Source organism: Saccoglossus kowalevskii, chromosome 1 (genome assembly GCF_978046115.1).
Source record: "Saccoglossus kowalevskii chromosome 1, keSacKowa6.1, whole genome shotgun sequence".
In the NCBI taxonomy this organism is placed as follows: Eukaryota; Metazoa; Hemichordata; class Enteropneusta; family Harrimaniidae; genus Saccoglossus; species Saccoglossus kowalevskii.
Window position 1 is genome coordinate 32113532 of NC_140641.1, and position 72089 is coordinate 32185620.

The following is a 72089-nucleotide window of genomic DNA, read 5'->3' on the forward strand; positions in this document are numbered from 1 at the left end:
GCAAACAAAAAAATGACAAACCTAGCCCATGTCAACAGTAGCGCCCCTTACCGAATTTCTGGATCCGTCAGTGTATGTACGTAAGTGATCTCAAATTGTAGTGCAGCTATATTCATAAAAAATATTTTTTTATTGATGGCATTTACTATTGGTAACTTTTGGGATATAGTAAATTATATTCTCTAACTCATTTGTGTGCTAAATTTCTGTTTTAATGCAGCTTGTTATATAGTTTAAAACTGTATTAGTGAACATCTCTATGTTATATAAAGTCTAACTAGTTATAGCGAAACCTTTAGGCAGTTTCAAGACATAACGTGTGATCATGGAGGTATGATCAACTTATAAAACACCTATCTTACGTGGTTACTCAGGAATATTTTTGCAGATTCTTATTTGCTCAGTGAGCTAAATAATAATTAACATGCCACTGATAAAACAACCTTTAAATTTCCTCAAGTCAAATTTCTTTGATTTATGACAAATATACGAGTTGGAGATCCATATACAAATATCAACCTCCAATAGTCCTCTATATCAAGATTGTTTCATTGGGACGGTTGCTACTATACATAGTTTTTATTTTATATAAAAATTATTTCTGACTTGGTTTTTCTTAAAATTTTCTCTGTGAAGATTATCATCCGCACCCTAAGTTTTTAACTTAAATGTTGCGTTGGTATCAATTTGAAAATATACTGTTTACCAGGAAAACGCGTCTGCGTCAACTTAAGAATACAATGTGTGTCGTCGTCTACTTGGAAATGCGTCTGCGTCAACTTGAGGATGCTATATGCGTCGTCGTATACTAGAAAAAGTGTGTCTGCGTCAACTTGGAATGAAAAATGCAAAGTCTACTAGGGGGACTCGTTTTGCGTCGACAACTTGAAAAGTGCAAGTTGCGTCGTCTACTAGGGGGACTTGTTCAAGTTTGCTTCGTCAACTTGGAAAATGAAATGTCGTCATCTAGAAATTAAGGAACCGCATCAACGACAAATACGCTGTAGTGGGTTAGTGACTTCTACAAATCATTACCCGTTAAATCGCGACTACTACAACTCGCTTTGCGACAACTACTAATTAATTAGCGACGACTGTGAATAAGTTTTGCGCTGATTGCTACTACTACAATTAGTAAACGTAGACATCGGAAATCGGACTTTTGTTGAAGAAGTAGCATAATTTTGAAGCTATATGTTTTACCATGTAATTTATATTGACGCAGCAGGGTCCCGTACGGCTTTCCATAATATTCAGTGTTTATGCGTAGATATATTTTACACGAATACTCATGACAACGTTTGCACATATGCCTGTGATAGGCGCCATACCTATTTCCATCAAGCGATCGCCTCAAAACAGACAGACTTGTGCAACTACGTGTTGACGTGAGTAGGTTACCATCTGCCACACCCATTAGTCAAAAGTAAGACTTGTTTGATTTGTGAAAAAATGTATTGATGGTGTCTTGTTTGCCTGTTATTCTGGCATATACACTGGGTTGTGTTGACATAAACACTTAATATTGTAGTTATCCTAAGTAAATATTAAAAATAGCTGGACGTTTCGAGCAATGGTTCTTTATCGATGGCATAGCAGTAAATGCCTAAACGTATAGGTAAAACATAAGAAGGTAATAATACGCACAAGAACTATTAAATAGAATCACTAAATAATTACACAATATAACCTGTTACGCGCATTAGTTAGTAAGCTCAAGGAATGAGTTAAACAGGTTTTTTTTTAGTTCCAAGGCGGAATATAGTTTTCTCCTCGACACGACTGAGCTGATTCTCGTTGCCATTGACAACACATACACCAGAAATAGAAATATCTGTAACGTTACATCAACTAGAATTAAAATGAAGTGAAACCGGATAAAAATGATTTCCTGTCTACTTTGTTGTAGATACTCAGCAAACCGATCACCCAATCGAAGAACTGTAGAACCAATATAGAGTTTCCGGCATTTATTACATGAAATGCAATATACAACATTCCTGGTAATATATTTAAATGCATTATTTACCACAACATCTCCCTTGAAACCAAATATACAATTAGAGTCAGTTATAAAAGGACAGGTATTACACCCGGTCGATTACACTGGACAGAACCATATTTCTCTGGGTTTCCCCTTTCCCCAGTATGTACCATTAATCTCATCAAATTAGTCTCACATCGCCAGGCAGTAGTTGACATGTGTAGAAATGTGGAACTAGTCTTTTCGCTGGTCTGTAAAATGTGAAAATGTTTGTACATTTTTTTTTATCTTGACCACATTTCATTTCATTTTGGATATGAATGATTTATATGCATAATAAATTGATAATAATATTTTAATTCTAAATAATAGCTGATTCGAAAAAATGCGCCTACAAGACCAGATGCCTGTTTTACATGAGAGATCTAACTAAGTGTTTGTACCTAGCAGCGATACCAGAGTAATGCTTATTACGAAAGCTGACAAGACAGATGGTTTAGTTAACATGTTTCAATGAACTATTACAGCATTACGGTCCTGCATTGGTAGCATTTTGAAACATTGCCGAGGATAGTGATAATATCAAACCACTGTGTTTGTCATCAGATTCTCATTTTGTAAAATCGTGTGGCAACAATCACAATTCTTGTCAGTTTATTAGAATCATATCACCCAAAAGCCCTTATCTTTGCCATCTCCACAGAATGTTGTCATAAAATAAATAAATAAATCATAATCTGAGACAATGATTGAGATGCCGCCGCCATAACTCAAATAAAATACTGAAACGAAATCAAAGACATATCACTCGTTTTGTAGTTATCTTGCATCTTGCATGATGTATTATGATTGAAATCTGACAACAGATTCGATAGAAAAGTAACTTGTTCAATTGTCCAGTAAGAACCTAATAAGGAGTTTGGAGCCTAAATGCTATGGGTTAATGCAATTATGATACTGAACATTTTTCAACGAACAAGAAATCTGAATGATCTAGATAATGGTTACAACATGCACTGATTTTCACACTGATTGCAATTGTGCAATTGAATCCTGAAATTTGCAAAGTAGGATGAACAAATTCATAATTGATATGAATTCTAGTATTGTTAAAACATCCAAACAAATATTAAATATATTTAATTTAGTGAATTTCAAGAGTGGCAATAGTTTTGAAAGGAAAGTACCCGTCCCCATAAACTTATACATTTGGCTTAATTTACCTTAATTACACGAACAAATGAAGACTTCAAATGAATATGTTCTATGTGTTTTACCCTCGTTTGGTGGTGATGTTATATTATATTATATTATATTATATTATGTTGTAAATTGTTGCAGAATTGTTGACAATATACATTAGAGAATACCATTGATTACATTTAGTATGCAACATATACGTCTTTATTATTGGTCACATACAATTCTTAGTGCTCCATGTTTTAGCTACAGTACAAAGTTTAAAATAACAGACACTATATATAGTGCTACCAAATACATTCATACATAGTAAAACATTGTGCTCATTGATATTCATTTCCAGAAACCGAGCTTTACCAAGAAGAAATTACTTGAGAAATTACAATTCAAAAGCAAACTATATATAATCAAAGTCATAAATGTACGCTATTTCTGACGATGAATTAGTTCTGTCAGAAGCAAATACACAAATATTCATCAATAATATTATTATACATCTGTCACCGTAAGGCCATAAGTTACAGCGTGCCGTAATTTTTTCGGTATTCTACGAGGTATTTTTCATCCTATCATATTGGAAAATGCAAATTCCAAATATGGAATGATTACGCGCGTAAGCCACCTCTATTAATGAAAACAAATATGACCGGATTCCACAGTTCGTTATTCTGATCTAAACATTTTAGATTTCGGCATTCCATTGGTGTATTCTTGGAAGGGAAAGATGTATAATAATAAAACAAATATTACGAGGATACCTCAAAGTATGCACTCACAAAAAAAAACGCCGATACTCCAGCTGTACTGTCTTTGTACATACTTTGACGTATCTACGTAATAACCTCATATAATTATTCATATTTCATTATTTTGATGACATACTGCATTGCGACTACCAATACGATGTATGTGCTGCTGACATTATGTACATACGCTGCATATGACATTACATCTGTTGAAAAAAAACAAAAAAAGAATTTTTGTTTAAATAATGTGTTAGTGCCAGGGGTCAGCGCTCGACATTGGATTTCACTGTTGTCTTTTGTTGACTTTTTTCTTGTATGTGAAAATTGCAAGTGCTAGTGCTGACTTACAAATTTGCCATACAAGACATATTCATTTTTGGAACGACAAGACATGGCTGTGTTTTCCAGCTCTCTGTAATTACTTTGTAGTTACTGTTATTATTTTATTTGAAAAATAAGATATGTATCAAATTACGATTTTCAATTATATTTTCATGTAAGCCTATGAAGACCCAATAGATAAATAAATAAATAAATAAATAAATAAATAAATAAATAAATAAATAAATAAATAAATAAAGTAACATTCTCAATTTTTATGACTATTTAATGGTAATATTATTTTTCCTATTAATAAGGTAATAATGCAGTGTATAGATTTTTTTGATTCTCAAACGGACTGCCATACAATTTCTTATAACACCGTACTTTAGTGTGTTTGTTAGTCGGTTACATTGTTATGTGAAATATTTCGTGTAACAATGCAATGTGATGTATCTGTTAATACTCGGAATCTTATATTACGAAACCAAATACCTGACCATGTATACCATGGGGTCCATATATCATTCTCTTACTAATCTGACTATGTAGTGTTGTTTACATGTTCATTAATGTGTCTTTTTTTTGTGTTCTTAGATTTAAAGATGATATTTCCACTTTTTCTAAAACAGACAAATAGAAATATATAGGTAATAATATAAGAATGTAATAATAAATTCAGACCATTGTTCATGTCAATAGAATCACAAGGTACATCGTTGGCGCTGTCGGCTTCGCTGTTATTATAACCTAAAAAAACAAAAATTATAATGTGTAACCTGTGTATGTAATCACAAATCATGAATCAAACACACACGTTTGCAATGTTCAGTGATGACAAAACAAATTGCAGCATATAGTTAAGTGTCTGGATTTTTGATAATACTATTTGCTAATGAAAACCCAATTCTGCCTTTCAGTTGTAGATCACGGTTGAGCATTTATATTTATCTACATTAGTTGTGTGTGGAGCGGGCAGGAACATTAGAACTTAAAAATGATTTATATGGAGTGATAGGTGAATGATGAAACAAAATTATAATGCTACTAGAAACGACATCAATATCAATGTCCTTTGTGGTGTAACCTAATTTTGCAATGTGTAACCTGTGTTAGTACTCCTGCAAATCGTAACCAGATTTTCCAGTATTAACTATGTATCACATCCAACTAACAACCGTTTACTGTCTCTTGGTAGGATACATTGTGTCAACACGACCCAACCTACCTGCTCTAATATGTATGCACATTTTCTTATACAAGTACAAACACACTAAATGGGAATTTCTGACATGGTTATGGTATATGTAACCTATTACAACAGAGTATCAAGTCAATTCAATCGTGTTCAATAAAAACAACTTTTTAATTCTCTCCTATGATTATTCGCTATTATATTACAAAATGTCCACCTTCAGTTCATCTACTTAATAAATAAGCACAAACCGAAGTGTTAATTTGTTTACCATATTAGGGTACAAAATATACATCTCAAGCTTGAGTTACTAGATCTTGAATTATTTTAACACTGAAAACTCTTATTTGGAATATTGTATTATTGCATATTTGTTTATTTACCAAGCGTGTTTAGGTTCATAGAATCTAATCTGTTAATACATAAATTGGCGAATGCGACGAATTATTCATTACAAGTGATTACACTATTGATTGTACAAGATTGTACAATGTATTATCATTCGCATGAAATAGCCATAGATATAGGAAATTATGATTTGAACAAGTGTTATCTGACTCTAGGTGTGAGTATTTTAGGATGTAAACAGAATTAAAGCCGCAAGCGGCGTCACCGGGGCCCAAGCTGATAAGATTCTGTTTCATAATTAATGAGATCACATGTTAGACAATCAACTGCAGGTAGCTTGTATTATCAGTAATATGAGGTCGAAATGAAGTTGGTACCATGTATTTACCTGGTTTGGTTATCGAAATATGGTTTTCAGGATATAAAATGAGCCATGTTCTTATGCACAATAATGAGATTACATAATCATATATAGCCATTTCTAATGTCAGTTACATCTTTCATTCATTATCTTCATAATGACACTAGTTACATGTCCTGCTCTGCGACAGTGTTTCAGATATGACTGCTATGCATATTAATGAGTTCACATGACCATATATGGTCATTTGTTATTTTAATCAAATCTCTTGTTCACTGTTGTCATAATAACACAGGATTCATCTTCCTAACTGCAACAGTGTTTAAGATATAATGGTTATGCATATTAATGAGTTCACATGACCATATATGGTCATCTGTTATTTTAATCAAATCTCTTATTCACTGTTGTCATAATAACACAGGATTCATCTTCCTAACTGCGACAGTGTTTTAGATATGACTGCTATGCATATTAATGAGTTCACATGACCATATATGGTTATCTGTTATTTTAATCAAATCTCTTGTTCACTGTTGTCATAATGACACAGGATTCAACTTCCTTACTGCAAAAGTGTTTAAGATATAATGGTTATGCATATTAATGAGTTCACATGACCATATATGATCATCTGTTATTTTAATCAAATCTCTTGTTCAACGTTGTCATAATAACACAGGATTCATCACCCTAACTGCAACAGTGCTTGAGATATATCAGTTATGCATATTAATGAGGTTAGAAGCCCCCACCCCTTAGGCGCCTAGCAACAAAACCCAGCCACGTGCCATTCGGTTGAAAGAATGCATCTCAAGAGTAGAATGCACATGTACAATTTTAGCCAAATCGGACCAATACAACACATGTAAATGCACAAGATTTGTTTTCATAAAATCCAAGATGGCGGTCAAACCATGTGACTGATCAAAATAATATTATTTTTCTCATATGGAGCTAAGGCTATGCATGGTAAATATAAAAACATCTAGTAGATTGGTTGAATCACCTCTGAGAAACAAATGCCCAAACTTTTGGTCAATTTTGCTTAAAATCCAAGATGGCGGCTAAACCATGTGACTGATCTGAAATCTTTTTCAGGTTTCTGAAAGAGATTGATATACAGATGCCATACAGCAATATTGAAAATAATCCCTCAAGTGTGGCATGAGTAAAAAAACTACTTCCTGTTTAGAAGAAATCCAAAATGGTGGCCAAACCATGTGACCAATCGTAACAATTTTTTCAAACATAAATAGGCTTCATATATAGAAGCCAAATACTATATATGAAAGCATTCTGCTTGGTGGTTCTGAAGAAGAAGTTTTTAAAGTGTTTTTTGCCGTTTTTTAGGAAAAACAAAATGGCGGGAAAAGTCACGTGACCGCTAAAGTTTTTATTCCTGATATCTATTACACATGAGTTGTACTATATACCATAAAAAATCTAGAGGCCTAGACCCTCAGAAAGTGGTCAAACAGCCACTTCCGGTTTTATTTCAATCCAATATGACTGCCAATCGAAATTCTGAAAGCATGTTGCACCAGTTCACATTAGGTACTATCAGTATAGAGCATTATCAGATCATTCTGTTCAGCGGTTTTCTCAAACGGCTTGCCAAAAAAAGTTACAGAAGAAAGAAAGAAAGAAAGTTCTACTAACTAAAACCCCTACTGAAGGTTAATATTCACACCCCTGTATACACATAACAATTTTAAATGCAAGTTTTCTTATTCAAGTACAAACACACTGAATGGGGATTTCTGACATAGTTATGATATCTGTAACCTATCAGAACAGAGTATCAAGCCAATCCAAAAGCATCTCCTATGATTATTTGTCTGTTAAATTGCGGAATTTGTACCTTCAATTTATCTACTTAATACATAAGCAAAAACCGGAGTGTTATTTTATTCACCATATCAGGGCACAAAATATACATCTGTAGATGGACTAATTAGATATTGAAATATTTAACAAATATAAAATCTAAATATTAAATTATTGTATGATTGCATTTTTGTATTTACCAAGCGTGTTATAGTTCATAGAAATATGTTCTTTTAATACATGAGGTGTATTATCAATCGCATGAAATAGCCATGTGATTTGTTCTCAAGTATGAGTTGGTTGACAGATAACATGCTGGTTCGTTGTGTAAGCTTGGAACAGTAGCAATGTCTGAAGTTGGGTTGCTTGTATCGCCCATATCAAAATTATCACGAGTTACACAGTTGTGTTGCTGTATGTTGTATTCTTTTTGCTCTGTAAAGAACTGTACAGAATATGTTTGGCTTGACATGGTCTTGGAGGTTCTTGACATACTGTGGTAAGTATGATTGAAGTGATGGATGGATTATTTATGCTGTTCAATCAGAGAGAGTTGATTTGTTACAGATATAGGGGATTATTATTTGAACAAGTATTACTTGACTGCAGGTGTCAATATTTTACAATGTAAACAGAATGACAAATTTTTCTACATAATCGGTCAAGTGTAGAACCTACCACCCCATACAGATCTGCTAATGACAATCCCAACGTATATGAACGAGCAACTAATTGACTACATCTACACATTTCAAAGTATTATTACCATTTGCTGGGTCAGTGACATGAGCTGAAACACTGTCGTCATCTGAAATAAAATAACAAGACATTGAGAACTGAAGCAAAACAGAAAACACGCAGATATAAATATTATGGAATGTAATTAAAATGAAAATGTATCAACATGGAACAAAAGACCAGCACTACCACAAATCAAATGGTCGCGCATTGGAAATCCCAATGTAGCCCGATGTCCAGCAAAAGTTACAACTGATAAATGGTAGATATAAGTTGTGTAACATGGGAAATTATGATTTGAACAAGTGTTACTTGACTGCAGGTCTGAGTATTTCAGGATGTAAACAGAATGTGAGACTTCAAGATAATCGGCCATGTGTAGAACCAACCCTGTTCATATATGTTAATGGAAATCGTGAGAAATATATGAACAGAACACTTTTCGGCTACTTAGACATATTTAAAATTATTATTACCATTTGGTGGGTTAGTGGCATGTGCTGAAACACTGTCATAATCTGAAGTGCTGATAAGAACTGAAATAAAACAAAGAACATGTTATATTTCTTAAAGCGCTTACTTAACATTCCAATATCGGGTGGAAACAAATAATAATAACAGGATATATTTCTTCAAACTAACCCCCCTCCCTGAAGGTTAACATTCACATCACCTTATACACATTGCGATTTCAAATGTATAATAAAACATAATTACAAATGCAATTCTTATGCAAGTACAAACACACTGAATGGGGGTTGTTGAAATGATTATGATATCAGTAACCTATTACAACGAGGTATCAAGCCCATCCAACCATTATCATTTGCATAAAATAGCCATGTGATGAACAAATCTTACTTAACTGCAGGTGTCAATATTTTACAATGTAAACAGAATAACAGATTTCTACATAACCCACCCCATACTGATCTGCTAATGACAATCCCATGTGATATATGAACGAGAAACTAATTGACTACATCTACACATTTCAAAATAGTAGTTTATAAATAAATAAACGCTGCTCGGACTGATAAATATGATATATAGAAGATAATAGTTGGTAATCGTAGTCCTAAATAATGTTTAATAGTTATTTAGGACTACGATTACCAAATATTATCTTCTATACACATTTCAAAGTATTATTACCATTTGGTGGGTCAGTGACATGAGCTGAAACACTGTCGTCATCTGAAATAAAAAAACAAGACATTGAGAACTGAAGCAAAACAGAAAACACGCAAATATAAATATTATGGAATGCAATTAGAATGAAAATGTATCAATATGGAACAAAAGACCAGCACTACCACAAATCAAATGGTCGCGCATTGGAAATCCCAATGTAGCCCGATGTCCAGCAAATGTTACAACTGATAAATGGTAGATATAAGTTGTGTAACAAGGGGAATTATGATTTGAACAAGTGTTACTTGACTGCAGGTCTCAGTATTTCAGGATGTAAACAGAATGTGAGACTTCAAGATAATCGGTCATGTATATAACCCACACTGGTCATATATGTTGATGGAAATCGTGAGAAATATATGAACGGGAAAGTTTTCGGCTACTTAGACATATTTAAAATTATTATTACCATTTGGTGGGTCAGTGGCACGTGCTGAAACACTGTCATAATCTGAAGTGCTGATAAGAACTGAAATAAAACAAAGAACATGTTATATTTCTTGGAGCGCTTACTTAACATTCCAATATCGGGTGGAAACAAATAAAAATAACAGGATATATTTCTTCAAACTAACCCCCCTCCCTGAAGGTTAACATTCACACCACTTTATACACATTGCGATTTCAAATGTATAATAAAACATAATTACAAATGCAATTCTTATGCAAGTACAAACACACTGAATGGGGATTGTTGAATTGGTTATGATATCTGTAACCTATTGCAACGAGATATGAAGCCCATCCAACCATTATCATTCGCATAAAATAGCCATGTGAATTATTCTCAAGTAAGGGTAGGTTTACCGATGCTAATGCTGTTCGCTGTGAAGGCTAGGGACAGTCAAGTTAAAGCTATGTCTGATGTTATGTTGCTTGTCTTGCTCATATTAAAATCATCATGAGTTATCACAGTTTTGTTGCTGTATGTTGTATTCGTTTTGCTTTTTAAAGAACTGTACAGGTTTGTGTTTGGCTTGACATGGACCCGAAAGTTCTTGCACTGACTGAGGTAAGTGAATGATGGATTATTTATGCTGTTCAATCAGAGAAAGTTGATTTGTTACAGATATAAGGGATTATGATTTGAACAAGTGTTACTTGACTGCAGGTGTCAATATTTTACAATGTAAACAGAATGACAGATTTCTACATAATCGATCAAGTGTAGAACCCATTCCAAACAGATCTGCTAATGATAACCCCGATAAATATATGAACGAGCAACTAATTGACTACCTCTACACATTTGAAAGTATTATTACCATTTGGTGGGTCAGTGATATGAGCAGAAACACTGTCATCATCTGAAATAAAATAAAAAGACATTGAGAACTGAAACTGAACAGAAAACATGCAGATAAAAGTAATTATGGGATGTAATTAGATAGCCGGATGTCAGCAAATGTTATAACTGAAAGGATATGAAAATGGTAGACATAAGTTGTGTAACATAGGAAATTATGATTTGAACAAGTGTTACTTGACTGCAGTATTTTAAGATGTAAACAGAATGACAGATATGTTAATGACAATCCCGAGAAGTGTAAGAACGAGCAACTTTTTGACTACATTGACACATTTAAAATTATTATTACCATTTAGTGAATCATTGATACGAGCTGAAAAACTGTCGTCATCTGAAATGAAATAAAAGAGACATTGAAAACAAAACAGAAAACAATTTTCGAAGCATTTACTTAACATCCCATTATTGGCGTGGAGCAATTACACTTTATGCATATTGTGCACGTATAACGGTATATAACCGAAGATTCTACTGAGAATTGACAATCATATAAGTATACATGTATACACATTGCTTTTTAACAGGTATATTGAAACATGTAGAGTCACTGTTATTCTAAGCAGTGGCGCACACATCTTTTACGCGAAATCGACAATACTCTAGACCGTTACTAGTAGAAAATGATCATTCAGATAGTGCACGACTAGACGAATGAATACCAATAAGGCCGTTGAGTGACAATCTTCGTTCTCTCGCTCTCAAGGATAGATATCTTGCCAAACTCAACGTCTACGTCTACGCCTCTGCCATCCAACGTTTCAATCAGTTTGTAACATTTGGCGGCAGTTCGGAGAAAGTGGCTTAGTGAATCCCTGAACACGAACAAGAAATGTTGCTAAGAAAATACTTGATGTAAAGGTTCCATATCTAGTCACAGGGAATTCATGAACTAAACTACACGTCTGGTCTGTATGGGAAAGTGGTGTCTCTCTTTGGTATTACAGCAAAAGAAATGCGTTAAATGTTGGCGTTGATTTCACCATGTCCAGTTAGCACAAGAACCATTCGACGTGAAAGTATACTTCACTGTATTTGGTCGAGACAGCGTTGTACCAGAATAGATTTACTTTGACAAACCTAATGTACACACAAACGTAGATTGGGGCATTCAACACTACATTTTCTCTATAAACAAACCCTCTCTCTTATATAAAACCTATTTGTCTCGATTTTGCAAGTGGCAAATGATGTATTAATGAAAATGAAGTGTATTCTTACCAGCAGAATCTATAGACCATGAAGAGTCACACAATGATCCACCTACAAAAAATGAATACAATTAGTTAAACGTAAAATAACTCAATTATGCAAGATCGGTAGATTTCTTTCTATATAGCTTGTCTGTGGCAATGCGCATATTGTATTAGTTTTCGGTTGACATCCATAGTTATATCTCAAGAAGCATTAAAACGATTTTGATGTAACTTGGTAAGAATGTTACTAATGATTGGCTGCTGCAATTCATTGTTTTATTTTACATTTTAAAAAAAATTTAGCATTTTTTATGTATTTTTTATTGTTTTTTTTTTAAATTTGTTTCTGCCCAATTGCATGAATACAACTAATATGAATCGGTGGGGGACTAATTTGCATAATGATGCGCATGCGTATTCTATTTTTTTATGACCAGCAATTTATGATGGTGTCAGTCATTTTGTTATTTCCAGTGTGTTGTACAAAAACGATTGAACAAATGCATAACCTCAATGACTGTGAAACGAATTACTGTGCAAAGCTAGTTTACATTAACGTGTGGTGTACAATTACATTCAAGCCACGGAACATTGAACCCTGTGTGAGCCCAGTCAAGAAAAAAATTCGTTGTACTTGTGAATCCTGATTTATCACCGTATTATTGAACGCGAGAACAAATATGGTGACCTCCAGCATCAATGTAGTTGTATCAAGTCGCTGCCGCAAGGAGATATTTCCTTTGTATCGCTTACCAACATTGTATTGTACTTCTTTCCTTTATTTTCCTTTAAACATTTGGAAACTTTCATGGTGCACTTTCACCCCACCCTCGCCAAACTACGAAGCTATCAAGTCGATTAGTAGGTGTAGGATGTCTATGTGTGTTGATGACTACTGCGTTGTATAAAGGCTTCTCGTACTAGAGGGTGTACATTCCCAGTAAAAATATCTATATACACAGAGCTGACAAAATTCGCCTACATGTGTGAATATATGTTGGGATTTGGAGAAAAAAACTCGTAAAACATACCGAATTTACCGTGACAGCTGTGATCAATTTTGGTGCCGATTGTTGGTGGGCTGATCAACATGTCGGATTATTTCTGAGAACGTTCTTCGTGTGGAAAATCACAAAATCATTAGCACTAAGTAGGCTGGTTTACCTTTTTTGTGTCAGAGTACCCTGTACAAATGAAATGAACCGACATGCGATGATTACCAAAACAATTTGACAATCGGTGTCTCATTTGTTCACCGCCCCCTCAACACGGTGATTTGTTATGACGGTGATTTGTTATGAGGGGTATTTTTTCCCGGCCCTTTTCGTCGGAAATTACGAATTCATTGGCTCTAATATATCCTAGTTTACGTTAGTTGTTTCATCCGAGAATTCTGTACAATGATTTTACCAAAGGAAACAATTGGTGTCTGGCTTTGTTATATTTACACTATTGCAACACCTTATGTGGGCACACAGCGTGGGCCTAGTGTTTCACAATTTGTTTCATTGAATATTACACGGAACGATATCCCTCAAATCTTCAGGCACATTTATTGTTCGAGTTACTGTTCCTATTAAGTTAAGCCATGGAGCAAAAAAGAAAATATGGTTAAGCTGAATACCATGCTTCATGTGGAATGTATAGACCGTGATGTCGGCATTAACTACTGCTGGATGCACAGTGGAAACCACTTGGGCAACGCCACGCTGACCGGCGTCTCCTGCCTGGTAAAAAAACATGCAAGACGGGGTGCAGGGTTTTAAGCCGTCGTAGATGTTTTCAAAAAGAAAATTAGCGAATAGGTTTTGTTTCGAGCCACTTAAAATGTCCTGTGTGTATTTTTGGTTGGTACTCATCGCGTGCGACGTGCCCCAGATAGTGTCAATTTATACGCAGTAACAAATGAGACGCGTTAGGGATTACTTTGAATTTTATGTACCGAGAAGTCTGCCGTAAATTATTAATATTTGTTATGGTACTGAGCTGTACGATGGTTGTAATTTTATCATGTCGATTTTCGGGATATACGAACCAATCGAAGGGACTCTAGAGATTGTGATGCCTTCCTTATTAATATACGTAATAAAATAAATAAATATAATAGTTATTGACACACAAATTGATATTAAGATAGTGGTTTGAATTTTAGGTTTTTAGATTGTGATTTTTTGTCAGAAATTTGCATAGTTGTTCTTGCTACTTTAAATTTTCCTTGTTAACTAAATTTCTAAAATATATTTAAATTCCCTATAAGTTTATTTTGGGCATCTATTTGTTTACTATTTTCGTTGCATTTCATTTTCTCCAATGTTTTATGAATTATTTCAGTTTTCTTTTTAATGTTTCAATTTTGTGTAGACTTTTTATGCATATTTTGAAGTAGGCCTATTGTAGGTATATGATGTATATGTGTGTAGATGACTACTGGTGGATTCTTATTTAATAGATTATTCTTAATTTGTTTATCATTTTTAAATATTCCCGAATTATGATCCCTATTCCCTCAGTACAAGGGAGTTCTTTCTAAGCTTCATTTGATTTTATATGTGGTAATTTAATTGTTTACTATACATCAGTTATTTCAACTTATACAATATTTTTATTGGAGATTATGTATCAATTTGGACACATAGTTGTGGTAAATCTGCCCCAGCTAATGGTACGCAATGTCTAAGATGGTTGTTTTCAGACATGATTGAGTATTTTGAAATACGCTTGTCAATTTCAAGGACGTGAACAGACTGTTCAGATGTGTGTGGATATTGTTGTAAATATGTTCATAAACTAGAGAAGGTGAACGTAGAAATAAATTGCAACAAATACTGTACCTGAACTGCTAATAAAAAACATTCCGTATTTGGTCGAGACAGCGTTGTACCAGAATAGATTTACTTTGACAAACCTAATGTACACACAAACGTAGATTGGGGCATTCAACTCTGAATTTTCTCTATAAACAAACCCTCTCTCTTATATAAAACCTATTTGTCTCGATTTTGCAAGTGGCAAATGATGTACACATATCGTCATTTAGTCATTCATTCATTTTTCTTAATGAAAATGAAGTGTATTCTTACCAGTAGCATTTATGAACCATGAAGATGATGATGGATAAGAAGAGTCACACAATGATGCACCTACAAAAAATGAATACAATGAGTTAAACGTAAAATAACATAATCATGCAAGATTATTGACCACACTCACTAAATGCCTTCAAGAGAATGGACTGTCCCACAAAATATTTAGATTTTGAGTCAGTTTCGACATTTTTTTGGGTTATTCTTTCTTCTTCTTCTTCTGTCTTTTTTCGTCAAGCCGTCTTGAGAATGAATACTGTAACTTAGCTTACAAGACTTTCAAATTTTTTATTGACCAATTGGGTCGGTAGATTTCTTGGATTGAAGTTAAAAAGGGAGTTGCCATTTTGAACCATTTCTGAGATTTAGGCATCCTGATGTGTTTGTTGCAGCTTTATTGAATATTAGATACCTATTTCAGGAATAAAAACTGAAAAACCACTGAACATATTGAAGTTGGTTCAGCATTTATATGTAAAGAACATTGAAGTTTGTGCATTTTCTTTGATGCCCCAATTACCATGCATATAGCTCTCAACTGAACTCCTCCAGAAAGTAACACAAATTAAGTTAGTCGCGTGATTTTCCCGTCATCTTTGATTTTCGACAAAAATTACTAAAATTTAGAACATTCTTTAACTGATCAATTTGCTATTTTGCGTGTAAAGTATTTTCTCAGAAAATAACATATACCATTGAGTACATATTGTGGCATATTCAGCCTTCAAACCTCAGAGAACTTTTTTTTATCTTATATGTTGTAATTTAATTGTTTACTATACATCAGTTATTTCAACTTATACAATATTTTTATTGGAGATTATGTATCAATTTCGACACATAGTTGTGGTAAATCTGCCCCAGCTAATGGTACGCAATGTCTAAGATGGTTGTTTTCAGACATGATTGAGTATTTTGAAATACGCTTGTCAATTTCAAGGACGTTAACAGACTGTTTAGATGTGTATGGACATTGTTGTAAATATGATCATAAACTAGAGAAGGTAACGTAGAAATAAATTGCAACAAATACTGTACCTGAACTGCTAATAAACAAGCATTCCGTGTCTCTCACAGACGCGCCTTGTAACGTCAGAATCACCATAACGCTTCTCTGTAAGACGGTCAAAACCATTTGAGCAAATCAAGTTAGTTACTGTGTAGAAATAAATATGACATTTGGAAATTTATTAAAACAAGAACAAACAAATGTATATTGCAGCTATCGATGCGTCATTGTACATCGACTGGTTTTACCTACCTTTACAAACAAATCAGTGCAGTTGCCGGCAATAATATGTCAAGCCTTGGACTAATACTCGTTGTGAGATCGCTAGCCGTCACACACCCCCATTTAACACCATATGTTTGTTATACAGACGCCACTTTTTAAAGAAATCGACATCCCCATTAGGTAGCTAATAATGAATGGTCAAAAACCATATGTACCATTTTTATTCGTCACGAGATCAGAATAACTACATATGTGGATGTGTGTATCATAATAAACATGTATGCATTTTCATTTGATCTGTATTTACAAGTTCCATTTATTCCGCGGTAACTCGCCTCTCATTGTTTAAAGAGGAAGGGAGTAACGCTGGAGAATAAAGATTAGTAGAAGTGAAGGCCTTAAAGAACTATGTTATCCATTACATTATTCATAGTCATATACTATGTTTATCCATTTAATTGAATTAGTTAGTGAAAAAATATTAAAATAAATAAATAAATAAATAAATAAATAAATAAATAAATAAATAAATAAATAAATAAATAAATAAATAAATAAATAAATAAATAAATAAAATTAGGTACTAGGATAACCAAACTAGTGTAGCCTTGTCTGGTTGAATAATGTTTAAAACGACATGTCATGGTGTAGTACTGCTACGAATAATTCTGTACAAATGAACAAACTGCAATTGTGAACGGTAACAACAACGTTATTGCACAGGCCGCTGTTGAAATGGTTTTTAAATGAGATAAAATGTATTTTCTTTTTACCTGCTATGGGCAGAACATGGCAAAATTTGCAATGTGACTTTTTCTGTAAGGATGTTTGTCAAGAATGTTTATCACGAATGGCTCCAACCAATGAAGATTCACCTACTTTGTCAACTTTATCTTTGTGAATTGTTATACAGCCCACCAAATTCAATTTGTCTTTTTCTGTCTGTCTCTGAAAAATACATTATTTGTTTTGTACTTATTAATAGTGAGATTGTATATCATCATTATATAAGTGAATACTTCATGAAAAATAATGTTTTTGTTATTTGAATACGGAAATGGTTAAAGGGCGGCAGTCGTCGCGCCGCGTCCTGTTCGATATGGGACTCATAGCGCCGTATACAACGCGTGTAGAATACATTGTTTATTTACATTAATTTCGAACACGCGCTGCGCGACGACCACCGCGCTTTAATATGTATGTGATAAATAACCAATAGTGTCAATAGTTTTCACACCTGTTGAATCAAATTCAACCATAGCGAGAGTTATTTACATAAGTTTAAGTGCATATTTTTCATTTCATGCTTTAAGTCATAGAAGCATTCACTCATAACAATAGTGTAAATCTTGTTAAGCAGTTTTTCTTACATTTACATCAGTGATTTGCCTAAGAGTGAAGATAACTGATGAAGTGCCCTCATGTTTTGCTATTTAATTGATGAGAGTAAAGACATCGAATGCAATGTTTAACACCATGCAATGTAATGTACTCGCTTTATACAAGTCGCATGGGCTTATATGGCAATATTTACTACCGCCGCATATGAACATTACATAATTAATATTCCAGTACGGATATTTATTATTTAACTACAAGTCGATAATATATTATGCATGTATTTTTTTGTCTTCTTGTCCTCAATGTTGATGTAACATACTGTAAAACTTTTTTTTAGCTAGTATGTTACTTAAGCTAATTAAACTATTAATCAATGAGACGGTCTATGAGAACGCATTATTTAAGATTTTATAGATTTAACAGTTTTTCTGTTATTGTATTATATTGTATTATATAACATGGCTGATAGGTTAGTTGTTGGTCTTGTTGGTTTGCTCCCCAGTTTGTACATAATGTATTGCGTACACTAGTAATCATACATTTTCCTAACGCGGTATATGAACCAGTGTCGCCCGCGAATGCCATATTTATTACTCCCCGTTCAGACGCCGTCCGAAAACGGGAAATTATGTATTGACCTCTTTGTGTGAGTGCGTGTGTGCGTGCATGCGGATTTGAAATGACTGACTGGTGGCCATTGTTGTTTTAGTGAATTGCACTTCTAAAACCATATCTCATGTCATGCATGGCTTGTTTCAATATATTTTTAGGACAAGCTGTATGGAATGCAACATCACTGCACTGTAGACTGGATATAATCAATTATTATATAAATGATAATGAATATATTTATTTGATAATCGTATTATAAGTTGTTTTATTTGTTAGCTTTTGATTTGTTTTTGTTTTTATCATACAATTAATTAACTTCAATATCCAGGAAATAATTTGATTCCCCTTAGTGGGTTAAAATGAAGTGCGAACACTGAAACATTATGCCACATGAACAATTTGACACCATATAGGTATACTTAGTGCCAGGTCAGAATAGCCCCAACGCACAACTGTTCAAATTGAATCCAGACTTTGCTGCACAAGTTCTTCAGCCACTACTTACAGCCAGATGGAACGAGAAACAGCTACCAGAAAGCTGGACAGTAGGAGTTACACTAAACAATTGTAACCACTGGAGAAGAGTCGATCTACCGTTAATTCCAAGTAAGATCCTAGCTATTGTTAGTGTGATCGGAGAGTCGTCAAATGGACTGCAGAAAAAATTTTCAGTCGTCAAATAGGCTGCAGAAACATTTGTGGGAGAATAGCGAGAACTGGTTTTGTCAAGTTTATGAAGCAGGCGTGTGAGCGGGAGATAAGTTCGCAACGATCTACTCTTCATCGCCACCGTTGTGAGGGATCGCATCTGTGAGGACATTCTCAATGCCACAAGATTACTGCGAGGGAGCTTGAAACCAGATTTAATCGTGTTATTCGCGCAAACTACGGTGTAGACAATCATGTTATTCACATGTACACGCATGACTGTGATTTTTTGTATATTTGAATCTTTGCACTTGGAAGGGCGTTTCTTGTTTGGCTTATTGTAAAATCAATAATTTTGTGTATTTTCACATTAAGTGTCGTGTGTCTGCGCGATGTTCGTGTAATAAGTAGTAGTCTCTATTAGGGTTAGGGCTTTTAATGTTAATATATTCATGTGTAGTTTAATCGAGTTGGGCGTTGTACTAAAATGCATGTAGAATTTTATCGATTTGTTGTACTTTAACATGTTAACATGTTGATTTGTTTATCGAGCAAAATTTTCTCATTCCATATAATTATTGTTGTGTTTACGCTGCTGTATGCAAGTTATTTGCTTTATAGCGTTCATAATAGAGAAAATAACAACATTATGGGTATTCTCTAGTTAACTATGACAAACTCCATAATCCATTCAACATAAAACTCTACAATTTATAACACACATAATGCAAAGTACATACCTTCACTTATAATTCTGTGTTCTGTATATTACAATGCAATGCAAAATGTTACAGTTTTAGACTGTATTTTATTTCTGTCACAAGTTGCATTTGCACGTATCTCCTTAGTACGAGCTGAGAGGTCAAAAACGTTGACTACAGGTGAAATCTGATCTGATTTTAAGACCTAGTCTAGATACTTAGCACGGGCTAAGTTTGCACAAATTTCCAAAACTCTATTATATTGAATGTCCATTTAGAAGATTTACAATTAATCATCGAACCATTTTCGACGTGACAATGAACGCAAGAACACTAATTTAGTGGCATTGCTCTCATGGTATTTCAGCAAGTGCTACTAATGCCACAAATTGTTGTAAGCAATTTCAGTCCGAGTTACTTTCCAGATTCCATCGGTTAGATTCATTGATTTTTAGATTGTTCTATATCTCGTCATTTATATTGTCATAATAGAGTTTTGTATGATTGGGAGATGAACAATAAGAACACGTATGAGTATAAATACTTGTTTCTCGCCGTTTTTGACTAAATATGGCAAAATATTCCCCAAAATGATCACCGTAAAATATTCAAATTATAAATATATATACATTTACATAGAAATGCATTATTTATTTTATATATATGAATAAAACTTGGTAAAAGGGGGACTCTGAGAGTAAAGCAAAATCCTTTTTTGTGAAGTGTTAACATAGCGACATCACATTCGCACATTCGATTCACACGCCGTTGCACTTTTGTTTAGAATCAATGACTTGCAAGTTTAGGGTGGAGATTATAGACATATATTACATTTGATAAATAGATTGTTCGCTTTAATTAGTAGTGGAAACTTTGCAAGGCTTTAACCCTGAGACACATCCCTGGTAATCATGTGATCAGCGGTTGGCTGATCGCATGCTTACTCCACCACACTATATAGACTTGACTTAAGTTTGTAACCTTTTGTAAGAGAGAGGGAGAGAAGGAGGGAAATGGGTGATCCCATTTACATAATAATTAGCCACTTGTCAGCTATTTCAGTGATATTTCAGGAACCATGCAATAGATTTCATACTTGTAACATAGATACGCTAGAATAATTTGCAGACCTGGATAACTGCTGAGTTGACAGCCAGTGTAGATTATGTTATTCCTGCATTAAAAATGTATACATTTACTTCATGCCCTTCTCCTTTCGCAAAATTTGTTTACTTCATGCCTCCTTCCTCAGCATATGGGAGTTTTAAACTTTTTAATTGCTATTTTTGACCAAAAATACATGACAAACGATTTTTCAATTTACAGATAAATATCGTGACATTGCCTGTGTTCGAATGACTATCAGTGGATAATAATTTCACCAAGTTTGTAAATAAAAATAAAATTGCTAAAACTGGGGGGGGGGGGTATTGTGAACGTTGCATTCCGACGTTTATTGATCTGTATAGAAACCCTCTCACTGTAATCGAAACATATCAATCAGTTGTAATTTGGAAGATCCAGCACCCAACATAACACTCCCACAGTCCTTTGCACATAACCCCGGAGTAAAATTCATGCCCATAAAATCAAATTAGCAGGTAATATATAACAATATTGGAAGAGGTGCTCTTGCATTGACCAATCACATGAAAGCTCATGAAAACCAACGAAATATTTGCTGTTGTACTTAACAAAAGAGCTTCGCATTAAACACAAAGGAACGTTTGTAGGTTTAATTTATTATTATTTATAGGATTATGATTCATCATAAACTAAAACAAATCTACTAAAACACTTTATTTCATGATTTACTCATCCATGATAAATCATAGACCAATGTATTCATCAATTTATATTATCAAACAACAATACAAGATGTTCACGTCAATATAGTATCTTTATCTTCAGGTGTGTCACCTGCATAATGCAGGTGAATACATCGAGAAGTCAACCTAACTTTAAAGCATGTGCTCTAAGTGGATTATAGGCACATGTACATTAAAAACAAACTGGTAGGCATTTACGGTGAATTGAGTTTAGTCAAAACACGGTCATATTCAGTGTTAATGCGTTGATATGTTTTACAAGAATACTCAATGTTTGCGCACATATGCATGTCATATGCGCCATACCTATTTCCATCAAGCTATCATCTCAAAAGCGACTTATGCAACTACGTGTGAGTAGGTTACCATCTGTCGCACCCATTAGTTCAATAGGATCACATTGCATATCTGTCAAGCTTACCTCAAGTCAAAAATAAGACTTGTTTGATTTGTAAAACATGTATTGATGGTTTCTTGTTTCCTTGTTATTGTGGAATTGGGTTTCTTTAACATAAACATTTAATAATGCAGTTGATATGGCTTAATACCAAGCCACTCGATTATCAATACTGATGCACCATTTCTTTGTGTCCTGAGTTTTCAGCGTATAGCAATTGAAATTAATTATGATAAGTTTCATATAGTATGACTCATAACAAATAACGGCTAATAAAGATAAATATGACTAACTATACATAGCTATTATTAATTTGAATGAGTGACAGTAATTAACATGCATAATAATAATTTACACTTCTAACTGTGATTGAAACTTCTAATCTAACATTTTGTAAAGAATGAAATTTGACAAAATCAAAATGCACTGCGTGTTAGTTCCGTAATTGCATGTATGTTGTATCTGTTTCATCTACTTTTGTCATTGGTGCTGTCCATTGGACAATGCTTTTCAAAAATATTCAATTTCATATTTAGAGCATATTTCGAAAGGTACGAATGTTTGTTTATGTGTGTCCTTACATTCCTATTACTGCATGTCTCTCCTCCAACCCCAGCCCATTTATGCGACTCAAACGACATTCATGCACCAGAAGGGTTCCTTCAATGTCAATATAAAAAGCTTCATATTCATAGCTTATCATGTCCTCGCAAATCATGAGTTGGTGAAATACAAAGTTTGACAACCTCTGACAAAGTTTTCCACAGTACTTTCACAAATACAGATTTCAGCACGCTTCTGTAATTACGTAAATATGATAACCAATTTGTTGTAGATGTAATATTAGTCAAATTCTGTCCTTGCTCCTTGCCATCTCCACAGAAATATTTCATCAAATAAATAACGATTAGCCATAAATCATAATCGGAGACAATTATTGAGATGCTGTCTCCATAATTCAAATAAACTACTGACAAGTATATCAAAGACATATTGTTCGTTGTGTAGTTCATTATCTTGCAAAACCAATGTATTATGATTGGAATCTGGTAACAGTTCCGATAGCAAAGTAACATGTTCAAATGTATAGTAACAACCTAATGAGAAATTTCGGGCCAAATTTAAGATTATATGTCATGCTTTAATGTTATGCGTTAATGCCATTATGTTACCGAATAATTTTCTTAAATGTTCCAGATAATGGTTAAAAAATATATTTTCACACTTATTGCAATTGTGCAATTAAATCCTGAATTTTGGCTAAAGTAGCATGAACAAATTCATAAATGATTATTAGGTTATGAATCCTAATATTGTTAAAACATTCAAAAGAATGACATATCATTGTGTGAGTTCCCAGAGCGACAATAGTTTTTAAATAATGATACATATACATTTAAATTTGGCTCAAACTACCTTAATTACCCTAACAATTACCCTATCTTTGCCAGAAATAGACAATAGAATCTGGTCAAGTAGAGATTTCTCGTCTACCCCATTGCAGTGAGTATAATTACATGCACAATTATTCAAGACAACGGATGATGTCATAGACTTGAAAGGTCTATTGTTTAGTCTAATTGAGAGTGTATTGTTATGTTAAGTAGTTCACAGCTTGGGGTTGAAAACAATAGTAAGTGAGGTAATCTTTTGTTTCAATTGTTCTGTGCCCACTTGTATTTGTCAGCTGATCATACGAAGCCATGTAATAAATGGTTGTGGTTACCAGAGAACAATATACCCTTAGGTACACTCTTAAGATGGCATTGAAGACAGTCACATGTTATATACTTAATACAAAAATATGTGGACAGACTAAATATCATTGTAATCGTCAACGGCGATTGGTATGCAAATTTGTCTGACGCATTACAAAACAAAAGTCTAGACTGTCGTGGAATAATACACAACTCACGGACAGACAGTGTGATGAAACCTTTTTTATAAATATTTTGATCTTGTGGTCTGACCTTCAGCATCAAAAGCAGTATGGCGATAGTGGTTCACGTTCGAAAAGTGGGATAATTTTTAACATGAAGTAACGGACATAAAATAAATCTTGATTCAGGTTACTTCCTGTTGTTAATTGGAATAAAACAGTTATATTTGCTAACAGCATCTGTGTACATCTGTGTAAAAAATGTATGAATTTTAACTCTAATTTGGGCAGCGAATACTGCGTCTACAACTGCGTCAGCTGCGTCGCCGTGTTCATTGAACCAGAGAGTATCCAGAACGAAGCAAACAAACTTGAACAGTTAACTGTGTTACTGCATTTTCCTATTTTTAAAAAATAGAGTCTGGCACACAATTACATCCATTGGTAATACACTGGGCCAGTGTAAGATTTATCATCAGGTTTTACGGCAAGTTGGGCATTTATTGATGGAGTTTTAATGGAAACATCTATAACATATCGAAAGCTTGGAACGTCACCTGTCTATTACGAAGCACACAAAAGTGGAAAAATGAATATATAATAATATAATATAAACTCAAAATTAAATTTTGATTTAATGTATGTTTATGCAATGCAATCTCTATGGCACATCCTGTGATGTTTATTCGACTGGGGAACACTGGCCAGGGCGGAAGTCGGCCATCTTGTCCACTCATTTCTGGCGATGGGTGGTGATGTTATATTATATTATGTTGTAAATTGTGGCCGAATTGTTGACGACAATAGTCATAAGAGAATACCATTGATTACATTTAGTATGCAACATATACTACTTTATTATTGGTCACACAATTCGATGTGTTCCATGTTTTACCTACAGTACAAAGTTCAAAACGACAGACACTATAGTGCTATCAAATACATTCATACACAGTAAATAAATGTGTTCAATGATATTCATTTCCTTAGAAAGGTACACAACCATTTATGAGGATCAATTAGTTCGGTCAGAAGCAAATATTCATAAATAGTATAATTAGTATAGTATTATAGTATTATTCATATTTCATTATTTGGATGACATACTGCATTACGACTACCAATATGACGTATGTGACGTTGACATTATGTATATAGACTGCATATGACATTACATCTGTTGAAAAAAACGAGAATTATGTTGTAGTTACTGTAATTAAATTGTTAGAAAAATAAGATATGTAACACATTACGACAATTTCGTAAAGGAATATCTACAAAATACAATGGACATATATTTAACAATATACTAGTACATGGAAACGAATGCATTTACGCACATACATAGGTAGTACAATATATAATAGTAGTACATTTTGATTATTTCAGGTAACTCAAGAATGACATAATCATCTGACAATGAACTTGATAGTTCAGTATTGCATATAACCTGTGACAAAATACACTAAGAATAATATGCAAATGTAAATGAAAAGTGGAGAATGACAGATAATAAAACAAAGTAAATGTTTTCTGAACACAATTTAAATCAATGCAACAACAGGAAACAGAATCACTTCGTGATAATTTGTTAAATAAAAACGTGGCCGGGAAAATTTGACATACCAGTATCACTATCTATATTTCATGCGAGCAAGAACCTATCAAATCGACCACCTTTACCACCAATCATTTGATATAAGAATGGGATATATGAATTTAATTTAAATTAAATGTACTTGGTTTTACGTTTTTAGTTATATCTCTCTATGAAGACCCAATAGATTAATAATTGAATACAGTGACAATCACAATTTTCATGGCAATTTAATGATAATGTTTTCTACTTACATATGTTTACATATGTATTAATAGCAAACACGATATATGGTAATTATCATGGCCATCAATGAAATAACATTTGAATTTTGCAGTGTATAGTTATTTTATAATTCTCAAACGGACTGACATAAAAAGTAACAACTGTTGTGTTTTTTGAAAATTTCTTGTTTAACTATGCACAGCGATGCAGCTGTTAAGATTAAGCTATAGAATAATGGCGGGACAAGATACCTGACTATACTTTATGTATACCATGTGGTCCATATCTTTCTCTTAGTGATTTGACTATTTAGTGTTGTATATGCTATTTTTGTGAATTGTTTTTGCTTCCATGATATATTAATATGTTTTGATGTGGCACTGATAATGTAAAAGACAAATAGCGATATATAGGTAATGATGGAATTCATTTATACCAGTGTCAGTAGAATCACGAAGAACATCGTTTGCACTGTCGGCTTCGCTGTTATTATAACCTGAAAATAAAAACTTTATAATGTCTAACCTGTGTAAGTAATCACAAGTCATGCATCAAACAAAAAAAGTGTTTACAATGTTCTTTGATGGCATTACAAATTGCAACGTACGATTGAGTGTTTGTGGATTTCTATTAATACATTTGCTAATGAAAACCCAACTCTGCCTTCAAGTAGTAGGCCAAGGTTGAGCATTTATAGTAGTCTACACTAGTTGTGTGTGTCGGCGGGGTATTAGCACTGTGATTCTGATAAACTTTAAAATTATGACAGTGATGGATAAGTGACAAAAAGAACATTCGTACCACTGTTCTTGACAATGCTACTAGAAGCGATATCAATACCAGTATCCTTTGATAATTGTAACTTAATACAAATCTTGCAATGTGTAATCTGTGTTAGTACTCCTACAAATCGTAACCAGTGGTACCAATATCAACTATCAACGGATTTTTTAACTGTATCACATCCCACTAACAACCGGTAGTTTATGGGGGGAACATAGTATTGTTATCAATGACATCATGTACGTTTCACTTACCAACATTATAAACATATATTACATGATACTAAGAATATTAATATATTGTGTACTAATTGTATTCACTAGTTGCAACTTTGCAAGCCTTTAACCGTGAGACACGTCCCTGGTAATAACATGATCGTGCGAACGACTGCAGCGATAATGATCGGCTGGTCGCATGTTTTCGCATGTTTACTCTTCGAGTTTGTGATAGGTTATGGAATATTTGTAAGCAGACGGTTTGGTTGTATTCCCTTGGGTCGAAGTGTTATCAGCCAAGCAATAAAAACACAAATAAAGCGATCACAAGAGTATCCACACGATCCAACCTAACTGCTCTTATATATGTAGAGGATTGTCAATGACTACATTACAAAATACGAGCACATGGAGAAAGATTTTAAATATATATTTACCTGTATATATGTCACTGCTATCAGAAACCACCTCATCTACATTGATATATGTATTATTGTCACCTAAACACAAGTATAGTACAGTAAATAAATACATTGACATGGCGGTGCAACCATCCACATTACATGACAGTACAACACAATACAGTACAGTAATAGTACATAAATCACCAGATGATGTAGTGAAGTATTTCTAGTTATAGTTGTGCAGGAGAGATATTTTCATGTGACAGTGTTAATACGAAGTTTAAGAACTTTTACATTTGACGCCGTCGTTTATTGCGCTGTTGTTGTAAATCACCAGGTTCCCAACAGTTCTATGTAAAACTGCGGAAGATGATGTAGTGAAGTATTTATATGTATAGTTGTGCAGGAGAGATATTTTCATGTGAGAATTCATTAGCTGTGAAATAATGCGTGTTGGCAACCATCAGATGGTAATATGTTTTCATTTGCCCATGGTCAAGTATACAACTCCAGCTAATACCCAATACATTGCCATAAACAAATCAACCGAAAAAACTGAAATGTTCATACTGTACTCTTGGGTGGATAATATAGATAAACCTGTTAATAAGTTGGGCTTACAACAAGGTGCCATGAGTGACGATGGCAAGTGTGCACCCACGATGGGATATGCTGGAACCAAATTGAGACCACTATCGATCCAACCTGTGACGTGTTGGACAAGTTTTGAATATATGAACCAGTCAGAAAGTTTAGTAACGTCTTGGTTAGGAGATAATAAATATTTCGTAAAAAGTGCTTCATCATGTCTGCATCAAAACAGAATGTCCTATTCAGTATTGGATCATAGACATTGCAAAGGTGGACTGGATTATCATTTATTTTGACATGTGTGTACAGTGGGTAATGTATCATAATGAGACATAACATCTACGTTTGAGTTTGGACGGAAAGGAATTGAAACACTAGCATGATTTGTGCTGTTACGTGTAAAAATGCTTTGCCATACATGCTGACACATGTTTTCATCGGAACACAGTAAGTGGGTTTCTTACGTATAGAGATCACAGGAATAGTTACACATCATATTAAAAAAAATACCAAAAGCACCTTCACACCTATATACAATTAGATTAATGCAGTGAAACAGACAAATTTAAAATATTACTGTTCATCAGATGTATCTCACTCTCTAGAAATATAAGGAAACACGTGATTATCCATACTAGACCAATATAGTCAGCCCTAGACCTGTACAATTTATCTACAATGTCTACATAATACATATTATTATCTGTCACCGTAACGCCATAAGTTGCAGCGTGCCGTAATGTTGCGGTATTTTACAGGGTATTTTCATCCTACCATATTAGGAAATGCGAATTTCAAATATGAAACGATTACGCCCGTAAGCGGCCTCTAATAGTAAAAACAAACATGGCTGCCACCAGGTTTTGACCGGACTCACACAAAGAAGTTTGATTCTGTTCTAAACTTTTTAGATTTCGGCATTCCCCTGATGTATAGTAATAAGGTTATTACGAGGATATCTCAAAGTATGCACGAAGGCAGTACGCTGTTGCATCGACCTCCGCCTTGCGTCGATCGATATTTTCGCTGTACTGTCTTCGTGTGGTTTTTTAGATATCATCGTAATAACCTCTTAATCTTACTATAATAATAGGACAAAAATATATATCCCTAATATGCATATATTAGGTATCAGATCATTTTAACACGAAACTACCTCTTGCTTGAAATATTAAAGTATAGTTTGTGCTGTATGAAAATAGATGAGTATAAACAATGTAAAAGCAAATGAAAATTTGTATAATTAATACATCAGTGTGTATTATCATAAAATGATGACTTAATTGCAGAATTGAATTATACATTGAAATACCTTCCGTGTATATCACATTATTATTTTTTTTAGAAAATGAAAATATTGCAGATCAGGTCCAGGTGAAAAAACTGTGGCACTGTGACAATTGTATTTGTAGATGAAGTGCATGTCATGAATGACTAAGTATTAGTGCAAAGTGTGAATGAGGGTTATTTTTACTTGACTACAGGTATTATGGGGTTTAATAAGAATGACAATGCATCAACATTTAACAAAAGACCGGCAATACAAGAAATCAAATAGTCGAGCATTGGAGCATCACTACATAGTTGGAGAAAAGTAGAACCCACCCCATACATCACTGATCACCTTTTTGACTACATCGACACGTATTTAAAATTATTATTACCATTTGGTGGGTCAGTGGTATAAGTTGAAACACTGTCGTAATCTGAAATAAAAAAGACATTGAGAACTGAATAATGTTTATATATTAACGAGTAACGTTTTGACTACATCGACACATATTAAAAATTATTATCACCATTTGGTGGGTCAGTGGCATTAGTTGAAACACTGTCGGAATCTGAAATAAAATAAAAAGACATTGAGAACTGAATAATGTGTATATATTATGGGTCTCATATAAACAAAGATGGCGAATTTGGCTGTTGCGCAGATCAACGAGTACAAACTGAGACGTTACCAAGCTTCAATTAGGTATTTTGTAGGTGATTGGAATGTATGGAAGGAGTCGTCGGCGGTAATTAGTTCAAGTCGCGTCCAGGTCAAACCTCATACTTGTGATTTCCATTAGAAGAGCACATTGGATTGTGGGAAAATCAATCTTTATTAACACAAATGTCGCGCATGCGCGGCGCGACGACTACCGCCCTTTAACGAGTAACGTTTTGACTACATCGACACGTATTTAAAATTAGTATTACCATTTTGTGGGTTAGTGATATTAGCTGAAACACTGTCGTAACCTGAAATAAAAAAAAAAGATTTGAGAACAGAAAACATTTTTCAATTTTCGAAGCGTATAGTGAACATTCCAGTAGCTGGTAAGAGCAATTACAATGTTAGCATATTGTGCACCAATAACGGTATATAACTGAAGACCCTACGGAGGATTGACACTCACATAATTATAAACATAGTGCTGTTTGAAAAGTATAAACAATTAGGGTCAATGATATTCCAAGCAACAGTGATATATTGTCATAGAATTACAACCCTTGTTATGGCTTTAGATCATAGCTAATATTACCAGCAAGGTATGTTGACACACAACTTTACAAGAGACGGGGCGTTGATCCAAGCGAATGTCTTGTCAATTCTAGAGTTCTCTGTGTCATGGAATGTTGGTACTTTGAATTAGCACATAGAGACCACTTCGTTGAATTATTTCGACTCCATACTAAAGTTCCACCATGGTGCACGTTTGTTCACCAAATACAACGTTTTCTAATCCGTTCTACTGTGTTTCAAACATTCAAAGTCAGCGTGAACTACACTTATCACATGGTATAAAGTGTGGTATACAGTTGGTTTAAACAGTGAACAAAGAACAGTCTGAATTTGTGCGAGTTCAGATATACTAATCACAAACTGGTGATGAACATTTGAATCTCTTCCAAACCTGATGTAGTCAGTTTTCAAATACCATGAATTCCACAAATATAATCTCTCGGTCAGTATAACGACTTCACCATTTCCGACCTATATTCGATTTTGCTGAATTATTCAAGCATGTTGTCACTTCGTTAATGTATGTTACTGACTAAAAGTTTTTTAAAGTAACCCATCGAACGAAAGTGAAATTTATCAGTGCACTCGAACAGGAACATATTCCACGATGCAAAAACATATCGGTCGATTCAATTAATAAATAAATAGTAGTTCTGACGCATTTTACTATGACTGGTATGTGTTTATAATATATACAAATATTTATATATGACGTTATGTAATAGTTTAATGCATAATACCAACTTAAAGATTAGGTACATTGTAACTTTAAATTGCGAATCATTGCTAGCACAGTGGCAGGTCTCGAGTTCAAATCCTAATTGGGCTTCATCCAAAATGGGGTCGGACCCTTTTCTGGGTGAGTATTTTTGATACTCAGTGGGGAGTTCAAAACCACTGACCGATATTCCGATTGAAAACTTGACATACAACCGGCGCCACTCAGGTATTGAATTTCGAAACCAGCTACATGCAAGAAAGTTGCGCCAAGCAAAGAAACAATCAATCAGTGGCGTACACAATATTTACGCGACATCGACAATACTCTAGACCGTTACTAGTAGAAAGTGTATTGACACTCTACATTCAGTGAGTGTACGACTAGAAGAATGTACTAGTATATCAATATCTAATAAGGTCATCCAAAGTTTTGAACCGCGTTTAATCAGTTTGTAACATTTGGTGGCAGTTGGTGCTAATAAATTACTTGATGTAAAGATTCCATATCTAGACACAGGGAGTTCATGAACTAAACTGCACGCCTGGTCCGTATGGGAAAGTGGGGTCTCTCTATGGTATTCCAGCAAGAGAAATGCGTTCAATATTGACGTTGATTTCACCAGGTCCATTTAGCACAAGAACCATTCGACGTGAAATTAAAATTTTGATGTATACTGCCAATCGAACATTCGCAGGCAGGACGTGAGGCATTCGGCTCAGAATTTCCTCCATAAACGAACCTTCTCTCTTGTATAAAACGTTTAGTCCGCCTGTCCAGGTTTGATTTTTGAGGGACGCATACTGTACTCTTGTACTGCACTGAACTTGAGGCGTGGCGTCTTTATTTGTTATCAGTTACGGCGTTCCATTTGACAATACGCTGCCTGGGAAATCAATGCGTGTGTAACAGTTCCCGTTATTTAGTGAATGGACTGGCAGGTGTTTCTCTCGATTTTGCAAATGGCAAACGATGTAAACATATCGTCATTTAATCATTCATTAATTTTTCGTCATGAAAATGAAGTGTATTCTTACCAGAACAATCTAAGGGCAAAGAAGACGAAATTGACGATGACGAGGATGAAATAGAAGAAAGGTCACACAGTGATACCTCTGCAAAAAATGAATAAAATGTCACGTTCAAATTAAATAGCCTAATCTTGCAAGATTGACTGGACTCATTGAATACTTTCAAGAGAATGGCACAGATATATCTGACGGTCGAGGCATTCTGATGTTTTTGTTGTAGCTTTATTGAGATATTAGCTACATATTTCACGAATCAAAACTTAGCTTATGTTTCCGACATGTTTTTCCATGCTTAAAAATGTGTCGGGAATAGACAGACACAATGTCTGTTACCACGTTACGTAACATGCAAGGTTATTTACATTGCTTGATTGCCTCCCGGACCAACTACGGGTTGGACCAACTACTGTTTTAGTGTCCATTAGCGGCACCATTTCACGTTTACAGTAATGACTTTGACATCTGTTTTTATTGTATTTAAGTGTGTAGTATCTGAAATAAAGTTAGTTGTTCACTAGCCTCAGAAACGTAAATATCGTCTTGACTGACTTCTCTACTATCACCCACAAAATGTTCTCCTTTAGAACTTACGGAACATATTGAAGTTGTTTGTAATATCTATATGTAAAGCACATTAAAGTTTGTGAATTTCGCCGCCTTTTCGACAAAAATGACAAAAATATAGAACAATTGTTCAGCCTTCAAATATAGACCCTTAAAAGCTGCTCAATTATAGATAGTTTAGAATTTGTGTGATAACAGTATTAGCTTTGTGGAATAAACAGTTCTCTCCACGGCCCGTGGTCTCGGACTGGCCTTCCCATTCAGAGAAGTCCTCGTACCGGGTCTTATCTTATACGTACCAATATCATTGTTAACTGTACATGTAATTGCAATTAATGCAATTGAAAATTATGCATTGTTTTGACACATGGTTGGGGTAAATCTGTCCCTGCTAATGATACGCCATGTCTGACATGTTTTTTTAAATAGATGATTGAGTATTTTGAAATACGCTTGTCAATTTCAAGGACGTTAACAGACAGTTCAGATGTGTATGGACATTGCTGTAAATACGATCGTAAACTAGAGAAGGTAAACATGGAAATAAAAAATGCAACGAGTACTGTACCTGAACTGCTCATAAAAAAGCAATCCGCGTCTCTCACAAACACGCTCTGAAACGTCAGAATCAACATAACGCTTCTATGTAATACGGTAAAAGCCATTCAAGCAAATCCAGTTAGTTACTGTATAGAAATAAATATGGAATTTTGTAAAGTGGAATTATTTTTTTTAAATGTATATTGGAACTATTAATTTCCTCATTGTACATCACATCAACCATACATGGCATCTGGTAATTTGCAATAAACATTTGTTTATTGAATGACTGGTTTTACCTACTACCTTTAGAAACAAATCAGTGCTGTTGCCGGCAATAATATGTTAAGTCTGAGACTAATACTCGTTGTGAGATCGCAAGCCGACACTAACTCTTATTTATTATACAGGCGCCACTTTTCGAAGACAGGTGACACCCTCAAGCGTAATTGCACTTTACGTTAGGTAACAAATAATGAATGCTCAAAAACCATATGTGCCATTTTATTTAGAACTAACGTCACGAGATCAGAATAACTACATATAAACATGCTTATTTCATAATAACCATTGTCTTTCAATCGTGCATTACTTATGATATGTGCGTATATTTTCATTTGATCTTTGTTTACAAGTTCCAGTTATTCCGTGGTAAATCGCCTGTCGTTTACAAGGGGGAGGGAGTAACGCTGGCGAGTTAGGATTAGTGAGAGTAAAGAACTATTTTCACCATTATATAGTCAGTGTTGTCAAATGTTGTGTTTTTATGAATAATACAATGTAGAATAATACTTTTGTTCATTTACATACTTGACTGTGTGAACTAATATAACGATTTCTACTCACATATGGCTTATTGTTTATTTTCATAGTCATACACGTTGTATATCTAAATTGGATTAATTAGTAAATAAATAAAAAATAGAACAAAATATTCAAATGAATAATTAATTTAAATTATGTACTAGGATAAACCGAACTAGAAAATTGTTTTCTAGCTAGTCTAGCCTAGTCTGGTCCAGGGAATATTGGTTGAATGATGTTTAGAAACACATAGGGTAGTACTATGTTGATGAACAATTCCTTATAAATGACCGAACTGCAAATTACAAATAAGAAAATACGTGAACGGTAACAACAACGTTATTGCGCAGGCGCAATTGTATTTTAAATGTATTTTAAATTGTAAAAAAATGTATTTTCTCTTTACCTCAATACTATAGGTAATATGAAATTGAATGGACGAATTGTGAAGGGAGATTAATGTGCTATGAGCAGAACATGGCGACAACAAATGAAGCTTCTTTATTCGCCTCGACAATTTTATCTTCGTGAATTGTTATACAACCCACCATACTCAACCTTTTCTGTCTGTCTCTAAAATAATAACGTAATTTGTTTTGTACTTATCAATAATAAGATTGTTCATTATCCTCTTACAAGTGGATACTTCATTAAGATTAACAATGGTTTTCGTTATTTGAATACGGACATTGATAATAATGTGTGTGTTAAAAAACCGTTGGAGTAAACAAATTCGGTCCTGTTGTGTAAATACTTTTTATTCAGTTTAATGGAGAACCCCTAACCCATAATGTGCAAGTTGAGCCAGCAAAATATTGTAATCAATAGTGAATAGTGGTCCAATATTTCCTACCGCCTTGTATGTAAATGACATAATTAATATTCACGTATGAATATTTTATTATTTAATTACAAGTCAAGAATATATTATACATTTCAATTTTTCGAAGGTGCACATCTCACAGTCACTAATTTAAAATAAGGTATATTCTCAAAATGATTCTGTTTGCACTTGAAGTTCGATGATAAAGATCTATTAATTCCTGCATTGAGACAGATTCGCAAAAATGGCAAGTAGCTATTTCAAAAATGTTTAAAGTATGTATTTCATTTTCACTCATTAATTACATATTATATATATATTGTTTGCTTCAATAGTACAGTTGAATTTTTACCAACCGTGAAAATAACTATACTCTGATTCGAATATAGTATAAAATGTTCCAGGGACTCAACCATAATCCCAAAGGGTAGACGGTTAAATATATACAGGCTTGTTGGCACTCAGACCCCTAAATTTTCAGTTTGGTTTGTATTTCAACTGTGCTGCCTACATTTTGTTAAACATTCGGAGCTATGCCACAAGTGAATTAATAGAAAGAGTAAAACACATGAGTTTTTTTGTTTTAAAATGGGTAATTATCTGTATTTCGGTGTTTTTTGTAACCTCCTAATAATGATGCAAACAGTGTTAATAACAGACGTGAGTAGGGTTACATTTGCAGACGCTAGACACCAGCATAGTACAAAGAGATGGGTTTGGCTTGCCTTGGAGTTTTGTAAATGAGGGTGATTGGGCTACTCGGCATTGCTGAAATCGACTCAGGTTTTGTCAAGGGTCACGAAGAATTGTACTGTCTCAGAGAAGACCCGGACAGCACCACTGTGAAATCATTTATTTTATTAATATTTTGTGACTTTGTTTATTTTTGGCTAAACCAATTGGTTGTTGTTCATTTGTGTTATGGCACACTCAAATTGAACTGCGCAAGAATGAATTAAAAAAATAATGTCACGGACAGATTTACTAACTAATGTCTATCACCCCAACTTTATGTCTGCATCGATAAATTATTAACGTAGGCATTGCATCTCACAATTGTTACGCCTAATATTGCGTCTGGAATATTACAAAGTTAGTGTTCAGGACAGTCTTCGAGCTCAGCTCCTGTTCAACAATTCCAACAATATATCGGTTTCCAGATTTGCGCGGTTACGTTCACTAAACTAATAAACTATAATATGATTACGTAAATAATATACCGAAATGAATGTTTATAAATATAATAGTAAATCTATCAAAAATAACAAATGCATTGTTAATTCATTGCCATGTTCCATCGTAGCGGGCCTTAGCTCGAACTAACCGTTAGATCAGTCGTAGTGGGCCTTAGCTCGAACTAACCGTTAGATCAGTCGTAGTGAGGCTTAGCTCGAACTAACCGTTATATCAGTCGTAGTGGGCCTTAGCTCGAACTAACAGTTACATCAGTCGCAGTGGGCCTTAGCTCGAACTAACCGTTAGATCAGTCGTAGCGGGCCTTAGCTCGAACTAACAGTTAGATCAGTCAAAGTGGGCCTTAGCTCGAACTAACTGTTAGATCAGTCGTAGTGGGCCTTAGCTCGAACTAACCGTTAGATCAGTCGTAGTGAGGCTTAGCTCGAACTAACCGTTAAATCAGTCGTAGTGGGCCTTAGCTCGAACTAACCGTTAGATCAGTCGCAGTGGGGCTTAGCTCGAACTAACCGTTAGATCAGTCGTAGTGGGCCTTAGCTCGAACTAACCGTTAGATCAGTCGTAGCAGGCCTTAGCTCGAACTAACCGTTAGATCAGTCATAGTGGGCCTTAGCTCGAACTAACCGTTAGATCAGTTGTAGCGGGCCTTAGCTCGAACTAACCGTTAGATCAGTCGTAGTGAGGCTTAGCTCGAACTAACCGTTAAATCAGTCGTAGTGGGCCTTAGCACGAACTAACCGTTAGATCAGTTGCAGTGGGGCTTAGCTCGAACTAACCGTTAGATCAGTCGTAGTGGGCCTTAGCTCGAACTAACCGTTAGATCAGTCGTAGTGAGGCTTAGCTCGAACTAACCGTTAAATCAGTCGTAGTGGGCCTTAGCTCGAACTAACAGTTAGATCAGTCGCAGTGGGCCTTACCTCGAACTAACTGTTAGATCAGTCGTAGCGGGCCTTAGCTCGAACTAACAGTTAGATCAGTCGCAGTGGGCCTTAGCTCGAACTAACCGTTAAATCAGTCGTAGCGGGCCTTAGCTCGAACTAACAGTTAGATCATTCGCAGTGGGCCTTAGCTCGAACTAACCGTTAAATCAGTCGTAGTGGGCCTTAGCTCGAACTAACCGTTAGATCAGTCGTAGCGGGCCTTAGCTCGAACTAACCGTTAGATCAGTCGCAGTGGGGCTTAGCTCGAACTAACCGTTAGATCAGTCGTAGTGGGCCTTAGCTCGAACTAACCGTTAGATCAGTCGTAGTGAGGCTTAGCTCGAACTAACCGTTAAATCAGTCGTAGTGGGCCTTAGCTCGAACTAACCGTTAGATCAGTCACAGTGGGGCTTAGCTCGAACTAACCGTTAGATCAGTCGTAGTGGGCCTTAGCTCGAACTAACCGTTAGATCAGTCGTAGCAGACCTTAGCTCGAACTAACCGTTAGATCAGTCGTAGTGGGCCTTAGCTCGAACTAACCGTTAGATCAGTCGTAGCGGGCCTTAGCTCGAACTAACCGTTAGATCAGTCGTAGTGAGGCTTAGCTCGAACTAACCGTTAAATCAGTCGTAGTGGGCCTTAGCTCGAACTAACCATTGGATCAGTTGCAGTGGGGCTTAGCTCGAACTAACCGTTAGATCAGTCGTAGTGGGCCTTAGCTCGAACTAACCGTTAGATCAGTCGTAGTGGGCATTAGCTCGATTTAACAGTTAAATCAGTCGTAGTGGGCCTTAGCTCGAACTAACCGCTAAATCAGTCGTAGTGGGCCTTAGCTCGAACTAACCGTTAGATCAGTCGTAGCGGGCCTTAGCTCGAACTAACTGTTAGATCAGTCGTAGTGGGCCTTAGCTCGAACTAACCGTTAGATCAGTCGCAGTGGGGCTTAGCTCGAACTAACCGTTAGATCAGTCGTAGTGGGCCTTAGCTCGAACTAACCGTTAGATCAGTCGTAGTGAGGCTTAGCTCGAACTAACCGTTAAATCAGTCGTAGTGGGCCTTAGCTCGAACTAACAGTTAGATCAGTCGTAGCAGACCTTAGCTCGAACTAACCGTTAGATCAGTCGTAGTGGGCCTTAGCTCGAACTAACCGTTAGATCAGTCGTAGCGGGCCTTAGCTCGAACTAACCGTTAGATCAGTCGTAGTGAGGCTTAGCTCGAACTAACCGTTAAATCAGTCATAGTGGGCCTTAGCTCGAACTAACCGTTGGATCAGTTGCAGTGGGGCTTAGCTCGAACTAACCGTTAGATCAGTCGTAGTGGGCCTTAGCTCGAACTAACCGTTAGATCAGTCGTAGTGGGCATTAGCTCGATTTAACAGTTAAATCAGTCGTAGTGGGCCTTAGCTCGAACTAACCGTTAAATCAGTCGTAGTGGGCCTTAGCTCGAACTAACCGTTAGATCAGTCGTAGCGGGCCTTAGCTCGAACTAACTGTTAGATCAGTCGTAGTGGGCCTTAGCTCGAACTAACCGTTAGATCAGTCGCAGTGGGGCTTAGCTCGAACTAACCGTTAGATCAGTTGTAGTGGGCCTTAGCTCGAACTAACCGTTAGATCAGTCGTAGTGAGGCTTAGCTCGAACTAACCGTTAAATCAGTCGTAGTGGGCCTTAGCACGAACTAACTGTTAGATCAGTCGCAGTGGGGCTTAGCTCGAACTAACCGTTAGATCAGTCATAGTGGGCCTTAGCTCGAACTAACCGTTAGATCAGTCGTAGCGGGCCTTAGTTCGAACTAACCGTTAGATCAGTCGTAGTGAGGCTTAGCTCGAACTAACCGTTAAATCAGTCGTAGTGGGCCTTAGCTTGAACTAACCGTTAGATCAGTTGCAGTGGGGCTTAGCTCGAACTAACGGTTAGATCAGTCGTAGTGGGCCTTAGCTCGAATTAACCGTTAGATCAGTCGTAGTGAGGCTTAGCTCGAACTAACCGTTAAATCAGTCGTAGTGGGCCTTAGCCCGAACTAACAGTTAGATCAGTCGCAGTGGGCCTTAGCTCGAACTAACCGTTAGATCAGTCGTAGCGGGCCTTAGCTCGAACTAAAAGTTAGATCAGTCGCAGTGGGCCTTAGCTCGAACTAACTGTTAAATCAGTCGTAGCGGGCCTTAGCTCGAACTAACAGTTAGATCAGTCGCAGTGGGCCTTAGCTTGAACTAACCGTTAGATCAGTCATAGTGAGCCTTAGCTCGAACTAACCGTTAGATCAGTCGTAGTGAGGCTTAGCTCGAACTAACCGTTAAATCAGTCGTAGCGGGCCTTAGCTCGAACTAACCGTTATATCAGTCGTAGTGGGCCTTAGCTCGAACTAACCGTTAAATCAGTCGTAGTGGGCCTTAGCTCGAACTAACCGTTAAATCAGTCGTAGTGGGCCTTAGCTCGAACTAACCGTTAGATCAGTCGTAGCGGGCCTTAGCTCAAACTAACCGTTAGATCAGTCGTAGTGGGACTTAGCTCGAACTAACCGTAAGATCAGTCGCAGTGGGGCTTAGCTCGAACTAACCGTTAGATCAGTCGTAGTGGGCCTTACCTCGAACTAACCGTTAGATCGGTCGTAGTGAGGCTTAGCTCGAACTAACCGTTAAATCAGTCGTAGTGGGCCTTAGCTCGAACTAACCGTTAGATCAGTCGCAGTGGGGCTTAGCTCGAACTAACCGTTAGATCAGTCATAGCAGACCTTAGTTCGAACTAACCGTTAGATCAGTCGTAGTGGGCCTTAGCTCGAACTAACCGTTAGATCAGTCGTAGCGGGCCTTAGCTCGAACTAACCGTTAGATCAGTCGTAGTGAGGCTTAGCTCGAACTAACCGTTAAATCAGTCGTAGTGGGCCTTAGCTCGAACTAACCGTTAGATCAGTTGCAGTGGGGCTTAGCTCGAACTAACCGTTAGATCAGTCGTAGTGGGCCTTAGCTCGAACTAACCGTTAGATCAGTCGTAGTGGGCATTAGCTCGAACTAACCGTTAAATCACTCGTAGTGGGCCTTAGCTCGAACTAACCGTTAAATCAGTCGTAGTGGGCCTTAGCTCGAACTAACCGTTAGATCAGTCGTAGCGGGCCTTAGCTCGAACTAACCGTTAGATCAATCGTATTGGGCCTTAGCTCGAACTAACCGTTAGATCAGTCGTAGTGAGGCTTAGCTCGAACTAACCTTTAAATCAGTCGTAGTGGGCCTTAGCTCGAACTAACCGTTAGATCAGTCGCAGTGGGGCTTAGCTCGAACTAACCGTTAGATCAGTCATAGTGGGCCTTAGCTCGAACTAACCGTTAGATCAGTCGTAGTGGGCCTTAGCTCGAACTAACCGTTAGATCAGTCGTAGCGGGCTTTAGCTCGAACTAACCGTTAGATCAGTCGTAGTGAGGCTTAGCTCGAACTAACCGTTAAATCAGTCATAGTGGGCCTTAGCTTGAACTAACCGTTAGATCAGTTGCAGTGGGGCTTAGCTCGAACTAACAGTTAGATCAGTCGCAGTGGGCCTTAGCTCGAACTAACCGTTAAATCAGTCGTAGCGGGCCTTAGCTCGAACTAACAGTTAGATCATTCGCAGTGGGCCTTAGCTCGAACTAACCGTTAGATCAGTCGTAGTGAGGCTTAGCTCGAACTAACCGTTAGATCAGTCGTAGTGAGGCTTAGCTCGAACTAACCGTTAAATCAGTCGTAGCGGGCCTTAGCTCGAACTAACCGTTAGATCAGTCGTAGTGGGCCTTAGTTCGAACTAACCGTTAAATCAGTCGTAGTGGGCCTTAGCTCGAACTAACCGTTAAATCAGTCGTAGTGGGCCTTAGCTCGAACTAACCGTTAGATCAGTCGTAGCGGGCCTTAGCTCGAACTAACCATTAGATCAGTCGTAGTGGGCCTTAGCTCGAACTAACCGTTAGATCAGTCGCAGTGGGGCTTAGCTCGAACTAACCGTTAGATCAGTCGTAGTGGGCCTTAGCTCGAACTAACCGTTAGATCAGTCGTAGTGAGGCTTAGCTCGAACTAACCGTTAAATCAGTCGTAGTGGGCCTTAGCTCGAACTAACCGTTAGATCAGTCACAGTGGGGCTTAGCTCGAACTAACCGTTAGATCAGTCGTAGTGGGCCTTAGGTCGAACTAACCGTTAGATCAGTCGTAGCAGACCTTAGCTCGAACTAACCGTTAGATCAGTCGTAGTGGGCCTTAGCTCGAACTAACCGTTAGATCAGTCGTAGCGGGCCTTAGCTCGAACTAACCGTTAGATCAGTCGTAGTGAGGCTTAGCTCGAACTAACCGTTAAATCAGTCGTAGTGGGCCTTAGCTCGAACTAACCATTGGATCAGTTGCAGTGGGGCTTAGCTCGAACTAACCGTTAGATCAGTCGTAGTGGGCCTTAGCTCGAACTAACCGTTAGATCAGTCGTAGTGGGCATTAGCTCGATTTAACAGTTAAATCAGTCGTAGTGGGCCTTAGCTCGAACTAACTGCTAAATCAGTCGTAGTGGGCCTTAGCTCGAACTAACCGTTAGATCAGTCGTAGCGGGCCTTAGCTCGAACTAACTGTTAGATCAGTCGTAGTGGGCCTTAGCTCGAACTAACCGTTAGATCAGTCGCAGTGGGGCTTAGCTCGAACTAACCGTTAGATCAGTCGTAGTGGGCCTTAGCTCGAACTAACCGTTAGATCAGTCGTAGTGAGGCTTAGCTCGAACTAACCGTTAAATCAGTCGTAGTGGGCCTTAGCTCGAACTAACCGTTAGATCAGTCGTAGCAGACCTTAGCTCGAACTAACCATTAGATCAGTCGTAGTGGGCCTTAGCTCGAACTAACCGATAGATCAGTCGTAGCGGGCCTTAGCTCGAACTAACCGTTAGATCAGTCGTAGTGAGGCTTAGCTCGAACTAACCGTTAAATCAGTCATAGTGGGCCTTAGCTCGAACTAACCGTTGGATCAGTTGCAGTGGGGCTTAGCTCGAACTAACCGTTAGATCAGTCGTAGTGGGCCTTAGCTCGAACTAACCGTTAGATCAGTCGTAGTGGGCATTAGCTCGATTTAACAGTTAAATCAGTCGTAGTGGGCCTTAGCTCGAACTAACCGCTAAATCAGTCGTAGTGGGCCTTAGCTCGAACTAACCGTTAGATCAGTCGTAGCGGGCCTTAGCTCGAACTAACTGTTAGATCAGTCGTAGTGCGCCTTAGCTCGAACTAACCGTTAGATCAGTCGCAGTGGGGCTTAGCTCGAACTAACCGTTAGATCAGTCGTAGTGGGCCTTAGCTCGAACTAACCGTTAGATCAGTCGTAGTGAGGCTTAGCTCGAACTAACCGTTAAATCAGTCGTAGTGGGCCTTAGCTCGAACTAACCGTTAGATCAGTCGTAGCAGACCTTAGCTCGAACTAACCGTTAGATCAGTCGTAGTGGGCCTTAGCTCGAACTAACCGTTAGATCAGTTGTAGCAGGCCTTAGCTCGAACTAACCGTTAGATCAGTCGCAGTGGGGCTTAGCTCGAACTAACCGTTAGATCAGTTGTAGTGAGCCTTAGCTCGAACTAACCGTTAGATCAGTCGTAGTGAGGCTTAGCTCGAACTAACCGTTAAATCAGTCGTAGTGGGCCTTAGCACGAACTAACTGTTAGATCAGTCGCAGTGGGGCTTAGCTCGAACTAACCGTTAGATCAGTCATAGTGGGCCTTAGCTCGAACTAACCGTTAGATCAGTCGTAGCGGGCCTTAGCTCGAACTAACCGTTAGATCAATCGTAGTGAGGCTTAGCTCGAACTAACCGTTAAATCAGTCGTAGTGGGCCTTAGCTTGAACTAACCGTTAGATCAGTTGCAGTGGGGCTTAGCTCGAACTAACGGTTAGATCAGTCGTAGTGGGCCTTAGCTCGAATTAACCGTTAGATCAGTCGTAGTGAGGCTTAGCTCGAACTAACCGTTAAATCAGTCGTAGTGGGCCTTAGCCCGAACTAACAGTTAGATCAGTCGCAGTGGGCCTTAGCTCGAACTAACCGTTAGATCAGTCGTAGCGGGCCTTAGCTCGAACTAAAAGTTAGATCAGTCGCAGTGGGCCTTAGCTCGAACTAACTGTTAAATCAGTCGTAGCGGGCCTTAGCTCGAACTAACAGTTAGATCAGTCGCAGTGGGCCTTAGCTCGAACTAACCGTTAGATCAGTCATAGTGAGCCTTAGCTCGAACTAACCGTTAGATCAGTCGTAGTGAGGCTTAGCTCGAACTAACCGTTAAATCAGTCGTAGCGGGCCTTAGCTCGAACTAACCGTTATATCAGTCGTAGTGGGCCTTAGCTCGAACTAACCGTTAAATCAGTCGTAGTGGGCCTTAGCTCGAACTAACCGTTAAATCAGTCGTAGTGGGCCTTAGCTCGAACTAACCGTTAGATCAGTCGTAGCGGGCCTTAGCTCAAACTAACCGTTAGATCAGTCGTAGTGGGACTTAGCTCGAACTAACCGTAAGATCAGTCGCAGTGGGGCTTAGCTCGAACTAACCATTAGATCAGTCGTAGTGGGCCTTACCTCGAACTAACCGTTAGATCGGTCGTAGTGAGGCTTAGCTCGAACTAACCATTAAATCAGTCGTAGTGGGCCTTAGCTCGAACTAACCGTTAGATCAGTCGCAGTGGGGCTTAACTCGAACTAACCGTTAGATCAGTCGTAGCAGACCTTAGCTCGAACTAACCGTTAGATCAGTCGTAGTGGGCCTTAGCTCGAACTAACCGTTAGATCAGTCGTAGCGGGCCTTAGCTCGAACTAACCGTTAGATCAGTCGTAGTGAGGCTTAGCTCGAACTAACCGTTAAATCAGTCGTAGTGGGCCTTAGCTCGAACTAACCGTTAGATCAGTTGCAGTGGGGCTTAGCTCGAACTAACCGTTAGATCAGTCGTAGTGGGCCTTAGCTCGAACTAACCGTTAGATCAGTCGTAGTGGGCATTAGCTCGAACTAACCGTTAAATCACTCGTAGTGGGCCTTAGCTCGAACTAACCGTTAAATCAGTCGTAGTGGGCCTTAGCTCGAACTAACCGTTAGATCAGTCGTAGCGGGCCTTAGCTCGAACTAACCGTTAGATCAATCGTATTGGGCCTTAGCTCGAACTAACCGTTAGATCAGTCGTAGTGAGGCTTAGCTCGAACTAACCTTTAAATCAGTCGTAGTGGGCCTTAGCTCGAACTAACCGTTAGATCAGTCGCAGTGGGGCTTAGCTCGAACTAACCGTTAGATCAGTCATAGTGGGCCTTAGCTCGAACTAACCGTTAGATCAGTCGTAGTGGGCCTTAGCTCGAACTAACCGTTAGATCAGTCGTAGCGGGCTTTAGCTCGAACTAACCGTTAGATCAGTCGTAGTGAGGCTTAGCTCGAACTAACCGTTAAATCAGTCATAGTGGGCCTTAGCTTGAACTAACCGTTAGATCAGTTGCAGTGGGGCTTAGCTCGAACTAACAGTTAGATCAGTCGTAGTGAGGCTTAGCTCGAACTAACCGTTAAATCAGTCGTAGCGGGCCTTAGCTCGAACTAACCGTTAGATCAGTCGTAGTGGGCCTTAGTTCGAACTAACCGTTAAATCAGTCGTAGTGGGCCTTAGCTCGAACTAACCGTTAAATCAGTCGTAGTGGGCCTTAGCTCGAACTAACCGTTAGATCAGTCGTAGCGGGCCTTAGCTCGAACTAACCATTAGATCAGTCGTAGTGGGCCTTAGCTCGAACTAACCGTTAGATCAGTCGCAGTGGGGCTTAGCTCGAACTAACCGTTAGATCAGTCGTAGTGGGCCTTAGCTCGAACTAACCGTTAGATCAGTCGTAGTGAGGCTTAGCTCGAACTAACCGTTAAATCAGTCGTAGTGGGCCTTAGCTCGAACTAACCGTTAGATCAGTCACAGTGGGGCTTAGCTCGAACTAACCGTTAGATCAGTCGTAGTGGGCCTTAGCTCGAACTAACCGTTAGATCAGTCGTAGCAGACCTTAGCTCGAACTAACCGTTAGATCAGTCGTAGTGGGCCTTAGCTCGAACTAACCGTTAGATCAGTCGTAGCGGGCCTTAGCTCGAACTAACCGTTAGATCAGTCGTAGTGAGGCTTAGCTCGAACTAACCGTTAAATCAGTCGTAGTGGGCCTTAGCTCGAACTAACCATTGGATCAGTTGCAGTGGGGCTTAGCTCGAACTAACCGTTAGATCAGTCGTAGTGGGCCTTAGCTCGAACTAACCGTTAGATCAGTCGTAGTGGGCATTAGCTCGATTTAACAGTTAAATCAGTCGTAGTGGGCCTTAGCTCAAACTAACCGCTAAATCAGTCGTAGTGGGCCTTAGCTCGAACTAACCGTTAGATCAGTCGTAGCGGGCCTTAGCTCGAACTAACTGTTAGATCAGTCGTAGTGGGCCTTAGCTCGAACTAACCGTTAGATCAGTCGCAGTGGGGCTTAGCTCGAACTAACCGTTAGATCAGTCGTAGTGGGCCTTAGCTCGAACTAACCGTTAGATCAGTCGTAGTGAGGCTTAGCTCGAACTAACCGTTAGATCAGTCGTAGTGGGCCTTAGCTCGAACTAACCGTTAGATCAGTCGTAGCAGACCTTAGCTCGAACTAACCGTTAGATCAGTCGTAGTGGGCCTTAGCTCGAACTAACCGTTAGATCAGTCGTAGCGGGCCTTAGCTCGAACTAACCGTTAGATCAGTCGTAGTGAGGCTTAGCTCGAACTAACCGTTAAATCAGTCATAGTGGGCCTTAGCTCGAACTAACCGTTGGATCAGTTGCAGTGGGGCTTAGCTCGAACTAACCGTTAGATCAGTCGTAGTGGGCCTTAGCTCGAACTAACCGTTAGATCAGTCGTAGTGGGCATTAGCTCGATTTAACAGTTAAATCAGTCGTAGTGGGCCTTAGCTCGAACTAACCGTTAAATCAGTCGTAGTGGGCCTTAGCTCGAACTAACCGTTAGATCAGTCATAGCGGGCCTTAGCTCGAACTAACTGTTAGATCAGTCGTAGTGGGCCTTAGCTCGAACTAACCGTTAGATCAGTCGCAGTGGGGCTTAGCTCGAACTAACCGTTAGATCAGTTGTAGTGGGCCTTAGCTCGAACTAACCGTTAGATCAGTCGTAGTGAGGCTTAGCTCGAACTAACCGTTAAATCAGTCGTAGTGGGCCTTAGCACGAACTAACTGTTAGATCAGTCGCAGTGGGGCTTAGCTCGAACTAACCGTTAGATCAGTCATAGTGGGCCTTAGCTCGAACTAACCGTTAGATCAGTCGTAGCGGGCCTTAGCTCGAACTAACCGTTAGATCAGTCGTAGTGAGGCTTAGCTCGAACTAACCGTTAAATCAGTCGTAGTGGGCCTTAGCTTGAACTAACCATTAGATCAGTTGCAGTGGGGCTTAGCTCGAACTAACGGTTAGATCAGTTGTAGTGGGCCTTAGCTCGAACTAACCGTTAGATCAGTCGTAGTGAGGCTTAGCTCGAACTAACCGTTAAATCAGTCGTAGTGGGCCTTAGCTCGAACTAACCGTTAGATCAGTCGTAGCGGGCCTTAGCTCAAACTAACCGTTAGATCAGTCGTAGTGGGACTTAGCTCGAACTAACCGTAAGATCAGTCGCAGTGGGGCTTAGCTCGAACTAACCGTTAGATCAGTCGTAGTGGGCCTTACCTCGAACTAACCGTTAGATCGGTCGTAGTGAGGCTTAGCTCGAACTAACCGTTAAATCAGTCGTAGTGGGCCTTAGCTCGAACTAACCGTTAGATCAGTCGCAGTGGGGCTTAGCTCGAACTAACCGTTAGATCAGTCGTAGCAGACCTTAGCTCGAACTAACCGTTAGATCAGTCGTAGTGGGCCTTAGCTCGAACTAACCGTTAGATCAGTCGTAGCGGGCCTTAGCTCGAACTAACCGTTAGATCAGTCGTAGTGAGGCTTAGCTCGAACTAACCGTTAAATCAGTCGTAGTGGGCCTTAGCTCGAACTAACCGTTAGATCAGTTGCAGTGGGGCTTAGCTCGAACTAACCGTTAGATCAGTCGTAGTGGGCCTTAGCTCGAACTAACCGTTAGATCAGTCGTAGTGGGCATTAGCTCGAACTAACCGTTAAATCACTCGTAGTGGGCCTTAGCTCGAACTAACCGTTAAATCAGTCGTAGTGGGCCTTAGCTCGAACTAACCGTTAGATCAGTCGTAGCGGGCCTTAGCTCGAACTAACCGTTAGATCAATCGTATTGGGCCTTAGCTCGAACTAACCGTTAGATCAGTCGTAGTGAGGCTTAGCTCGAACTAACCTTTAAATCAGTCGTAGTGGGCCTTAGCTCGAACTAACCGTTAGATCAGTCGCAGTGGGGCTTAGCTCGAACTAACCGTTAGATCAGTCATAGTGGGCCTTAGCTCGAACTAACCGTTAGATCAGTCGTAGTGGGCCTTAGCTCGAACTAACCGTTAGATCAGTCGTAGCGGGCTTTAGCTCGAACTAACCGTTAGATCAGTCGTAGTGAGGCTTAGCTCGAACTAACCGTTAAATCAGTCGTAGTGGGCCTTAGCTTGAACTAACCGTTAGATCAGTTGCAGTGGGGCTTAGCTCGAACTAACAGTTAGATCAGTCGCAGTGGGCCTTAGCTCGAACTAACCGTTAAATCAGTCGTAGCGGGACTTAGCTCGAACTAACAGTTAGATCATTCGCAGTGGGCCTTAGCTCGAACTAACCGTTAGATCAGTCGTAGTGAGGCTTAGCTCGAACTAACCGTTAGATCAGTCGTAGTGAGGCTTAGCTCGAACTAACCGTTAAATCAGTCGTAGCGGGCCTTAGCTCGAACTAACCGTTAGATCAGTCGTAGTGGGCCTTAGTTCGAACTAACCGTTAAATCAGTCGTAGTGGGCCTTAGCTCGAACTAACCGTTAAATCAGTCGTAGTGGGCCTTAGCTCGAACTAACCGTTAGATCAGTCGTAGCGGGCCTTAGCTCGAACTAACCATTAGATCAGTCGTAGTGGGCCTTAGCTCGAACTAACCGTTAGATCAGTCGCAGTGGGGCTTAGCTCGAACTAACCGTTAGATCAGTCGTAGTGGGCCTTAGCTCGAACTAACCGTTAGATCAGTCGTAGTGAGGCTTAGCTCGAACTAACCGTTAAATCAGTCGTAGTGGGCCTTAGCTCGAACTAACCGTTAGATCAGTCACAGTGGGGCTTAGCTCGAACTAACCGTTAGATCAGTCGTAGTGGGCCTTAGCTCGAACTAACCGTTAGATCAGTCGTAGCAGACCTTAGCTCGAACTAACCGTTAGATCAGTCGTAGTGGGCCTTAGCTCGAACTAACCGTTAGATCAGTCGTAGCGGGCCTTAGCTCGAACTAACCGTTAGATCAGTCGTAGTGAGGCTTAGCTCGAACTAACCGTTAAATCAGTCGTAGTGGGCCTTAGCTCGAACTAACCATTGGATCAGTTGCAGTGGGGCTTAGCTCGAACTAACCGTTAGATCAGTCGTAGTGGGCCTTAGCTCGAACTAACCGTTAGATCAGTCGTAGTGGGCATTAGCTCGATTTAACAGTTAAATCAGTCGTAGTGGGCCTTAGCTCGAACTAACCGCTAAATCAGTCGTAGTGGGCCTTAGCTCGAACTAACCGTTAGATCAGTCGTAGCGGGCCTTAGCTCGAACTAACTGTTAGATCAGTCGTAGTGGGCCTTAGCTCGAACTAACCGTTAGATCAGTCGCAGTGGGGCTTAGCTCGAACTAACCGTTAGATCAGTCGTAGTGGGCCTTAGCTCGAACTAACCGTTAGATCAGTCGTAGTGAGGCTTAGCTCGAACTAACCGTTAAATCAGTCGTAGTGGGCCTTAGCTCGAACTAACCGTTAGATCAGTCGTAGCAGACCTTAGCTCGAACTAACCGTTAGATCAGTCGTAGTGGGCCTTAGCTCGAACTAACCGTTAGATCAGTCATAGCGGGCCTTAGCTCGAACTAACCGTTAGATCAGTCGTAGTGAGGCTTAGCTCGAACTAACCGTTAAATCAGTCATAGTGGGCCTTAGCTCGAACTAACCGTTGGATCAGTTGCAGTGGGGCTTAGCTCGAACTAACCGTTAGATCAGTCGTAGTGGGCCTTAGCTCGAACTAACCGTTAGATCAGTCGTAGTGGGCATTAGCTCGATTTAACAGTTAAATCAGTCGTAGTGGGCCTTAGCTCGAACTAACCGTTAAATCAGTCGTAGTGGGCCTTAGCTCGAACTAACCGTTAGATCAGTCATAGCGGGCCTTAGCTCGAACTAACTGTTAGATCAGTCGTAGTGGGCCTTAGCTCGAACTAACCGTTAGATCAGTCGCAGTGGGGCTTAGCTCGAACTAACCGTTAGATCAGTTGTAGTGGGCCTTAGCTCGAACTAACCGTTAGATCAGTCGTAGTGAGGCTTAGCTCGAACTAACCGTTAAATCAGTCGTAGTGGGCCTTAGCACGAACTAACTGTTAGATCAGTCGCAGTGGGGCTTAGCTCGAACTAACCGTTAGATCAGTCATAGTGGGCCTTAGCTCGAACTAACCGTTAGATCAGTCGTAGCGGGCCTTAGCTCGAACTAACCGTTAGATCAGTCGTAGTGAGGCTTAGCTCGAACTAACCGTTAAATCAGTCGTAGTGGGCCTTAGCTTGAACTAACCGTTAGATCAGTTGCAGTGGGGCTTAGCTCAAACTAACGGTTAGATCAGTTGTAGTGGGCCTTAGCTCGAACTAACCGTTAGATCAGTCGTAGTGAGGCTTAGCTCGAACTAACCGTTAAATCAGTCGTAGTGGGCCTTAGCCCGAACTAACAGTTAGATCAGTCGCAGTGGGCCTTAGCTCGAACTAACCGTTAGATCAGTCGTAGCGGGCCTTAGCTCGAACTAAAAGTTAGATCAGTCGCAGTGGGCCTTAGCTCGAACTAACTGTTAAATCAGTCGTAGCGGGCCTTAGCTCGAACTAACAGTTAGATCAGTCGCAGTGGGCCTTAGCTCGAACTAACCGTTAGATCAATCGTAGTGAGGCTTAGCTCGAACTAACCGTTAAATCAGTCGTAGCGGGCCTTAGCTCGAACTAACCGTTATATCAGTCGTAGTGGGCCTTAGCTCGAACTAACCGTTAAATCAGTCGTAGTGGGCCTTAGCTCGAACTAACCGTTAAATCAGTCATAGTGGGCCTTAGCTCGAACTAACCGTAAGATCAGTCGCAGTGAGGCTTAGCTCGAACTAACCGTTAGATCAGTCGTAGTGAGGCTTAGCTCGAACTAACCGTTAAATCAGTCGTAGCGGGCCTTAGCTCGAACTAACCGTTATATCAGTCGTAGTGGGCCTTAGCTCGAACTAACCGTTAAATCAGTCGTAGTGGGCCTTAGCTCAAACTAACCGTTAAATCAGTCGTAGTGGGCCTTAGCTCGAACTAACCGTTAGATCAGTCGTAGCGGGCCTTAGCTCAAACTAACCGTTAGATCAGTCGTAGTGGGACTTAGCTCGAACTAACCGTAAGATCAGTCGCAGTGGGGCTTAGCTCGAACTAACCGTTAGATCAGTCGTAGTGGGCCTTAGCTCGAACTAACCGTTAGATCGGTCGTAGTGAGGCTTAGCTCGAACTAACCGTTAAATCAGTCGTAGTGGGCCTTAGCTCGAACTAACCGTTAGATCAGTCGCAGTGGGGCTTAGCTCGAACTAACCGTTAGATCAGTCGTAGTGGGCCTTAGCTCCAACTAACCGTTAGATCAGTCGTAGCAGACCTTAGCTCGAACTAACCGTTAGATCAGTCGTAGTGGGCCTTAGCTCGAACTAACCGTTAGATCAGTCGTAGCGGGCCTTAGCTCGAACTAACCGTTAGATCAGTCGTAGTGAGGCTTAGCTCGAACTAACCGTTAAATCAGTCGTAGTGGGCATTAGCTCGATTTAACAGTTAAATCAGTCGTAGTGGGCCTTAGCTCGAACTAACCGCTAAATCAGTCGTAGTGGGCCTTAGCTCGAACTAACCGTTAGATCAGTCGTAGCGGGCCTTAGCTCGAACTAACTGTTAGATCAGTCGTAGTGGGCCTTAGCTCGAACTAACCGTTAGATCAGTCGCAGTGGGGCTTAGCTCGAACTAACCGTTAGATCAGTCGTAGTGGGCCTTAGCTCGAACTAACCGTTAGATCAGTCGTAGTGAGGCTTAGCTCGAACTAACCGTTAAATCAGTCGTAGTGGGCCTTAGCTCGAACTAACCGTTAGATCAGTCGTAGCAGACCTTAGCTCGAACTAACCGTTAGATCAGTCGTAGTGGGCCTTAGCTCGAACTAACCGTTAGATCAGTCGTAGCGGGCCTTAGCTCGAACTAACCGTTAGATCAGTCGTAGTGAGGCTTAGCTCGAACTAACCGTTAAATCAGTCATAGTGGGCCTTAGCTCGAACTAACCGTTGGATCAGTTGCAGTGGGGCTTAGCTCGAACTAACCGTTAGATCAGTCGTAGTGGGCCTTAGCTCGAACTAACCGTTAGATCAGTCGTAGTGGGCATTAGCTCGATTTAACAGTTAAATCAGTCGTAGTGGGCCTTAGCTCGAACTAACCGTTAAATCAGTCGTAGTGGGCCTTAGCTCGAACTAACCGTTAGATCAGTCATAGCGGGCCTTAGCTCGAACTAACTGTTAGATCAGTCGTAGTGGGCCTTAGCTCGAACTAACCGTTAGATCAGTCGCAGTGGGGCTTAGCTCGAACTAACCGTTAGATCAGTTGTAGTGGGCCTTAGCTCGAACTAACCGTTAGATCAGTCGTAGTGAGGCTTAGCTCGAACTAACCGTTAAATCAGTCGTAGTGGGCCTTAGCACGAACTAACTGTTAGATCAGTCGCAGTGGGGCTTAGCTCGAACTAACCGTTAGATCAGTCATAGTGGGCCTTAGCTCGAACTAACCGTTAGATCAGTCGTAGTGGGCCTTAGCTCGAACTAACCGTTAGATCAGTCGTAGTGAGGCTTAGCTCGAACTAACCGTTAAATCAGTCGTAGTGGGCCTTAGCTTGAACTAACCGTTAGATCAGTTGCAGTGGGGCTTAGCTCGAACTAACGGTTAGATCAGTTGTAGTGGGCCTTAGCTCGAACTAACCGTTAGATCAGTCGTAGTGAGGCTTAGCTCGAACTAACCGTTAAATCAGTCGTAGTGGGCCTTAGCCCGAACTAACAGTTAGATCAGTCGCAGTGGGCCTTAGCTCGAACTAACCGTTAGATCAGTCGTAGCGGGCCTTAGCTCGAACTAAAAGTTAGATCAGTCGCAGTGGGCCTTAGCTCGAACTAACTGTTAAATCAGTCGTAGCGGGCCTTAGCTCGAACTAACAGTTAGATCAGTCGCAGTGGGCCTTAGCTCGAACTAACCGTTAGATCAATCGTAGTGAGGCTTAGCTCGAACTAACCGTTAAATCAGTCGTAGCGGGCCTTAGCTCGAACTAACCGTTATATCAGTCGTAGTGGGCCTTAGCTCGAACTAACCGTTAAATCAGTCGTAGTGGGCCTTAGCTCGAACTAACCGTTAAATCAGTCGTAGTGGGCCTTAGCTCGAACTAACCGTAAGATCAGTCGCAGTGAGGCTTAGCTCGAACTAACCGTTAGATCAGTCGTAGTGGGCCTTAGCTCGAACTAACCGTTAGATCAGTCGCAGTGGGGCTTAGCTCGAACTAACCGTTAGATCAGTTGTAGTGGGCCTTAGCTCGAACTAACCGTTAGATCAGTCGTAGTGAGGCTTAGCTCGAACTAACCGTTAAATCAGTCGTAGTGGGCCTTAGCACGAACTAACTGTTAGATCAGTCGCAGTGGGGCTTAGCTCGAACTAACCGTTAGATCAGTCATAGTGGGCCTTAGCTCGAACTAACCGTTAGATCAGTCGTAGCGGGCCTTAGCTCGAACTAACCGTTAGATCAGTCGTAGTGAGGCTTAGCTCGAACTAACCGTTAAATCAGTCGTAGTGGGCCTTAGCTTGAACTAACCGTTAGATCAGTTGCAGTGGGGCTTAGCTCAAACTAACGGTTAGATCAGTTGTAGTGGGCCTTAGCTCGAACTAACCGTTAGATCAGTCGTAGTGAGGCTTAGCTCGAACTAACCGTTAAATCAGTCGTAGTGGGCCTTAGCCCGAACTAACAGTTAGATCAGTCGCAGTGGGCCTTAGCTCGAACTAACCGTTAGATCAGTCGTAGCGGGCCTTAGCTCGAACTAAAAGTTAGATCAGTCGCAGTGGGCCTTAGCTCGAACTAACTGTTAAATCAGTCGTAGCGGGCCTTAGCTCGAACTAACAGTTAGATCAGTCGCAGTGGGCCTTAGCTCGAACTAACCGTTAGATCAATCGTAGTGAGGCTTAGCTCGAACTAACCGTTAAATCAGTCATAGCGGGCCTTAGCTCGAACTAACCGTTATATCAGTCGTAGTGGGCCTTAGCTCGAACTAACCGTTAAATCAGTCGTAGTGGGCCTTAGCTCGAACTAACCGTTAAATCAGTCGTAGCGGGCCTTAGCTCGAACTAACCGTTATATCAGTCGTAGTGGGCCTTAGCTCGAACTAACCGTTAAATCAGTCGTAGTGGGCCTTAGCTCGAACTAACCGTTAAATCAGTCGTAGTGGGCCTTAGCTCGAACTAACCGTTAGATCAGTCGTAGCGGGCCTTAGCTCAAACTAACCGTTAGATCAGTCGTAGTGGGACTTAGCTCGAACTAACCGTAAGATCAGTCGCAGTGGGGCTTAGCTCGAACTAACCGTTAGATCAGTCGTAGTGGGCCTTAGCTCGAACTAACCGTTAGATCGGTCGTAGTGAGGCTTAGCTCGAACTAACCGTTAAATCAGTCGTAGTGGGCCTTAGCTCGAACTAACCGTTAGATCAGTCGCAGTGGGGCTTAGATCGAACTAACCGTTAGATCAGTCGTAGTGGGCCTTAGCTCCAACTAACCGTTAGATCAGTCGTAGCAGACCTTAGCTCGAACTAACCGTTAGATCAGTCGTAGTGGGCCTTAGCTCGAACTAACCGTTAGATCAGTCGTAGCGGGCCTTAGCTCGAACTAACCGTTAGATCAGTCGTAGTGAGGCTTAGCTCGAACTAACCGTTAAATCAGTCGTAGTGGGCATTAGCTCGATTTAACAGTTAAATCAGTCGTAGTGGGCCTTAGCTCGAACTAACCGCTAAATCAGTCGTAGTGGGCCTTAGCTCGAACTAACCGTTAGATCAGTCGTAGCGGGCCTTAGCTCGAACTAACTGTTAGATCAGTCGTAGTGGGCCTTAGCTCGAACTAACCGTTAGATCAGTCGCAGTGGGGCTTAGCTCGAACTAACCGTTAGATCAGTCGTAGTGGGCCTTAGCTCGAACTAACCGTTAGATCAGTCGTAGTGAGGCTTAGCTCGAACTAACCGTTAAATCAGTCGTAGTGGGCCTTAGCTCGAACTAACCGTTAGATCAGTCGTAGCAGACCTTAGCTCGAACTAACCGTTAGATCAGTCGTAGTGGGCCTTAGCTCGAACTAACCGTTAGATCAGTCGTAGCGGGCCTTAGCTCGAACTAACCGTTAGATCAGTCGTAGTGAGGCTTAGCTCGAACTAACCGTTAAATCAGTCATAGTGGGCCTTAGCTCGAACTAACCGTTGGATCAGTTGCAGTGGGGCTTAGCTCGAACTAACCGTTAGATCAGTCGTAGTGGGCCTTAGCTCGAACTAACCGTTAGATCAGTCGTAGTGGGCATTAGCTCGATTTAACAGTTAAATCAGTCGTAGTGGGCCTTAGCTCGAACTAACCGTTAAATCAGTCGTAGTGGGCCTTAGCTCGAACTAACCGTTAGATCAGTCATAGCGGGCCTTAGCTCGAACTAACTGTTAGATCAGTCGTAGTGGGCCTTAGCTCGAACTAACCGTTAGATCAGTCGCAGTGGGGCTTAGCTCGAACTAACCGTTAGATCAGTTGTAGTGGGCCTTAGCTCGAACTAACCGTTAGATCAGTCGTAGTGAGGCTTAGCTCGAACTAACCGTTAAATCAGTCGTAGTGGGCCTTAGCACGAACTAACTGTTAGATCAGTCGCAGTGGGGCTTAGCTCGAACTAACCGTTAGATCAGTCATAGTGGGCCTTAGCTCGAACTAACCGTTAGATCAGTCGTAGCGGGCCTTAGCTCGAACTAACCGTTAGATCAGTCGTAGTGAGGCTTAGCTCGAACTAACCGTTAAATCAGTCGTAGTGGGCCTTAGCTTGAACTAACCGTTAGATCAGTTGCAGTGGGGCTTAGCTCGAACTAACGGTTAGATCAGTTGTAGTGGGCCTTAGCTCGAACTAACCGTTAGATCAGTCGTAGTGAGGCTTAGCTCGAACTAACCGTTAAATCAGTCGTAGTGGGCCTTAGCCCGAACTAACAGTTAGATCAGTCGCAGTGGGCCTTAGCTCGAACTAACCGTTAGATCAGTCGTAGCGGGCCTTAGCTCGAACTAAAAGTTAGATCAGTCGCAGTGGGCCTTAGCTCGAACTAACTGTTAAATCAGTCGTAGCGGGCCTTAGCTCGAACTAACAGTTAGATCAGTCGCAGTGGGCCTTAGCTCGAACTAACCGTTAGATCAATCGTAGTGAGGCTTAGCTCGAACTAACCGTTAAATCAGTCGTAGCGGGCCTTAGCTCGAACTAACCGTTATATCAGTCGTAGTGGGCCTTAGCTCGAACTAACCGTTAAATCAGTCGTAGTGGGCCTTAGCTCGAACTAACCGTTAAATCAGTCGTAGTGGGCCTTAGCTCGAACTAACCGTAAGATCAGTCGCAGTGAGGCTTAGCTCGAACTAACCGTTAGATCAGTCGTAGTGAGGCTTAGCTCGAACTAACCGTTAAATCAGTCGTAGCGGGCCTTAGCTCGAACTAACCGTTAGATCAGTCGCAGTGGGGCTTAGCTCGAACTAACCGTTAGATCAGTCGTAGTGGGCCTTAGCTCCAACTAACCATTAGATCAGTCGTAGCAGACCTTAGCTCGAACTAACCGTTAGATCAGTCGTAGTGGGCCTTAGCTCGAACTAACCGTTAGATCAGTCGTAGCGGGCCTTAGCTCGAACTAACCGTTAGATCAGTCGTAGTGAGGCTTAGCTCGAACTAACCGTTAAATCAGTCGTAGTGGGCCTTAGCTCGAACTAACCGTTAGATCAGTTGCAGTGGGGCTTAGCTCGAACTAACCGTTAGATCAGTCGTAGTGGGCCTTAGCTCGAACTAACCGTTAGATCAGTCGTAGTGGGCATTAGCTCGAACTAACCGTTAAATCACTCGTAGTGGGCCTTAGCTCGAACTAACCGTTAAATCAGTCGTAGTGGGCCTTAGCTCGAACTAACCGTTAGATCAGTCGTAGCGGGCCTTAGCTCGAACTAACCGTTAGATCAGTCGTATTGGGCCTTAGCTCGAACTAACCGTTAGATCAGTCGTAGTGAGGCTTAGCTCGAACTAACCTTTAAATCAGTCGTAGTGGGCCTTAGCTCGAACTAACCGTTAGATCAGTCGCAGTGGGGCTTAGCTCGAACTAACCGTTAGATCAGTCATAGTGGGCCTTAGCTCGAACTAACCGTTAGATCAGTCGTAGTGGGCCTTAGCTCGAACTAACCGTTAGATCAGTCGTAGCGGGCTTTAGCTCGAACTAACCGTTAGATCAGTCGTAGTGAGGCTTAGCTCGAACTAACCGTTAAATCAGTCGTAGTGGGCCTTAGCTTGAACTAACCGTTAGATCAGTTGCAGTGGGGCTTAGCTCGAACTAACCGTTAGATCAGTCGTAGTGGGCCTTATCTCGAACTAACCGTTAGATCAGTCGTAGTGAGGCTTAGCTCGAACTAACCGTTAAATCAGTCGTAGTGGGCCTTAGCTCGAACTATCCGTTAGATCAGTCGTAGTGAGGCTTAGCTCGAACTAACCGTTAAATCAGTCGTAGCGGGCCTTAGCTCGAACTAACCGTTATATCAGTCGTAGTGGGCCTTAGCTCGAACTAACCGTTAAATCAGTCGTAGTGGGCCTTATCTCGAACTAACCGTTGAATCAGTCGTAGTGGGCCTTAGCTCGAACTAACCGTTAGATCAGTCGTAGCGGGCCTTAGCTCAAACTAACCGTTAGATCAGTCGTAGTGGGCCTCAGCTCGAACTAACCGTAAGATCAGTCGCAGTGGGGCTTAGCTCGAACTAACCGTTAGATCAGTCGTAGTGGGCCTTAGCTCGAACTAACCGTTAGATCGGTCGTAGTGAGGCTTAGCTCGAACTAACCGTTAAATCAGTCGTAGTGGGCCTTAGCTCGAACTAACCGTTAGATCAGTCGCAGTGGGGCTTAGCTCGAACTAACCATTAGATCAGCCGTAGTGGGCCTTAGCTCCAACTAACCGTTAGATCAGTCGTAGCAGACCTTAGCTCGAACTAACCGTTAGATCAGTCGTAGTGGGCCTTAGCTCGAACTAACCGTTAGATCAGTCATAGCGGGCCTTAGCTCGAACTAACCGTTAGATCAGTCGTAGTGAGGCTTAGCTCGAACTAACCGTTAAATCAGTCGTAGTGGGCCTTAGCTCGAACTAACCGTTAGATCAGTTGCAGTGGGGCTTAGCTCGAACTAACCGTTAGATCAGTCGTAGTGGGCCTTAGCTCGAACTAACCGTTAGATCAGTCGTAGTGGGCATTAGCTCGAACTAACCGTTAAATCACTCGTAGTGGGCCTTAGCTCGAACTAACCGTTAAATCAGTCGTAGTGGGCCTTAGCTCGAACTAACCGTTAGATCAGTCGTAGCGGGCCTTAGCTCAAACTAACCGTTAGATCAGTCGTATTGGGCCTTAGCTCGAACTAACCGTTAGATCAGTCGTAGTGAGGCTTAGCTCGAACTAACCTTTAAATCAGTCGTAGTGGGCCTTAGCTCGAACTAACCGTTAGATCAGTCGCAGTGGGGCTTAGCTCGAACTAACCGTTAGATCAGTCATAGTGGGCCTTAGCTCGAACTAACCATTAGATCAGTCGTAGCAGGCCTTAGCTCGAACTAACCGTTAGATCAGTCGTAGTGGGCCTTAGCTCGAACTAACCGTTAGATCAGTCGTAGCGGGCTTTAGCTCGAACTAACCGTTAGATCAGTCGTAGTGAGGCTTAGCTCGAACTAACCGTTAAATCATTCGTAGTGGGCCTTAGATTGAACTAACCGTTAGATCAGTTGCAGTGGGGCTTAGCTCGAACTAACCGTTAGATCAGTCGTAGTGGGCCTTATCTCGAACTAACCGTTAGATCAGTCGTAGTGAGGCTTAGCTCGAACTAACCGTTAAATCAGTCGTAGTGGGCCTTAGCTCGAACTATCCGTTAAATCAGTCGTAGTGGGCCTTAGCTCGAACTAACCGTTAGATCAGTCGTAGCGGGCCTTAGCTCAAACTAACAGTTAGATCAGTCGCAGTGGGCCTTAGCTCGAACTAACCATTAGATCAGTCGTAGCGGGCCTAAGCTCGAACTAACAGTTAGATCAGTCGCAGTGGGCCTTAGCTCGAACTAACCGTTAAATCAGTCATAGTGGGCCTTAGCTCAAACTAACCTCTAAATCAGTCGTAGTGGGCCTTAGCTCGAACTAACCGTTAAATCAGTCGTAGTGGGCCTTAGCTCGAACTAACCGTTAGATCAGTCGTAGTGAGGCTTAGCTCGAACTAACCGTTAAATCAGTCGTAGCGGGCCTTAGCTCGAACTAACCGTTAGATCAGTCGTAGTGGGCCTTAGCTCGAACTAACCGTTAAATCAGTCGTAGTGGGCCTTAGCTCGAACTAACCGTTAAATCAGTCGTAGTGGGCCTTAGCTCGAACTAACCGTTAGATCAGTCGTAGCGGGCCTTAGCTCGAACTAACCGTTAGATCAGTCGTAGTGGGCCTTAGCTCGAACTAACCGTTAGATCAGTCGCAGTGGGGCTTAGCTCGAACTAACCGTTAGATCAGTCGTAGTGGGCCTTAGCTCGAACTAACCATTAGATCAGTCGTAATGAGGCTTAGCTCGAACTAACCGTTAAATCAGTCGTAGTGGGCCTTAGCTCGAGCTAACCGTTAGATCAGTCGCAGTGGGGCTTAGCTTGAACTAACCGTTAGATCAGTTGTAGTGGGCCTTAGCTCGAACTCACCGTTAGATCAGTCGTAGCAGGCCTTAGCTCGAACTAACCGTTAGATCGGTCGTAGTGGGCCTTAGCTCGAACTAACCGTTAGATCAGTCGTAGCGGGCCTTAGCTCGAACTAACCGTTAGATCAGTCGTAGTGAGGCTTAGCTCGAACTAACCGTTAAATCAGTCGTAGTGGGCCTTAGCTCGAACTAACCGTTAGATCAGTTGCAGTGGGGCTTAGCTCGAACTAACCGTAAGATCAGTCGTAGTGGGCCTTAGCTCGAACTAACCGTTAGATCAGTCGTAGTGGGCATTAGCTCGAACTAACCGTTAAATCAGTCGTAGTGGGCCTTAGCTCGAACTAACCATTAAATCAGTCGTAGTGGGCCTTAGCTCGAACTAACCGTTAGATCAGTTGTAGCAGGCCTTAGCTCGAACTAACCGTTAGATCAGTCGTAGTGGGCCTTAGCTCGAACTAACCGTTAGATCAGTCGCAGTGGGGCTTAGCTCGAACTAACCGTTAGATCAGTCGTAGTGGGCCTTAGCTCGAACTAACCGTTAGATCAGTCGTAGTGAGGCTTAGCTCGAACTAACCGTTAAATCAGTCGTAATGGGCCTTAGCTCGAACTAACCGTTAGATCAGTCGCAGTGGGGCTTAGCTCGAACTAACCGTTAGATCAGTCACAGTGGGCCTTAGCTCGAACTAACCGTTAGATCAGTCGTAGCAGGCCTTAGCTCGAACTAACCGTTAGATCAGTCGTAGTGGGCCTTAGCTCGAACTAACCGTTAGATCAGTCGTAGCGGGCCTTAGCGCGAACTAACCGTTAGATCAGTCGTAGTGAGGCTTAGCTCCAACTAACCGTTAAATCAGTCGTAGTGGGCCTTAGCTTGAACTAACCGTTAGATCAGTTGCAGTGGGGCTTAGCTCGAACTAACCGTTAGATCAGTCGTAGTGGGCCTTAGCAAGAACTAACCGTTAGATCAGTCGTAGTGAGGCTTAGCTCGAACTAACTGTTAAATCAGTCGTAGCGGGCCTTAGCTCGAACTAACAGTTAGATCAGTCGCAGTGGGCCTTAGCTCGAACTAACCGTTATATCATTCGTAGTGAGGCTTAGCTCGAACTAACCGTTAGATCAGACGTAGTGAGGCTTAGCTCGAACTAACCGTTAAATCAGTCGTAGCGGGCCTTAGCTCGAACTAACCGTTAGATCAGTTGTAGTGGGCCTTAGCTCGAACTAACCGTTAAATCAGTCGTAGTGAGCCTTAACTCGAACTAACCGTTAAATCAGTCGTAGTGGGCCTTAGCTCGAACTAACCGTTAGATCAGTCGTAGCGGGCCTTAGCTCGAACTAACCGTTAGATCAGTCGTAGTGGGCCTTAGCTCGAACTAACCGTTAGATCAGTCGCAGTGGGGCTTAGCTCGAACTAACCGTTAGATCAGTCGTAGTGGGCCTTAGCTCGAACTAAACATTAGATCAGTCGTAATGAGGCTTAGCTCGAACTAACCGTTAAATCAGTCGTAGTGGGCCTTAGCTCGAACTAATAGTTAGATCAGTCGCAGTGGGGCTTAGCTCGAACTAACCGTTAGATCGGTTGTAGTGGGCCTTAGCTCGAACTCACCGTTAGATCAGTCGTAGCAGGCCTTAGCTCGAACTAACCGTTAGATCGGTCGTAGTGGGCCTTAGCTCGAACTAACCGTTAGATCAGTCGTAGCGGGCCTTAGCTCGAACTAACCGTTAGATCAGTCGTAGTGAGGCTTAGCTCGAACTAACCGTTAAATCAGTCGCAGTGGGCCTTAGCTCGAACTAACCGTTAGATCAGTTGCAGTGGGGCTTAGCTCGAACTAACCTTAAGATCAGTCGTAGTGGGGCTTAGCTCGAACTAACCGTTAGATCAGTCGTAGTGGGCCTTAGCTCGAACTAACCGTTAGATCAGTCGTAGCAGGCCTTAGCTCGAACTAACCGTTAGATCAGTCGTAGTGGGCCTTAGCTCGAACTAACCGTTAGATCAGTCGTAGCGGGCCTTAGCTCGAACTAACCGTTAGATCAGTCGTAGTGAGGCTTAGCTCCAACTAACCGTTAAATCAGTCGTAGTGGGCCTTAGCTTGAACTAACCGTTAGATCAGTTGCAGTGGGGCTTAGCTCGAACTAACCGTTAGATCAGTCGTAGTGGGCCTTAGCTAGAACTAACCGTTAGATCAGTCGTAGTGAGGCTTAGCTCGAACTAACTGTTAAATCAGTCGTAGCGGGCCTTAGCTCGAACTAACAGTTAGATCAGTCGCAGTGGGCCTTAGCTCGAACTAACCGTTATATCATTCGTAGTGAGGCTTAGCTCGAACTAACCGTTAGATCAGTCGTAGTGAGGCTTAGCTCGAACTAACCGTTAAATCAGTCGTAGCGGGCCTTAGCTCGAACTAACCGTTAGATCAGTTGTAGTGGGCCTTAGCTCGAACTAACCGTTAAATCAGTCGTAGTGAGCCTTAGCTCGAACTAACCGTTAAATCAGTCGTAGTGGGCCTTAGCTCGAACTAACCGTTAGATCAGTCGTAGCGGGCCTTAGCTCGAACTAACCGTTAGATCAGTCGTAGTGGGCCTTAGCTCGAACTAACCGTTAGATCAGTCGCAGTGGGGTTTAGCTCGAACTAACCGTTAGATCAGTCGTAGTGGGCCTTAGCTCGAACTAACCATTAGATCAGTCGTAATCAGGCTTAGCTCGAACTAACCGTTAAATCAGTCGTAGTGGGCCTTAGCTCGAACTAATAGTTAGATCAGTCGCAGTGGGGCTTAGCTCGAACTAACCGTTAGATCAGTTGTAGTGGGCCTTAGCTCGAACTCACCGTTAGATCAGTCGTAGCAGGCCTTATCTCGAACTAACCGTTAGATCGGTCGTAGTGGGCCTTAGCTCGAACTAACCGTTAGATCAGTCGTAGCGGGCCTTAGCTCGAACTAACCGTTAGATCAGTCGTAGTGAGGCTTAGCTCGAACTAACCGTTAAATCAGTCGCAGTGGGCCTTAGCTCGAACTAACCGTTAGATCAGTTGCAGTGGGGCTTAGCTCGAACTAACCTTAAGATCAGTCGTAGTGGGCCTTAGCTCGAACTAACCGTTAGATCAGTCGTAGTGGGCATTAGCTCGAACTAACCGTTAAATCAGTCGTAGTGGGCCTTAGCTCGAACTAACCGTTAAATCAGTCGTAGTGGGCCTTAGCTCGAACTAACCATTAGATCAGTCGTAGCAGGCCTTAGCTCGAACTAACCGTTAGATCAGTCGTAGTGGGCCTTAGCTCGAACTAACCGTTAGATCAGTCGCAGTGTGGCTTAGCTCGAACTAACCGTTAGATCAGTCGTAGTGGGCCTTAGCTCGAACTAACCGTTAGATCAGTCGTAGTGAGGCTTAGCTCGAACTAACCGTTAAATCAGTCGTAATGGGCCTTAGCTCGAACTAACCGTTAGATCAGTCGCAGTGGGGCTTAGCTCGAACTAACCGTTAGATCAGTCACAGTGGGCCTTATCTCGAACTAACCGTTAGATCAGTCGTAGCAGGCCTTAGCTCGAACTAACCGTTAGATCAGTCGTAGTGGGCCTTAGCTCGAACTAACCGTTAGATCAGTCGTAGCGGGCCTTAGCTCGAACTAACCGTTAGATCAGTCGTAGTGAGGCTTAGCTCCAACTAACCGTTAAATCAGTCGTAGTGGGCCTTAGCTTGAACTAACCGTTAGATCAGTTGCAGTGGGGCTTAGCTCGAACTAACCGTTAGATCAGTCGTAGTGGGCCTTAGCTCGAACTAACCGTTAGATCAGTCGTAGTGAGGCTTAGCTCGAACTAACCGTTAAATCAGTTGTAGTGGGCCTTAGCTCGAACTAACCGTTAAATCAGTCGTAGTGGGCCTTAGCTCGAACTAACCGTTAAATCAGTCGTAGTGGGCCTTAGCTCAAACTAACCGTTAGATCAGTCGTAGCGGGCCTTATCTCGAACTAACAGTTAGATCAGTCGTAGTGGGCCTTAGCTCGAACTAACCGTTAGATCAGTCGCAGTGGGGCTTAGCTCGAACTAACCGTTAGATCAGTCGTAGTGGGCCTTAGCTCGAACTAACTGTTAGATCAGTCGTAGTGAGGCTTAGCTCGAACTAACCGTTAAATCAGTCGTAGTGGGCCTTAGCTCGAACTAACCGTTAGATCAGTCGCAGTGGGGCTTAGCTCGAACTAACCGTTAGATCAGTCGTAGTGGGCCTTAGCTAGAACTAACCGTTAGATCAGTCGTAGTGAGGCTTAGCTCGAACTAACTGTTAAATCAGTCGTAGCGGGCCTTAGCTCGAACTAACAGTTAGATTAGTCGCAGTGGGCCTTAGCTCGAACTAACCGTTATATCATTCGTAGTGAGGCTTAGCTCGAACTAACCGTTAGATCAGACGTAGTGAGGCTTAGCTCGAACTAACCGTTAAATCAGTCGTAGCGGGCCTTAGCTCGAACTAACCGTTAGATCAGTTGTAGTGGGCCTTAGCTCGAACTAACCGTTAAATCAGTCGTAGTGAGCCTTAACTCGAACTAACCGTTAAATCAGTCGTAGTGGGCCTTAGCTCGAACTAACCGTTAGATCAGTCGTAGCGGGCCTTAGCTCGAACTAACCGTTAGATCAGTCGTAGTGGGCCTTAGCTCGAACTAACCGTTAGATCAGTCGCAGTGGGGCTTAGCTCGAACTAACCGTTAGATCAGTCGTAGTGGGCCTTAGCTCGAACTAACCATTAGATCAGTCGTAATGAGGCTTAGCTCGAACTAACCGTTAAATCAGTCATAGTGGGCCTTAGCTCGAACTAATAGTTAGATCAGTCGCAGTGGGGCTTAGCTCGAACTAACCGTTAGATCAGTTGTAGTGGGCCTTAGCTCGAACTCACCGTTAGATCAGTCGTAGCAGGCCTTAGCTCGAACTAACCGTTAGATCGGTCGTAGTGGGCCTTAGCTCGAACTAACCGTTAGATCAGTCGTAGCGGGCCTTAGCTCGAACTAACCGTTAGATCAGTCGTAGTGAGGCTTAGCTCGAACTAACCGTTAAATCAGTCGCAGTGGGCCTTAGCTCGAACTAACCGTTAGATCAGTTGCAGTGGGGCTTAGCTCGAACTAACCTTAAGATCAGTCGTAGTGGGGCTTAGCTCGAACTAACCGTTAGATCAGTCGTAGTGGGCCTTAGCTCGAACTAACCGTTAGATCAGTCGTAGCAGGCCTTAGCTCGAACTAACCGTTAGATCAGTCGCAGTGGGCCTTAGCTCGAACTAACCGTTAGATCAGTCGTAGCGGGCCTTAGCTCGAACTAACCGTTAGATCAGTCGTAGTGAGGCTTAGCTCCAACTAACCGTTAAATCAGTCGTAGTGGGCCTTAGCTTGAACTAACCGTTAGATCAGTTGCAGTGGGGCTTAGCTCGAACTAACCGTTAGATCAGTCGTAGTGGGCCTTAGCTAGAACTAACCGTTAGATCAGTCGTAGTGAGGCTTAGCTCGAACTAACTGTTAAATCAGTCGTAGCGGGCCTTAGCTCGAACTAACAGTTAGATCAGTCGCAGTGGGCCTTAGCTCGAACTAACCGTTATATCATTCGTAGTGAGGCTTAGCTCGAACTAACCGTTAGATCAGTCGTAGTGAGGCTTAGCTCGAACTAACCGTTAAATCAGTCGTAGCGGGCCTTAGCTCGAACTAACCGTTAGATCAGTCGTAGTGGGCCTTAGCTCGAACTAACCGTTAGATCAGTCGTAGCAGGCCTTAGCTCGAACTAACCGTTAGATCAGTCGTAGTGGGCCTTAGCTCGAACTAACCGTTAGATCAGTCGTAGCGGGCCTTAGCTCGAACTAACCGTTAGATCAGTCGTAGTGAGGCTTAGCTCCAACTAACCGTTAAATCAGTCGTAGTGGGCCTTAGCTTGAACTAACCGTTAGATCAGTTGCAGTGGGGCTTAGCTCGAACTAACCGTTAGATCAGTCGTAGTGGGCCTTAGCTAGAACTAACCGTTAGATCAGTCGTAGTGAGGCTTAGCTCGAACTAACTGTTAAATCAGTCGTAGCGGGCCTTAGCTCGAACTAACAGTTAGATCAGTCGCAGTGGGCCTTAGCTCGAACTAACCGTTATATCATTCGTAGTGAGGCTTAGCTCGAACTAACCGTTAGATCAGTCGTAGTGAGGCTTAGCTCGAACTAACCGTTAAATCAGTCGTAGCGGGCCTTAGCTCGAACTAACCGTTAGATCAGTTGTAGTGGGCCTTAGCTCGAACTAACCGTTAAATCAGTCGTAGTGAGCCTTAGCTCGAACTAACCGTTAAATCAGTCGTAGTGGGCCTTAGCTCGAACTAACCGTTAGATCAGTCGTAGCGGGCCTTAGCTCGAACTAACCGTTAGATCAGTCGTAGTGGGCCTTAGCTCGAACTAACCGTTAGATCAGTCGCAGTGGGGCTTAGCTCGAACTAACCGTTAGATCAGTCGTAGTGGGCCTTAGCTCGAACTAACCATTAGATCAGTCGTAATCAGGCTTAGCTCGAACTAACCGTTAAATCAGTCGTAGTGGGCCTTAGCTCGAACTAATAGTTAGATCAGTCGCAGTGGGGCTTAGCTCGAACTAACCGTTAGATCAGTTGTAGTGGGCCTTAGCTCGAACTCACCGTTAGATCAGTCGTAGCAGGCCTTATCTCGAACTAACCGTTAGATCGGTCGTAGTGGGCCTTAGCTCGAACTAACCGTTAGATCAGTCGTAGCGGGCCTTAGCTCGAACTAACCGTTAGATCAGTCGTAGTGAGGCTTAGCTCGAACTAACCGTTAAATCAGTCGCAGTGGGCCTTAGCTCGAACTAACCGTTAGATCAGTTGCAGTGGGGCTTAGCTCGAACTAACCTTAAGATCAGTCGTAGTGGGCCTTAGCTCGAACTAACCGTTAGATCAGTCGTAGTGGGCATTAGCTCGAACTAACCGTTAAATCAGTCGTAGTGGGCCTTAGCTCGAACTAACCGTTAAATCAGTCGTAGTGGGCCTTAGCTCGAACTAACCATTAGATCAGTCGTAGCAGGCCTTAGCTCGAACTAACCGTTAGATCAGTCGTAGTGGGCCTTAGCTCGAACTAACCGTTAGATCAGTCGCAGTGTGGCTTAGCTCGAACTAACCGTTAGATCAGTCGTAGTGGGCCTTAGCTCGAACTAACCGTTAGATCAGTCGTAGTGAGGCTTAGCTCGAACTAACCGTTAAATCAGTCGTAATGGGCCTTAGCTCGAACTAACCGTTAGATCAGTCGCAGTGGGGCTTAGCTCGAACTAACCGTTAGATCAGTCACAGTGGGCCTTATCTCGAACTAACCATTAGATCAGTCGTAGCAGGCCTTAGCTCGAACTAACCGTTAGATCAGTCGTAGTGGGCCTTAGCTCGAACTAACCGTTAGATCAGTCGTAGCGGGCCTTAGCTCGAACTAACCGTTAGATCAGTCGTAGTGAGGCTTAGCTCCAACTAACCGTTAAATCAGTCGTAGTGGGCCTTAGCTTGAACTAACCGTTAGATCAGTTGCAGTGGGGCTTAGCTCGAACTAACCGTTAGATCAGTCGTAGTGGGCCTTAGCTCGAACTAACCGTTAGATCAGTCGTAGTGAGGCTTAGCTCGAACTAACCGTTAAATCAGTTGTAGTGGGCCTTAGCTCGAACTAACCGTTAAATCAGTCGTAGTGGGCCTTAGCTCGAACTAACCGTTAAATCAGTCGTAGTGGGCCTTAGCTCAAACTAACCGTTAGATCAGTCGTAGCGGGCCTTATCTCGAACTAACAGTTAGATCAGTCGTAGTGGGCCTTAGCTCGAACTAACCGTTAGATCAGTCGCAGTGGGGCTTAGCTCGAACTAACCGTTAGATCAGTCGTAGTGGGCCTTAGCTCGAACTAACTGTTAGATCAGTCGTAGTGAGGCTTAGCTCGAACTAACCGTTAAATCAGTCGTAGTGGGCCTTAGCTCGAACTAACCGTTAGATCAGTCGCAGTGGGGCTTAGCTCGAACTAACCGTTAGATCAGTCGTAGTGGGCCTTAGCTAGAACTAACCGTTAGATCAGTCGTAGTGAGGCTTAGCTCGAACTAACTGTTAAATCAGTCGTAGCGGGCCTTAGCTCGAACTAACAGTTAGATTAGTCGCAGTGGGCCTTAGCTCGAACTAACCGTTATATCATTCGTAGTGAGGCTTAGCTCGAACTAACCGTTAGATCAGACGTAGTGAGGCTTAGCTCGAACTAACCGTTAAATCAGTCGTAGCGGGCCTTAGCTCGAACTAACCGTTAGATCAGTTGTAGTGGGCCTTAGCTCGAACTAACCGTTAAATCAGTCGTAGTGAGCCTTAACTCGAACTAACCGTTAAATCAGTCGTAGTGGGCCTTAGCTCGAACTAACCGTTAGATCAGTCGTAGCGGGCCTTAGCTCGAACTAACCGTTAGATCAGTCGTAGTGGGCCTTAGCTCGAACTAACCGTTAGATCAGTCGCAGTGGGGCTTAGCTCGAACTAACCGTTAGATCAGTCGTAGTGGGCCTTAGCTCGAACTAACCATTAGATCAGTCGTAATGAGGCTTAGCTCGAACTAACCGTTAAATCAGTCATAGTGGGCCTTAGCTCGAACTAATAGTTAGATCAGTCGCAGTGGGGCTTAGCTCGAACTAACCGTTAGATCAGTTGTAGTGGGCCTTAGCTCGAACTCACCGTTAGATCAGTCGTAGCAGGCCTTAGCTCGAACTAACCGTTAGATCGGTCGTAGTGGGCCTTAGCTCGAACTAACCGTTAGATCAGTCGTAGCGGGCCTTAGCTCGAACTAACCGTTAGATCAGTCGTAGTGAGGCTTAGCTCGAACTAACCGTTAAATCAGTCGCAGTGGGCCTTAGCTCGAACTAACCGTTAGATCAGTTGCAGTGGGGCTTAGCTCGAACTAACCTTAAGATCAGTCGTAGTGGGGCTTAGCTCGAACTAACCGTTAGATCAGTCGTAGTGGGCCTTAGCTCGAACTAACCGTTAGATCAGTCGTAGCAGGCCTTAGCTCGAACTAACCGTTAGATCAGTCGTAGTGGGCCTTAGCTCGAACTAACCGTTAGATCAGTCGTAGCGGGCCTTAGCTCGAACTAACCGTTAGATCAGTCGTAGTGAGGCTTAGCTCCAACTAACCGTTAAATCAGTCGTAGTGGGCCTTAGCTTGAACTAACCGTTAGATCAGTTGCAGTGGGGCTTAGCTCGAACTAACCGTTAGATCAGTCGTAGTGGGCCTTAGCTAGAACTAACCGTTAGATCAGTCGTAGTGAGGCTTAGCTCGAACTAACTGTTAAATCAGTCGTAGCGGGCCTTAGCTCGAACTAACAGTTAGATCAGTCGCAGTGGGCCTTAGCTCGAACTAACCGTTATATCATTCGTAGTGAGGCTTAGCTCGAACTAACCGTTAGATCAGTCGTAGTGAGGCTTAGCTCGAACTAACCGTTAAATCAGTCGTAGCGGGCCTTAGCTCGAACTAACCGTTAGATCAGTTGTAGTGGGCCTTAGCTCGAACTAACCGTTAAATCAGTCGTAGTGAGCCTTAGCTCGAACTAACCGTTAAATCAGTCGTAGTGGGCCTTAGCTCGAACTAACCGTTAGATCAGTCGTAGCGGGCCTTAGCTCGAACTAACCGTTAGATCAGTCGTAGTGGGCCTTAGCTCGAACTAACCGTTAGATCAGTCGCAGTGGGGCTTAGCTCGAACTAACCGTTAGATCAGTCGTAGTGGGCCTTAGCTCGAACTAACCATTAGATCAGTCGTAATGAGGCTTAGCTCGAACTAACCGTTAAATCAGTCGTAGTGGGCCTTAGCTCGAACTAATAGTTAGATCAGTCGCAGTGGGGCTTAGCTCGAACTAACCGTTAGATCAGTTGTAGTGGGCCTTAGCTCGAACTCACCGTTAGATCAGTCGTAGCAGGCCTTATCTCGAACTAACCGTTAGATCGGTCGTAGTGGGCCTTAGCTCGAACTAACCGTTAGATCAGTCGTAGCGGGCCTTAGCTCGAACTAACCGTTAGATCAGTCGTAGTGAGGCTTAGCTCGAACTAACCGTTAAATCAGTCGCAGTGGGCCTTAGCTCGAACTAACCGTTAGATCAGTTGCAGTGGGGCTTAGCTCGAACTAACCTTAAGATCAGTCGTAGTGGGCCTTAGCTCGAACTAACCGTTAGATCAGTCGTAGTGGGCATTAGCTCGAACTAACCGTTAAATCAGTCGTAGTGGGCCTTAGCTCGAACTAACCGTTAAATCAGTCGTAGTGGGCCTTAGCTCGAACTAACCATTAGATCAGTCGTAGCAGGCCTTAGCTCGAACTAACCGTTAGATCAGTCGTAGTGGGCCTTAGCTCGAACTAACCGTTAGATCAGTCGCAGTGGGGCTTAGCTCGAACTAACCGTTAGATCAGTCGTAGTGGGCCTTAGCTCGAACTAACCGTTAGATCAGTCGTAGTGAGGCTTAGCTCGAACTAACCGTTAAATCAGTCGTAATGGGCCTTAGCTCGAACTAACCGTTAGATCAGTCGCAGTGGGGCTTAGCTCGAACTAACCGTTAGATCAGTCACAGTGGGCCTTAGCTCGAACTAACCGTTAGATCAGTCGTAGCAGGCCTTAGCTCGAACTAACTGTTAGATCAGTCGTAGTGGGCCTTAGCTCGAACTAACCGTTAGATCAGTCGTAGCGGGCCTTAGCTCGAACTAACCGTTAGATCAGTCGTAGTGAGGCTTAGCTCCAACTAACCGTTAAATCAGTCGTAGTGGGCCTTAGCTTGAACTAACCGTTAGATCAGTTGCAGTGGGGCTTAGCTCGAACTAACCGTTAGATCAGTCGTAGTGGGCCTTAGCTCGAACTAACCGTTAGATCAGTCGTAGTGAGGCTTAGCTCGAACTAACCGTTAAATCAGTTGTAGTGGGCCTTAGCTCGAACTAACCGTTAAATCAGTCGTAGTGGGCCTTAGCTCGAACTAACCGTTAAATCAGTCGTAGTGGGCCTTAGCTCAAACTAACCGTTAGATCAGTCGTAGCGGGCCTTATCTCGAACTAACAGTTAGATCAGTCGTAGTGGGCCTTAGCTCGAACTAACCGTTAGATCAGTCGCAGTGGGGCTTAGCTCGAACTAACCGTTAGATCAGTCGTAGTGGGCCTTAGCTCGAACTAACTGTTAGATCAGTCGTAGTGAGGCTTAGCTCGAACTAACCGTTAAATCAGTCGTAGTGGGCCTTAGCTCGAACTAACCGTTAGATCAGTCGCAGTGGGGCTTAGCTCGAACTAACCGTTAGATCAGTCGTAGTGGGCCTTAGCTCGAACTAACCGTTAGATCAGTCGTAGCAGGCCTTAGCTCGAACTAACCGTTAGATCAGTCGTAGTGGGCCTTAGCTCGAACTAACCGTTAGATCAGTCGCAGTGGGCCTTAGCTCGAACTAACCGTTAGATCAGTCGCAGTGGGGCTTAGCACGAACTAACCGTTAGATCAGTCGTAGTGGGCCTTAGCTCGAACTAACCGTTAGATCAGTCGTAGTGAGGCTTAGCTCGAACTAACCGTTAAATCAGTCATAGTGGGCCTTAGCTCGAACTAACCGTTAGATCAGTCGCAGTGGGGCTTAGCTCGAACTAACCGTTAGATCAGTCGTAGTGGGCCTTAGCTCGAACTAACTGTTAGATCAGTCGTAGCAGGCCTTAGCTCGAACTAACCGTTAGATCAGTCGTAGTGGGCCTTAGCTCGAACTAACCGTTAGATCAGTCGTAGCGGCCTTAGCTCGAACTAACCGTTATATCAGTTGCAGTGGGGCTTAGCTCGAACTAACCGTTAGATCAGTCGTAGTGGGCCTTAGCTCGAACTAACCGTTAGATCAGTCGTAGTGGGCCTTAGCTCGAACTAACCGTTAAATCAGTCGTAGTGGGCCTTAGCTCGAACTAACCGTTACATCAGTCGTAGCGGGCCTTAGCTCGAACTAACTGTTAGATCAGTCGTAGTGGGCCTTAACTCGAACTAACCGTTAGATCAGTCGCAGTGGGGCTTAGCTCGAACTAACCGTTAGATCAGTCGTAGTGGGCCTTAGCTCGAACTAACCGTTAGATCAGTCGTAGTGAGGCTTAGCTCGAACTAACCGTTAAATCAGTCGTAGTGGGCCTTAGCACGAACTAACCGTTAGATCAGTCGCAGTGGGGCTTAGCTCGAACTAACCGTTAGATCAGTCGTGGTCGGCCTTAGCTCGAACTAACCGTTAGATCAGTCGTAGCAGGCCTTAGCTCGAACTAACCGTTAGATCAGTCGTAGTGGGCCTTAGCTCGAACTAACCGTTAGATCAGTCGTAGCGGCCCTTAGCTCGAACTAACCATTAGATCAGTCGTAGTGAGGCTTAGCTCGAACTAACTGTTAAATCAGTCGTAGTGGGCCTTAGCTTGAACTAACCGTTAGATCAGTTGCAGTGGGGCTTAGCTCGAACTAACCATTAGATCAGTCATAGTGGGCCTTAGCTCGAACTAACCGTTAGATCAGTCGTAGTGAGGCTTAGCTCGAACTAACCGTTAAATCAGTCGTAGTGGGCCTTAGCTCGAACTAACAGTTAGATCAGTCGCAGTGGGCCTTAGCTCGAACTAACCGTTAGATCAGTCGTAGCGGGCCTTAGCTCGAACTAACAGGTAGATCAGTCGCATTGGGCCTTAGCTCGAACTAACCGTTAAATCAGTCGTAGCGGGCCTTAGCTCGAACTAACAGTTAGATCAGTCGTAGTGAGGCTTAGCTCGAAATAACCGTTAAATCAGTCGTAGCGGGCCTTAGCTCGAACTAACCGTTAGATCAGTCGTAGTGGGCCTTAGCTCGAACTAACCGTTAAATCAGTCGTAGTGGGCCTTAGCTCGAACTAACCGTTAAATCAGTCGTAGTGGGCCTGAGCTCGAACTAACCGTTAGATCAGTCGTAGCGAGCATTAGCTCGAACTAACCGTTAGATCAGTCGTAGTGGGCCTTAGCTCGAACTAACCGTTAGATCAGTCGCAGTGGGGC

The 72089-nt window shown here is 41.3% G+C and overlaps 1 protein-coding gene across 1 annotated transcript; it reads right to left on the reverse strand.

The window, feature by feature from the left end:
* Positions 1-25157: 25157 nt before the first annotated feature.
* On the reverse strand, positions 25158-33461 carry LOC146750840 (uncharacterized). The gene is made up of 8 exons (XM_085492705.1): positions 33349-33461; positions 32223-32300; positions 30161-30202; positions 29758-29799; positions 29623-29664; positions 27401-27463; positions 26402-26461; positions 25158-25320 (listed from the first exon to the last, which is right to left on the reverse strand). The coding sequence occupies exons 1-8, from the start codon at positions 33443-33445 to the stop codon at positions 25220-25222; spliced, it is 525 nt and encodes a 174-aa protein (XP_085348831.1). The 5' UTR covers positions 33446-33461; the 3' UTR covers positions 25158-25219.
* Between the last annotated feature and the right edge of the window lie 38628 nt (positions 33462-72089).

Coding starts and splice junctions, on each gene's coding strand:
- LOC146750840 (XM_085492705.1), bottom strand. CDS start 33,445: ATGGCTTTTACCGTATTACATAGAAGCGTTATGTTGATTCTGACGTTT. Junction 30,203..32,222: donor TTTGCCCTTAGATTGTTCTG/GTAAGAATACAC, acceptor TTTTTATTTCAG/GTTACGACAGTGTTTCAGCT. Junction 25,321..26,401: donor TCGTGATTCTACTGACACTG/GTATAAATGAAT, acceptor TTTTTTCAACAG/ATGTAATGTCATATGCAGTC.